This window comes from Cupressus sempervirens, chromosome 6, assembly GCF_028749045.1.
Source record: "Cupressus sempervirens isolate cs-2001-9-10 chromosome 6, ASM2874904v1, whole genome shotgun sequence".
In the NCBI taxonomy this organism is placed as follows: domain Eukaryota; kingdom Viridiplantae; phylum Streptophyta; class Pinopsida; order Cupressales; family Cupressaceae; genus Cupressus; species Cupressus sempervirens.
Genome location: NC_143123.1, coordinates 364179907 through 364251995, shown reverse-complemented (window position 1 = coordinate 364251995; position 72089 = coordinate 364179907). Strand labels below are relative to the sequence as shown.

Sequence of the window (72089 nt, the reverse complement as noted above, 5' to 3'; positions counted from 1 at the left end):
CCTTACAACTGTTTGGTCTTTTAATTTGAATTTTAGTTAATTTCCATAATTGTCTAGTATGTTATGTTGATGTCTTTATTCAGATCAGATCCTTATGATGGGTTTAGTATTCAGATTCTAACCAGGTTTGGTGCTTTGTCATTCAAATGAGGAGTAGAGCTTATACTTGGTCATGGTTTCTATGACATTTTTACATAATTTTAACTAATATACATTTAATCTAGGGCATGGAATGAATTTTAGGGCTGAATCCTTCTTTCAATATTATAGCGTGCAATTTGACCTATTAATTTATTTTAGTTTATACTCCACATCTCGAGGGATATGATGGTTTCAAGTTTTGGCAGTTTCATTGTTATGACATTCTCTGATTATGGTTTAGATGATTTATCGAGAAGTGCTCCAAGTTAGTATTAGCTCACGTTGGTTTTGGCAATACTAATTGTGGTTCAGTTGGCATGATAGTTTTCATGGTTCTCACTTTTAGTTATGATGATCGATGATGTCTAGTTGGATCCTTGATTTAAGACTTTGTAGTATGATTATTTGCGATTTGTTCTTGCATTAATTTGCAAGTGCTTCTCCCTCTCTTAATCTGTTTTGTGGTATTATACTTTAGTTAGTTGCTTATATCTGTATGCTACGGCTTCCCAACTTTATACATAGCATTTTCATATTTATCTTTGGTCTCTTATTCTCGGGATTGTATGTTAATATCAATTTCTTAGTTTTACAAAAGGTTTCCTATTATTAACAAAATCTTATCTTCTTGAAATTTTCTATGTCCTCTTTCGACTCTATGTAGACTATCTATTATAGCTCCTTTTTTAAAAATATTCTTTTTCTGAAGGTGCTAATATAGGAAATAGGCAATTTTATTTCTTACAAAAGAAAATAGCCCCCTTCGAATAGGAGGGTGGTGGGATGATTCCTTTTGGCCTTTATTTATGCTATTAGTTGATGATTTCTCAAGATGACTAGGAATATGTGAGATCGGCATGTAAGATGTTTACACACAGGTGGTTTTCCTTTTTTGTGTTGGTGAAAGTTCATCAATGTAGTGATAAGCGGGACTTTGCCATTATTTCTCTACAGGGGTATGCCCTATTTTTTATGTAATTTTATTATAACGATTTTATTGGGGTATGCCCCTTTTAAAATGTAATAATATAGGATGTCTATCTTGAGCAAGACTAGAGGTTTTCTTCTCCGTTCTTTCCTACCAATGCCCGTTTGAATGGAGCAAAGTTGTTGTAACTCTTTATTTAATTAATAAAATTTATCAAGGCCTTGGCCGTTTATCGATAAAAAGAAGAAGAAGGTAAAATAGATAGGATTAGACCCAACCAAATGAGAGAGAGTATCTTGGTGTTGAGGTGAATATAAAAATGACTTTAAGATAGGTGCGAGATGCATTTAATTATTGTTCCATAAAACCTAGAAAATCTAAAAAGTAGTTGGAAATTTAAACAAAAAAAAGGTTGATTTAATTAATCTAACCATGGAGGTTGCCCACCACAAACAACCGCAACCATCCACAATGACTCTTTGCTCCCTATACATCAACAACCTTCCCGAGGAGTGAAAGCAAGAAAATTTGGAGGCAAAAACTATAGTCAAATCCTTTTTGAAATTGAGGAAGAAGAGATGAAATTAGAAAATTTTGGTGGAAACAATAGGAAATCTATTAATATTATTTAGAAGAATATTGCTAGGAATGAAGGAGGGGAAAATTACAAGGGGTGCAAGAGATTCTAAGAGGAAAAACCAGGGGACTTGAACAAGCTATTCATATTTTGATTCAACCTACAAGATCAAATACAAGTAGGCCATGATTATTCCTTCCTCCCTTTAACTCTGAAAATTTTAAATGAAATTGAAATGAATTCAATCCTAGGAGGTTAAACTAGAATACCTATTGATTTATCTGTGAGCATTTTATGTTGTTGTTGTCCTCCATGACTGTGATATGTCTGTTTTCTTCCTGTTTTGTCATATATGGTTATGTGTACAATATATTTTGTTGTATTTTTTTATTCTAGAAGAGTGTTTTCAATTCATCTAGAAGTCTTAGGCATGATATCATTATGTTGCATGTGGTAATATAATGAATTGAGTTCCTAGGGATACAAGTATCTTGCTAAATCCAATCTTCAAACTCGATTCCTTACAATCTATTATTATTTTTTAACTTTTTGAAATAAATGTGGAGGTTTACTACACATATGCACAACCATGTTTGTTAGCTTTCCATGTATAAATGTGCAACTCTGGATGATTAAAGCACATATTAACAAAAGTACAGTTATAGGGTATAAATGCACAACTTTGCACGATGAAAGCACATAATAAATAAAGTGCAACTAGAGGGTATAAATGCACAACTTTGCATTATAAAAGCACAAAACTAAATAAAACACAATTTTAAAGAATGAAAGTGCAATTATGCTAAACATATGCACAAAATAAATATAAGTGCAATGATACTAAACAAAAGCACATATAATGAACATATGTACAACAATAGAATTAACTTGGTCTATTAGGTAAAATCTGACGTCCAGAGTTTGATTTTAGTGTTAGTGTATCTTGCACCTTTGAGATAGGTTTCAATGTCATAGGAATTGAAATAAAGATTCTAGATTCTAGAAGTTTTGAAGAAATTTTAGCCTTTGACAAATTTCAACCATTCAACATAACCTTACATGTTTTGTAACTTGTTTTTGCACCAGAGGCATTCTACTCTCATAAGATCCATTACTCATTTTATTCTTCCTCACAAAAGTGTACAATATAGGTTTGTTGCATTTCAATGCCTATGTGAAGAATTAGAGTTTAGTGGATTGACCCAAGGGCATGAGACCCTAGAGATATGCCCTAAACTTGTATATGCTTGTGATTTTGTGGGCAGGGTTAGACATCTTTGGGTGAGTGTCTCACCATAGATACTAGAGATTGGAAGTGACTACTAAAGGATCCTACACGATAGAGACTAGAGCCCTATGTAAGCTGGCTCTACATGTGAGTTTTGTTGATAAAGTGGAAACATTAATAAAATTAATGGGTTATGAGGTTTTGGGATTCTCATTAATCAAGATAATTGGATATCGTGACTAGACATATCTTGTTGGAGTACTCGGGTAGGGATATTCAATAGTACAGGATGGTCTAGCTCCCTAGTAGGTTGATCACAACATTATCACATACCAGGGCATGTCGTACATATCCTCATCGGGGTACTTGGGTAGGGACATTCTGTGTTGTAGGATGGTCTGGCTACTTGGCACGTTGATCCCAATATATAGGAATGTGTGATGACACTCACCTAGATGTGGTCGGACCCCTCACTTGTGCTTTTCCCTTGGTTGTCCATTTGGTTTTGTGCTTTTATATTTAATTGCATTTTTGGGGTTAAGCCTTATAGATTGTTCTTTAGGACCTATATGGATCAAAAAAGCTTTGAGGCTTGTTTGTGGTTCTAGAATTGAAGACTTTTGATGCATTTGGAGAAGTCTCAAGATGTTTATTTTGATGAATTACATAGTGTAGAAGAAAAGTGTTAGACATATCATATTGATGTAAATGTTTAACCCAAAAAGGGCTTATTTTTGTATAAAAGGGGGGTGGTTTTAAGGAAAAAAGTCATAATGGGAAATATGTCGCACACACACACACACATTTGAATAGAAAAGAGTTATATGTTGAATAATGTGTAGAATGTTAATATTAATATCGATCTTTCAATAAATAGATAATGTTTTGTGGTTCTTGAATAATATTGTAAATTTTATTTCCATTATGTACCTTGTTTTGAGAGAATGCTAGTAAGGAAGTTATAAATGGAGTAACATAGTTGTGAAATGAATTTAAGAATGTTAGGGAACATACCTTAAGTGCAAGGAGATGTTTAATTTTTATTTTTATTTTTCACTAAATCTAGTAACTTTAACTAAGTCCTTCTAGGTTCCATGGCAGGGTGTGACACAAGAAATAAAAATTGACTTACCAAGCATTGTACACTAAAACTTCTCTTACAAAATCAATTAAACAAATGAAAATCCATTCTAAGACGGACTTCAACTCCTTCATAATTGGCAAGCGATCAAGACAAGCCATAGGACAAAATAAATAATACCCTAGAATAAGAAGACTAAAATATAAAGATCCGTAGAAACTTGAATTGCATGGTAAAAATGTAAATATTTTAGTATAAGAATTTGGGTATTCAAGTTTTTCATACGTGGAAGAAGAAATCACCTTCCATTGCTTTGCCTCTTCCTTTGGGCGTGGTCGCAAAAAATGTCGTTGGAAAAAATGTAAAAAAGTAAAATGGATAGAAGAACCAATGTGAATTGCCACGACATACTAAGATTCAATCATGCCTATCCAAATTAGGAAACAAACTATCCCTATAAAAGTGAATTAAGGAGCAAAAAAAGAGGATTGAAGAAAATATTAAAATCATACCTATTGGGCATAATGGTTGAATACTACCCTTGAACATCCATTAGAGCCCAATTTAAAGTTTGGAACTTAAGATAAATAGACCATTGTGGATCAAAATCATGAAGAATTTGACAGAGCTCATAGAAGCTTTAGAGTTTGCAAATCAATAACATGAAAACCAAAACACCCATATACAATATAGAAATGGGTGTAAATCACAAAAATCATGTGTGTCGCTTACTCTCTTGTCTATTTGGTGGGGGAACAACAAATAAAAAATGCAAGAAATATTAGGGCCTTCAAGTTAGTAGATTTGTGGGCTACCAAAGACAAGGCATGTGAACCATTTTGCACAATGCCACCTAGCCTCAAGTGAACATGTACATAATGAAGAAATTGAAATGGCCTGTCCACATCCACATTTTATGTCAACTATTTGAACAAATAAAATAAAAAAACTACTAGGAACATGGTGATGGCCAATTGAAAAAATGAAAGCTAAAATCATAATTTCACTCTAATAAGAAAATTAAGTCAAATCATACCTTAAGCATATATTACATGATTTTCAAAAAATAAAATTTAATGTTAGAAGTGGTATAGAAAAAATTAATCTCCTCCCAAACCTCTTTGAACCTCTTCCAACTACCCATCCAACAAAAAAAACAAAAATGCATGATATGATATGATATGATAGATTTTAATGACGTCCACGAGACTAAAGTAGTCTATGAGACCCATGCAATCGCCCTCCCGAGTCAGGAGCCAAACTAGTCAGTTGCAAAGTTTTGGTTAACTTTTCTCTTCTTCTCTGAATTTTGATAATCAAATCCGCTGTTCTCTTCACTTGATCTTCCTCAAATAAATAGTTGAAGTCCTTGTTCTGCAGAATTTTTGTATAATCAGATCTAATGTCGTTGTAAGCCAAGCATTCCATGACAAAGTGTTGCTCTGTCTCCACTGTTTCCATATTGCAGAATAAACATGTTCAGTCTGCCCACTCTTCCTTTGGAACTTGCCATCTACCAGTTTCACATCGCAGCTGATGTGAACTAGTTCTAATTTGTGCCATTAACATTTTTGCTTTCCAGTTAATAGGTGCCCTTATATAGACCTTTTCATCATGACTACAAGTGGGATTAAATTCTTTAATGTAATAAAAAAATTTCCTCCCTATGTGTCTTGTCCATAGAATATTGCAAAATTTTTCATTGACAAACTTTTTTATTTTTTTAATGTTATCCGGGCAAGCTTGGATGTTGATGTCCCATTTCTGCATCCATTTGTCATTTTGTTTCATCCATGTGCTTTTTCGCCTCACAAGTTTTTCCTCTATTACCAACTTGGGCCAACGATGTGTTTCTAGACCTTGGGTTTTCTTTAAATAGCTTAGCATTCGGATCAATGCGACGGCTTCTAATGGAAAGGAACCCACCTCCGCCAAAAGGATTTCATACGGAACTGTGGTCTTGACTTTAAGATTGCATGTGATAAAGTGTTTTTGAATTCTTTCTACTTGCCGCCATTTCTGTTTGGACATACAACCGCCCCACACTTCACATCCGTATAGAATAACCGGAGTGACCAGCAAACCAAGCAGAGTTTTCATGGTCGTCCAATCCCATAATTTTGCGTTCCTGCACTTGTTTTGTAAAGAGTATAACGCCTTCCAACCCCCTTGGATCCTTTTCGATCTACAAGTATCCCAGTTGAGTTTGTTATGAAAATCGATGCCCAAGTATTTGTACTCTTCCACAATCTCAAGGGGGCTATTTTCAAACAGAAACTTGTCATGTATGCCCCTATCCTTCTTTAGTGAGAAGATCATAATTTTGGTTTTGCTAGTGTTAACTTGCATTCCTACATCATGACAAAAAAATTCTAGTGCTTTCAAGTGCTCTTTCAAACCTTTAGCTGTTCTAGCGAGAATTATGAGATCATCTGCATATAAGAGCAATCTTATCACGAAGTGGGCCAGCTGCACCCCCTCACCATTGGTCTTGTTTATCCACTCTTCTAACTTGTCAATATAGAGCCCGAATAGTGTTGGAGAAAGCGGACACCCTTGCTTAACCCCTATGTTGCTGTCAAAATCTTCTGATATCCCTTCTGTCGTTCTGATTTTAGCTTTGACCTGCTCATATAATTTGTAAACCGCTGACCTAAGTTCTTTAGGGACATCTAGCTTTACCATTCTATCCCATAGTTTATTACGTGGCACTGTGTCGAAAGCTTTTTTAAAGTCCACGAAACAACAAAAAGCCTCGTTCCCTGGAGTGTCCCAAACTTTCTCTATCAAATGCCTGAGAGTGATGTCGTGATCTATAGTAGAGTGTTTCGGTCTAAAGCCTGCTTGCCCTTTTGCATGTTTGCCTTCTATTTCAGCCCAGTTGCTGATTTTTTGTTCTACCAAACTACCAAATAAGTTGCCAAATAGTGGATTGATCATGATGGTTCAGTAATTAGAAGGATTGTTTATATCTCCACTTTTGTGGAGTGGGATCACCACACTTGTAGTCCATTTTACAGGGAAACCTTCTCTATTGACACTGTTGAAAATCTTAGTGATGTGTGGTGTGAGGATTTCAGCACCCCATTTTAAGTATTCCGCTTGTAACCCATCTATATCTTGCGCTTTACCAGCAGCTAACCTCCTAATGCCTTGAATAATATCATTTTCACTGAATAACTCTCCTGTAGTCTCTGTTTCCATGGTACTATGCTCTCTTAGATCACATTCGTATAGAGTCTTGGCATATTCCAACCATTTGGTTCCTGTTATGTTATTCACTATCTGAGTTTTTCTCTATTGAAGCTCTTTCCAAAATTTTCTGGGGTTGTTTTTACCAAGATTAATCAACTCTATTCTTCTCTTGTTTACATACTCTTCTTTCTTCTTTTTAATCAGTTGATCATACTCTTTTCTACTTTCTTTGTTCATGTTCTTTTTCCAATTCCTTTTTGCCATTTTGCACTCCTCATCAAACCAGGGATTGGCCGAAAAAGTGTTCTTGGCTTCTTTTGTGGCCCTAGATCTTTTACACTCCTCCAATGCTTTAATGATAGTAAGAACAAGATTATCCTTGTCCATGAAATGCTGTTTTTCAGACTCTAGATGGTTTCCCGGAACCCTAGACAACCGCAAAAGAGAGTCTTGAAAAGTATCATGGTTTTCTTGTGTTATTAAAACTTTGCCAGTCGGAATCATCTTCCTCTTCTGTAAAAGTTTTGGAACAATATGTTGATCTTTAAAGTGAGTAGTCACCCTTATCAAGATGGGGTTATGATCAGATTTTAACTCTATGGGGCAATCTTCTATCTCAAAGTTAATTATATTTTCGACATAGTCTTGCGAGCATATAACATAATCAACAACACTTTGTCCATTGTGTCTTTTGCATGCGATGCCTCCTGATTTAGGCCACTTTTCCATACCATTGCATATAACCATGTTGTATAGGCAGCATAAGCCTAGTAATTCAACACCAAAATGATTAATCTTTCCCATGCTATCCTGTGAAGATCTTTCCCATTTTTGTGTCCCTTCTTCTTCGAGCCAAACTGGATCTCTGTTTTCATTGTAACTCTCCTTAAGATTGAGAGTTTGGTTGTTTGCTGTTCTAGCATTGAAATCCCCTATTAACATCATTTCCCCTAAAGAGCTAAAGGCTGTTATGTCTTTTTTTAGCGCAACAAACGGATCTTCTCGATCCAATCTATGTTTTTAATATATTTTTGAGCCTTTTGGAGCGAAGTAATATATAGCCACCCTTGTAGAAATCTGATTCTCTGTTATTTTTATCCAAATATACTGCTTGTTTACATATTCTTTCTCTAAGTTTACAAATATGCTCCAAGTTCTTTTATTAGAACGGTGATGCCTCTATGCCCCTTACCATTATCTATCTTTTCATTCCACAGTGATACCTTCTTATACCCTTCAAAATCTGGAACTCTACATCCATCATGTTCATGAGTCTCGGTAAGCATAATGATGTCATTATCTTTAGCTATCGGCCCTAACCCAGGTCCTCTTCTCCAAGGATAACCTCTACAATTCCAGCTAACTATAGTTAAATGTTCCTGGGTGGGCCTGAGTTCTTATTTATTGCGTGTGATTTTGTCGTTGATTTGGGCTTTGCCATCTTGTAGCCACGCCCACTTGCCTTTTCCTCTTGCTATTTTCACTTTTTCTCATTCCTTCCTCCTTTCTTCTTGCTGAGTTACTGTAGTGCCTACCCCTAGTTCACATTTTGTTTTAATTGCCAAACTATTTTAGGCCAGTTTTATACTTGATGTTTAGTAGCATTACTTTCAGATTATCAGATGTTGTTTTACACTCAATTTATTATATGATGAGATTACTTGGTACTCTATATTTCATGCATGTATGATGATTATTCAATGTTTTCAATTATCGATGATGATTAGTTAGATGGTTTATTATCACATGTGCTTTATTATGGATACTTACCCCATACTGCATGTGTATAGTGTGCGTGTTTGTCTTCTTTATGTATGGTGTTTCTGATGTGGTTAAGGAAGGGAGTCGTAGTCACCTGCTAGTCGGGATCTACATGATGCACCACTCCCTGCCATTGTCTGTTTAGCTTAGAATATTGTGTCTGTACATGCGTGGATTTTATGTAGGTTGCAGGTACCGGGTATCGACTTTCCTGAATTGCTAGGATGAGCGTACCCTATCGCATTATCTCAATGGTAAGAGAGGGGAGATAAACTCTTAAGTCCAATTCCTAAACCCTTTAGCCAATTGTCCTAATTGATAATTAGGGCAAGTATCTGAGTTAAGTACCCTTCGAATGCATCAAATGATGTTATTTCGTGATTATAACCCTTTTGTTTGATTTAGTATGTATTTTTCTATGATGGATTTTCGTATGTTGCTTTATGAGTCCTTGATGTATTTTCTATTAATTAAGTCTAATTAAAAAGGTTAATTAATTATTTAATTAATAGAAAATTATTATGATATCTTAATATTTAATTAATTGAGAAATTAATTAAATAAAAAGAATTAAATTTGGAGATAAAAGTTTAAGGATAATTTAGAACATTATAATATTTATTTAATTTAATAATAATATATTTAGAGTTCATTTTTAAATAAATGCTAAATATTATTATTAATTGAATTAATAAATATTGTATCAATTAAGTTTCTAAAATAAATTAAAAAGTGAAAATATATTAATTATTAAAAGTTGTAAGATTGCATGATGCGAGCATGTGTTGAAAATAAAGAAATTAATTAAAAAGATAAAATAAGAGGAAATTATAATGTTATTTTAATTTCATAAAGTGCGCATGGGTTTAAAAGTAATAAAGATTAAAAATAGAAGTCAAGTGGAAAAAATAAATAAAGTTATTTAATGATTCATTTAATATGCATTAAAAAGATAAAGCAAAGATTAATAAGAGTTAATTTTGAGTTAACTCAGTTGAGCAAAGAGTCTTCTCGGGAGAACGCACAATTAGTGCCCCGATTTGAGGAGAAAACTCTTTATCACAACTTGGGGGTTCATTTTAAAAAGACGGCAGATATTGGACACGAAGGGGGGATCGTGAATTTTGGAGACAGGAATTTTGGAGAGAGTTTTTTGGAGGCAAATTTCAGAAGGAGAATTCTATGAAAGATTTTCAGAAAAAAGTTATTGAAGAGGAGCGAGTTCTCTTACAGATTTTGGGGATTGCTTATTAGCATCGGGTTCAGGTAGGGTCTGGTGTTTTGACCCCTAAATGATTTAAGAAATTTAATATGTTCTGTCTACTTCATGATTGTAAGAATCTTGTCTTCTTGAGTGTATCATTTCTTCGTTCTGGATCTTTTGCTATTCGTTTTCATTTGTAAATCTAGATTGAAAAAAATTGTTTAGGAACATCCTTCAACAAAATTAAATCGGGATTTAGGATTGTATTAAAATAGAGAAAAGAGAGAATTGATTTGGGGAGAGTTTTGAGATTAAAAAGAAAATTCGTAGGGTTGGAATTATTTTCTCTATTAGATTGCAATTGTTAATGTTTAAAAAAAATAAAAATAAAAAAAATAATTAATTAATTATAATAATAATATGCTTTTTACTTGGAGGTGAATGATTTAAAAAGTTTTAAATAAATTAAAAAAAAAAAAAAACACAAATTTAATATTATGGGAGGGGGCGGGAATACCCACACCCCCCCCCGTACCTTTCCGGCAGCTCTGTCGTCCCTGCCTGCAGAGTACTGCGGCAGCGGCAGTACAGAGTACTGTCAGGTGGCCTTATGATTGAGCCGGCGGGCTTATAAAAAAATATGCGATTTTTTTATATTTGATTTTCAATTAAATTAATGTTAATTATAAAAAAAGTTTTATTACTATTTAAAATTTTTATTAATAAATTTTAATATGTTTTTATTTAATAATGTTTTAATAATAATCTTTATTAATATTTAATAATTAAATATTAATGCATTTAATATAGTTTTTTGTAAGTATTAATTTATTAATAATTTTTGGATAAATATTAATAAATTAGTAATTAATGGAGATATTAAAATAAGTAATTAGCACAGTAATTATTGATTAAATTAATTAAAATTAGTTTAATTAAATTGTTAATAGAACTGTAGATTATATAAGATTGATTTTTAGTTAAATTGAAATTTCTTATTTAAAATAATAGGTCATTATTTCAATAATTAAATAAATAATTTCCTTCTAATTATATTGATTAATTGACTTAGAATCAAAAGTAAAGTAATTGTACAATTTTATTCGAATATCTATATGGGTTATATTTATATGTTAATTATGAGATGAATGGGTTAACATGTAGGTCAAACTGTGAACTTATTTTCGTGAAAACATACATTAAACTAGAAACAAAAATATTACACTTAACCTGATTACATATGTTCAAATCAATCTAGCAGTGAGAATATGAACTATATTGTTTTGTTATATTGTCTATGTTTTGAAGTTTTGGGGTTTGTTCTAGTATTGACCAGTTTAGGTTGTTACTAGAGGCTCGGGGTTGTGAATGTGATGTTATGATGATTTGGTCTCGATCTTTCTTAACCCGACCATGGTAGTGTGACGGAGTGCTCTATGACATGATTGTATTTACTAGTTGTTATTGCTTTCAATCTTCTTGTGTGAAGTTGAGGTGTATGTTTATGAGATACCTGACTTAACCATTTTCGAGTCTCGATCAGTTATATTTGATAACCATTTTTGAGTCATCGATCAGTTATATTTGATAACCCTTTTTGAGTCATCGATCAGTTATACTTGGATTACTTTCGGTCGGTTGAGAGGACTGAAGTGTTTGTTATGTTCTTGATGATGTCATGTGTTGACTTGACCATTTTGGAGTCTTTGATCAGTATTGTGATTTATCATTGATGCCTTCAGTTGCTGATAGAGAACTGTTGTGATCATATGATTATTATTTGATGCTTACCTGTTGCTCATGAAGAACTGATGTAATTTTTGTGGCTTATCTTTTATGATGTTTTTCAGTTGCTCGTATAGAACTGAGGTGATTTTATTATGATTCTTTGATTTGTGATTTCATGAGCCTAGGGTAGGTTATCTATGTGTAGTGTCGGGAAGTGGCTTGCAATGGGGATCGGGGCCCTAAGAGGCTGCCTGGAGTAACTCATTGTAAGTTGTTTTAACAAGTGAAAACATCTCACCTAAATACTGACTTAAATGAACCTAATAAGATAATTGTATGTTCTCTCCCATGCCTTGAGTGCTAGTACAGGCTAGGATGGGGTAGAGAGAACACTTGGTTATGACCTTGCATTCCGCAGTATGCCTCGTCAGTACGAGAGGATACTAGTGGCCGCAGGAATCACTAGGGACCCGGGATTCCTAAGGGATTGCTCGGGTAACTTCTACGTGACTTTTGTGATGACATTTTCCCGCTTGCATAGCAAGTTTCCTACGTGTCTTTGTGGTGTCTCTGGGTCTAGATGTCTATCTATGTTGGAACCTTTGAGTTAGTATACTTTTAGGATTTCCCAGACTTAGAGAGTACTTGTGTTTTGTGTTTGATACCTTGTTTGGGACTTGAGACTATCTCCTCAGCGCGGTGGGAGTGGACCATTTAGGTTCCACACGGTCGGGTGGTAGTGCTTTTTACTCTTACCATTGAGATCCGTCTATGGTCACCGTGGCTGAAGCTTTCTTGGTTGGCATTTACCTTCATTATGTTCTTGGATTATTATGATGGATGGTTAGATTTTATGATAGATGTTTTATCATTATGAATGTATGGATGTATCAGGTATGTTATTAGTTTCATTTATTTTACTGTACTTTGTATCATGGATTTGAGGATGATGTATCTTTATCTTTACATATGTATATTCTTTTAAGCCTTTCATACCCTGTGACATGTACAGTGGATGATTGAGCATTTCGAATTAAATTGCCAAGAGGCATTCAGAGCAAATGTATATTATGGACATTGGACTTTTTGATTATTCTTTCATATGTTGTGGTAGTTGTTAGACTTAGAATTAATTAAATTTAAATGTGACTCAACGTCTTGGGATCCTTAAGGAATGTAACTTGTGATGTATGTTTGTTGATGATTACATGTAATTGCTTCCGCTACTATGTGTTTGATGTGTATGTTATACATTCTTACTTAAAAAAAATAAAAATGTTTAGCAAACTTAGTGAAACTTTAGGTTAATTATTTTGGATCCCTTGGCGGGGCATTACAGTTACGGTGAGGTCATCATCAAGATATATGTGTGTGCCTCTAAGAAACTTCCTCTTGCTGAAAATGTTATGTTTATCTCCTATATTCTTCATTGTCACTCTAACATGTCTATCTTTGCCTCCTCTAATCCATTTTCCGATTCTTTGAGCTTGTATGGTTGTTCCATGCCAGTCTAATTGGTCTTTAAAGAAGTCTTTAACTAAATCCGTTGTTTTCTCCTGTTCTCCATAGTCTCGTAGCCCTTTGACAACGATATTTGTTGCTTTCTCATTTTTTTCTTTTTCCTCTCTAATCTGTCTCCGAACTTGATTTTCTATGTTGTCAATAGGAGTGTTTGCTGGCTCCTTTACTATGTTGGCCCATGATCTAACTTCTTCAATCTGTTCTCTGAGTTGATTCTCTTTTATTTCCATATTGGCCATGGCATCTTGTATATTTTTCATTTGCGAGTTTTTGTCTGCTTCTGTAGCCTCTCCTTCTCCCGTAGTACTTGCTGCTGTCCTCTTTTCCCCTACTTCTTTCTTTAACAATATTAATTCATACTCTCCTTTTTCCATATTAAATTGCAATTTTTGAATTTGTTCTCTAACTGATTTGACCTCCGCTGCCAGCTTCCAGTTATCTTCAGTAACTCTTTTCATTGTGATACTTTCTATTTGGCTCCTCTCCTCAAGTGCCCACACCCTTTCCTTCATAGCTACTAAATCGTTCACAAAAATGTCTAGATACCACGTCATAGGTGTCCTTGTGGGGCTGTAATTATTTGGTAGCCCATCCTCCACTGTGTCTATCACCTGAGAATTATCTGGCTTCCCTTTACCGTTAATATCTCTGATATTATCAAATTGCTTAATTGTTTTAGAGATTTCAGTCGGCCTCAGACTTTGTTCTCCCTCTCTTGTGCTGTCTGGGATTTGTGAAATCGGTTTCGGAAGTAAAGCTGCTAACTTTCCTCTTTTTGCATTTTTAAACTTTCGTATCTTTCTCCGCCTAATTATTCTTTTATATTGTTTGGCATTCACATAGATGTAGTTGCCTCCTGTGAGTGGTCCGCTGGCTTGTGATAAGCTCAAAGTGTTTGTGGATAAATTACCATTTGTCCCTCCAAGATTGAATGAACTCGTGTGTCCGGCTGAGGGTTCTGGAATAATGAGGAAGCTCCCTTGATTCCACTTGATGATGCTACTGTGCATTAAACTATCCCCGTATGTCAGAACCAAGCCACTATTGCCAGAGATGTCGTGTTTCGTAGCTTCTTGACCACATTACTATTACCCCCCTTAAAAAATGCATTAGTGCGACCCCCTACATAATTAAATAATAAATAAACATAATAGTTAGATAATAGTTATATCCTCCCAAAAACAGTTTATTTGAAGGCTGTCTTGTAAAATAATGGCGGAAACGATTTGGACGCAGTAAGACTCAAATTTTGTAGCTTAAAATAGTTGTGACTGCATGTTACAGAAAATTTATAAAACTCCACTTTCGTTGGACCAGCGCCAGAAAATCTCGGTTTCTGGGAATTCGTGCGTTGAAATTTTTTCTTCTCGCACAAGTAATTTCCGCAATTGCGACTGGTAAACGATAAATGACTCAACATAATTATCAGGAAAGATGTGTTTTTGGACCAGTTTAAGAAATTGTTAGGCCACATAATCTGTTTTTGGCTAATCCCATTGCATAGGGACGATGTCAATTGGGCGCAAACAAACGAGATTAAAAAAGTGAGAAGTCTGTTGAGTATGTCATAGAGAGGAAGGAAACAGCAGAAACTGGTAAAATAGTTTTGGTATTTCCGAGATGGAAACAGTGTACGCCCGTTACACTTGTCAGCCGGCACTCGGAGACCCAGATAACGACATCAAGCAAAATCCCATGAAATAAAACGAAATAAAGATATATAATATTGTTGTGGAAGAAACCAGGGAATGAGAAGACAATAGAGCCTGCAATGGCAGGCAGGCGTGCAAAGGCGTTGGGACAGAGCGCGGCGTGATTTGAACCGGTGACCTCTTTGGATCTGCCGGACTTGTTCTGTAATACGAACAACACTGTTTCTGTCACGCCTGTTGTTGGAATGTAGGGCGGGAGGAGGCGAGGCCTTGCACTGCTCTGTTTCCATTTGCCCATACATTGGTTTCGTGGGGCGCGCCGAATGAAAGAAAATGAGGGTTTTGTTCTTGAAGCGCGGTTCTTCTCTTGCTCTACTTACTCGAGAAGAAGCAATGAGCAGGAAGTTAAAGGTTGTGGTAGGGTTTATACTTTGTCCAGCGCTCGTTTTCAATTACGAAGGGTTTTTCAGTAGATGGATTCGCACGCTATTCTGAGATCCTGATTCTTCATTGTTAGCTTGCTTCTTTAGTCGTCTTGATTGGCCACGGATCTTTGAATGTAAGTTTTGTTCTTCATTTTTTTAAAATTAGAAGACAGGGTTTGGTTTCCGTTTTAGAACTTGGCTTTTCCGGAGCATGTTTTACGTTGACGCGACAGGATTAGAAGCCGGTACACTAAAGGAGTCAAGGAGTCAGGAGTCAGAAGCAACATAATTTAGGCGGAGCTGTAGCTATGCAGAAAAAACATAATAGAAGCAAATCATTAAAGGATGCAATGTCGTAACTTTATACAGGGAGTTGCCAAATAAAGATCTATATAATTACTGAGTAATTTGAAAAAGAAGTGGTCCAGCAGCGGAAAAGATTTGGGGTCATTGTTTTTGAAATTATTGTTATCATGGGAACCGTGTGTGGAAAGCCCCGAGGCAGGTCGGAGAGTCCTGCAGAGAAGAGGGGTTCGTCTTCTTTCATCAGTCGATCCCCGACTGCCCGCCGACTGGTGGCGCCTGCAGGAAGGGATGAAGTTAATGAAAGGGATGGCAGTGGACAGGAGAGGGATCACAAGGCCAAGTATAAGAGTATGGTCGCCAACGGCGTTGCGCCGGTTTCTCTGCTGGCAGATGATGGTGAAAAACAGCGGCATCAGCTGCAGCATCAACAGCAACAGCAGCAGCATCGGCATCCACACCATCAGAGGCAGCCGGTGGATATTATTTCCAATACCAATTCGAACCTCAGGCTGGGGAATCCACCAAGACACACGGAAGGGGAACAGGTTGCTGCCGGATGGCCAGCATGGCTCACTGCTGTTGCAGGTGAAGCCATCAAGGGATGGATTCCTCGTCGGGCTGATTCATTTGAGAAGCTTGATAAGGTCAATTTGGATTCTCCCGTTTTGTATGTCCATTTCTTTTATCCTTTTTACTCACAATAACACAACACTTGTTGCTTGATAGGAAATGCAATATTATACATATCATGCATTGCAGCATTTGTCAAACCTCCCAAATAAAATCAGAACTGCATCAGTTGTGAGGAGTTCAACATCTACATTGCTAAATGTCGATTCACATTTTGTAGAATCAACTAGATATAATTAGAAATGTCTTCGACTGGGTTGATTGAGTTCAAATATCTACATCACTCTAAATAAGTGCAGATAGTTTTAGAATAAGGAAAATTAGCAACGTTTCTACTGGATGCTCCGGGAAACATATCGTAAGGTGCTGACCTTCGCCTTATTAATAATTAACTGTATCAAATCTTAATAGTTTAGCTTTTGGAGATCACCATTCAGGAAGTTGAATCATACCAAAAGTGCTACATTGCCTGCTAGACCATGCAGACTTTGTGTATATAATCAAGTAAGCATAACTCATATGGATGCTTCCAGAAACACATCCTAGGTTGCACCATGCATTAAAGAGGTTCCAGAGGAAAGAAGTTTGCATTGCTACAAGGCCTAGACATTTTGTTGATATTTACTAAAATTCACAATTTTCTTGTTTGGGTGCGTCAATTGATATTGGAAAATAAGAATGCATGCAATGAGGTTTCTCTTTCTGCAATTCATGTGTTTCAAACTTAGGCATAACCAACATTTCTACCTTGCAATGTATGATATCATTAGCAACATTTTTGTATTGCGGTTTTGAGGCTACATTGTTTCTTTTGAAAAAGATTATGTAGAATTTACTCAGGAATGATATTAAATTTTGTCTATTCTATGTGATTTGTTAATAATATTGGGCATTCTGTTCTATCTAGTAATTGGTGGTCTAGGAATTTTATTTCATTTCAACTTCTATACAGGTCCTTACATCATGGTAGTACTCTATTAAAAGGTGATTCTAAGCTTATCATCACCTTGGGGATGTCAAAGGTTCTCACTATTAACACCTAGGTGTTTGGCGTGTTGAAAATGTGGTGTCTGGACCTCTATTTATTTGTTGGGTGTCTAAGTTTATGCTTTACAAGAAGGTTTGCTTCTCTATTCTCATTATTTGTAGCTCAAGTATCAAATCTTCAGAATATATGTACGTACACTGAAGTCCGAACCTTGTAATTAAGGTCTATTAATGTAGCAGGATAGGTTGCAGACTTCACCTGTTGACTCTTATCCTTAATGTGATATTGCTATCAGGATTCAACTGTAGTTTTTGAGTCAAACTCATTGACCCACGTTTCAAAAGTTGTGGCTCACACAAGAATCCATCTCTGATTAGAGTGAATGGAACACTTACCACTCATTGCATCCAGGTGATGCTCACAGTCATGAAGGTGAAGCACGGGGACTTCTTGGGAGGTCGCCCATACCAATACTACTCCAGGTCAAGTGCACATAAGCACGGAGCTTCCTCCAAGGTTAAGCCCACTTTGCACGAAAACTGCATTGCACGAAATCTGCAGTTGGTTCTTCAATACAATTTCATGTTATTGTTCATCCATAGCATCAATTGGGTTGCATTTTCTAGATAGAAGTAAAGAGATTGAACAGGATTGAGCATATTCTGTCAGGGATACTCCATGGTTTTATAAAATATTTTTTGATAAGTAGGAGATAATTTCCACAGCAAGTCAAATTGTAATATTTCTATCAAGATTTAACTGTGTGATTTTTGAGTCAAACTCATTGACCCATGTTTCATGAATAGTGATTCAACATGAATCCATCTCTCATGAGAATAAATGGAACACTTAGCACTCATTGGATCTAGGTGATGCTCACAGGGGTGAAGCACTGGCACTTCCCAGGAGGTCACCCATCCCAGCACTACTCCAGCCCGAGCGTTACCCCTGTGAGCATCACCTAGATCCAGAGAGTGCTAAGTGTTCCATTTATTCTCATGAGAGATGGATTCGTGTTGAATCACTACTCATGAAACATGGGTCAATGAGTTTGACTAAAAAATCACACAGTTAAATCCTGATAGCAATATCACAAAATATTTTTTGTTTCTTATCTTGGAAATTTTGGGGAAAGGCAAATATCTGGGTCCACAGCAATTCGCGGATTTAATCTGATTTTTTCTCAGATTTATAAAGCTTTTATATGGCTTATATAGTATGCTAAACTGTGTACATGGCATATTAAATTTATCTAGTTATAGTTATAATAGTTTATATAAAAGCTACATCATTTATCAGCTTCAACTCTACTAAATTTTGAGCTTTTAGGTAATGGTCAAATGAGTTTTTCAAAGAGAAGACTGCCGCTTAGTCTCAATAATTTTTTTAGGCCCTACTTGGTCCAAAACATGTCTTAGTTTTAACTGCAGGAACCCTTATAGTGCAAAACTTTGAATTTCAAGTTCATATTTCCACTTTAGGCAAACATTAGCTTAGGCTATTAACTATACATAATACATATAGTTCTAATCGTCAAATTAAAATAAAATTTATCGATATACAGTTTTTTCTTATGCAGATTGGACAAGGAACTTACAGCAATGTGTATAAGGCACGCGATCTTGACACTGGAAAAATTGTTGCATTAAAGAAGGTGCGGTTTGACAATTTGGAGCCTGAAAGTGTGCGCTTTATGGCAAGAGAGATACAGGTTTTACGTAGACTTGATCATCCAAATGTGGTAAAGTTGGAGGGATTGGTTACTTCACGAATGTCATGCAGTTTGTATCTTGTGTTTGAATACATGGAACATGATCTTGCTGGACTTGCTGCGTGCCCAGGAATTAAGTTCACTGAACCACAGGTTATTAACTACTTCTCAAATCGATTGGCATTCATATTAGTTGTTTTGAGATCATCTAATTATCTCCATTTCTCACCACTTGTGTATATTGTTGTATTTATCTGATTATCTCCAAATATATTTTTCTGTTGCCATTTTACATTGTAACAGTTATTTGACTGTGCCTCAAATGAATGGCCAAGGCAGAAATTTCATTTCTTTACAATAGACGTATAGACGTGGTACTTTGGCAACATTCCTGGCTTTCTTGGAGTACTGTTGGTTGTAAACAGGGAGAAGAATCCTGCACTATTTGTATGCTTAAAATGAACTTGGAACTAACTGGACTTTAACAGGTGAAATGTTATATGCAACAATTGCTCCATGGGCTTGATCACTGCCATGGTCGTGGTGTACTTCATCGTGATATTAAGGGTTCAAATCTTTTAATTGACAATGGGGGTGTTCTAAAGATAGCTGATTTTGGATTGGCTACTTTCTTTCACCCTGATCAAAGGCAGCCCTTGACAAGCCGTGTTGTAACGCTCTGGTATCGGCCTCCAGAACTTTTACTGGGTGCCACTGAATATGGAGTTGCTGTGGACTTATGGAGCACAGGGTGCATACTTGCAGAGCTGCTTGCTGGAAAACCTATAATGCCAGGAAGAACAGAGGTATTTTGTCTCTCTCATTTGATTATGGTATGTGGTTCTTGTTGGGTGGTTCTGAAATAAAGTCTGTGATGGACGACACACTTAATGAAACTGTGAAAGAAACATCAATGTCATTTTTATTCACCCAGCCTTCGCTAATTTATTTCTGAGAAGGTGCTTTTCAGGTTCCTATTATATCTCTAGTTCCTCTTGCTTTTTTGGTTACAGCATATGTCTTAGTTTTATTCCATACAACTAGTTTTTTTTGTTTATTTGTGTTTGATGCCTTGAGGTGCTGGTTTGGATGCCTGAATACTCCTATTTATCTCTTTAAAAAAAAAATAAATTAAAATGGCCAGAATGATGTTTTGTTTAAATGTAATTTTACTAACTCTTTCTTACATGAAGAGCTCCATATTTTCTATGTATTTGTCATTTCTCTGTTGAAACTTGCAGCTTTTGGTATTTTATTGTGATTTTTCTATAATGAACTAAGTTTCTGGTTTGGGTTTGAAGAACCAGTTTGCTGGTATGGCAAAATTTTGAAGTGGGTTTGGGTTGGTTAGTACAAAAACATACATACATATATATGCAGCCTAGAAGCATGAAATAAGATTAGAATGTCACATAGTATCATATAAACAACAAAAACACTCTTAACTTGTCTAGCGTAGCATCATATCAACACCAAAATATTAAATTAATACTACTGAGTTCAAGTATCATTGTTTCAACTTTCAACAATTGGAATTTTATTCTAGGTTTCAGTCATCAAATGAATTATCTAAATCTTATTCTTCTTCTTCAGTGGCATTAGTTGATTGATAAGCAGTGCCGATGCCAATGGGATCAGTTGCAGCAATAACATTCTCACTTTGCAAGTCCTCAAATGTACCAACTGCAAGTTGAGAAGTGGAAGTGTCCAAGTCTGTATGCTTTGGTGAAATGATAATTGATGGGTTGAATGAAGTTAGTTACAAAGGTGAGAAAGTCTCTGTAAATAAGGAAATACAAAGGTGAGAAAGGCTCCTTAAATAAGGAAATACGAAGGTGATTTTTTAAAAGAAACATTTGTTAACTAAGATCTGAAATAGAAATATAATATATTAATTGACTAGATATATCAACTGACCAGATACATTAAGTGACTAGATACATTAATTAACTAGATACATTAAGTGACTTAAGTGGCTATTATGAGGTAAATAACGAAGTATTAGTCTAATACCCTCTCTTAATGGTACGAAATCTATTCGTCACTTGGCCATGAGTACATAGAAGGCTGCCCCCTTGTCATCAAAACCATAGATGGACTATTGGCTGAGTACTAGGAGAGTTGTAAAAACCCTCTGAGATTTTATGCCGGAGAGTTTCTGCAACTTTTACTGACACCGAAAACTCAATTTTTTGGGATAAATTGTCTGAGTATTCGCTGAGTTTTTGGAAACTCAGTTAGATTTTGTTCAAAAACTTGGGGAGTTCTTGTTCAAAAAAATGGCTGCAGCTTCTAAATAGGTTTTAAAGGCAAAAAAGGGTGCAAATAAATTTCATTTCATCATTTCTTCATTTATATTTTTCTGAGAGGGGCGAAAATGCTCTTCCAAACACTTGCAAACTGATTTTCATGGATTTAAGTGATATAGGTACTTACAATGATTGGAAATTACAAGAGTAATCTCCATTGCTTATAGAGTTTGACGTCAATGATTTTGAGAGGCAAGCTATGGAGGATAAGGGGGGTGGATTTGGTTTCACACCGGATGACATTGAGGAGAATTAGTTAGATGAGGAGTAAGTGCAAGTGCTAGGAAAAGCTAGAGGCAAAGCTACATCGAGGATGGAGGATGAGACTTAACGTGAGTCAAACATATTGAGCTAGGAGGCACAGTCATGCCTAGTGCAAACTTCTAGGACTAAACCCCCTAGCCCTACCTCTCCCTTAATTTTTTTTTACTAGAGATGGGAAGAGGAAGATGTAATCGTAATGATGTATTTACTTTTAGTTTTACAAAACTATTTACTATTTTGCTTCTAGCCATTAGCATTCCTCTTGAGAATGCGATTTTGTACCCACTTTGCATTTAACTATACCTAGACTCAGCTTGTTTCTTTTGTGTTCTCATTTATTTGCTCATTGGATGCATCTTCTTATTGAGTTTTGCAAAGGAATAAATGCATTTCTAATTAAATTTAAGCAATTTTTAAGTTCCTGTGTTTTTTGCCAAAATCTAGTCGAGTGTTTCCTGATTTTTTTTCCAGACCTTGGTAAGTTTTTGGTTTTGACGAGTTTTTCAACTATGATAAAAACACTCTGCAACATGAGCTTACTGTTGAGGCCCTCCCTAGTGTTGCAGAACTTCTTATATTATCAAGTTTATCACAATGCTTGCAACATGATGTTTGGTAACAGAGCTTTCCCTCCCTTTCTCTAGAGATGCTGCACTAAGCTTCAAAAAATTGGATAACTTAAAAAAATAACAATTTTGGTAAAAGTTGCAAAAATCAGCAACATCCACAAACACTAGAAAACTTTAGTAACATTTGTAGGAACAACATTTGGCCTTAAAACCTAAGTGTGCCACAAATCACTCTATAAGAAACCGTGTTTTTTTTTTGTTGAAAAAATTGTCAAAAGTCAAAACATTTTGTCATATATGGAAAGCTACGATTTTGTGGAAAAATTGTTGAAAACCTTCATTTTGAAAAAAAGCAGGGAAAACCCTTGATTTTTTATTTAAATTTTTTTCCAAAGGCTAAAAACCCTCCTTGATTTTTTGTAGGGAAAAAATCAACAAGTCCTCCATCCACAATTTTTGTGGGAAAAAAAATCAACAAACCCTCGATCCATTATTTCTTGTGGAAAAGATTTAGGAAACCCCTCGTCCATTTGTTTTGTGGAAAATAATAAAATGCCCTCCATGAGCAAATACATAAATCCTCAAACACAACAAACAAATCCTCTAAAAACACAAATTTTGAGATCTTGCGCTTGGTAGAAAACCTTAAAAATCTGCAATGAAATACTTTAGAGATAAACAGTTTAAAAAACTCTTGTTTTTGAATCAAGAAAAGAACTTCTAAAAATTTCTAGGATTCTAGACAATTTTCATTAGAAATTACTTTTGGAATTTAATTTGAGGTATGAAACTACAAAAACTAACCTATGGGCTCTGATACCATGAAATGGAAATTGATTGATTAAACAAAGTTAATTGTAAAGGAGAAAAAGGCTCCTTAAATAAGGAAATACAAAGACTACATCTTTTAAAGAAACACTTTTTAACTGAGAATTGAAATGGAAATATACAAAAATATCTGACTAGATGCATCATGTGACCACATACATCTAAAGACACATTAAGTGACCACATACATTGACCTAAATGAGCATTATGAGGTAAATAATACAATATTATTCTAGTATCTAGATTGGTATCCACATCTTAAACTCCCCTTTATGTATTCATTTTGCTTGTGTGAAAGGACACTTTGCTTTTTTGATTTCAATCTATTGTTCTTTACTAAGGCGATGAAAGAATAGGTGCACTATTTTCCTTCTAATGTAGATGAACTAGCAACCTATGGAGACAAGACAAAGTATAGTATTAAATTATTGAAGTTATTAAATTACCAATAACTTATGAAAACAACGAATAAAAATAAAATGTATTTGTGATATAATTTTGATTGTGATGGGCTGCAACAATTGGAGGTGTTGGCCATGGAGGTATCACCAAGTATGAGCATCCTTCTTAAATTGATGACAGAGTGTCAATACTTAGACCTTTTGCATTTATAAACTCTATGAACTCATCTGGATCTAATCTTGCTTGTCGTCATCTAGAAAGAGTCTTTCAAATTCTATCTTGTACCCATTTGCCCCTTCTAAATCTCTATATGGTGGAAGCTGTCTTGGTACATCAAGAAACTATTTGCTATAGTATTTTGGAGTCAATGAATGGGCAAAAAAATATAGTGGACTTGTCATCTTGTTCAATCTTTCTACAACAATTGCTTGCGATTGTTTGAAGAAAGTCTCCTCATGGTTTGGCTCTTTTGCATTTATGATTACCATTATCTTCCAAGAATTGAATTGATGCCATCAACACATGTCCAATGCAAGACTTATCCATGTCAGTGTAGTGAATTATGCTCGCAATGGGCTCGATGGATCTGTTGATGTTTGATAGCTTCTATCAGCTAAACATATATATAATTATATGAGATATAATTGAGATACAACTATATGAGAGAAATATATTATATTAATTTTTTGATTACCAAATAGACATGTCCCATGAAGGGACATGTCTAATCATTAGCTATTCTCAATTTAAATCTAAGACGATGTTGCATTTGGAACACATAACCAAATATGATGGCAGTGCTTAGTATGTTTGCAGCGATCCTACAAATTCAACGGGATCTAAGGAGATACTCCACAGAATCCCACCACGAGTCATATAATATCCATTGCCTTTTTTCTTTTTGCCCTCTCAATTTTGCTGATCACCATATTACAAAGTGCCACTTTAACTTTCATGAGCTGCCTTAAGATGATTGTGTTAGCAAACTGGGTCTCTGCAACCTATAGCATGTTAAATTTTGAACTAGAATAGCATAAACAAAGAGCAATTATCTTAAAACAAACACAAGAACAAATAGGCACAAAGATTTATCCTGGGGAAAACCCTCCACTTGAGGGTGGAAAACCTAGCCACACCAAAAATAATCTTTTTATTAGAATGCTTGAATACATACACTCTCTAACTTTTGCAACTACATGCGCTTGAGGAATAAAAAACAACGATCTCTCTTTAAAATTTATGGACTGACTGAACAATAAAGAAACTTCACACTTAATATTTGAAATTATGCAAAGGGCGCCAAATATGTTTAAGGAACAATGGAAACTATAAACATTAATATCCTTGACAAACGATCACAACAAACTGAATCAATTACACATGATAATGACCATAGAATACCTGCAATGAACATACACAAAAAACAACACAGCTAAAATGGAATTTATGATAATCATCAATCACTGAGATTCAGAACACAAATGAATGGCAACACACTCCAGATTCACATATGATTGGAAGGTATAGTGATTCCTAGAGTACCCATAAACAAGAATGAAGAACCTTTTGAAGTTTGACTACCACAAACATGAACAAGCAACAGTACCAATGAAGTGTCATTTCATAAGCTGGAGTTGAAGATTCTCCATCGTCTTCAACAGTCGTCCCAAAAGACGTGACTCTTGAATATAAAAAAACGATGATGTTACAAATGATATGTCTGACTCAATAACCACATATACATGTGGTTCTTCAATTACAAGTAGTTATGTGAGTGTACGAAGCTCAAACCATTAAACACTGATGTAGATGAGAAATGCAGGTAGAAACAACCATCACAGTTAAGAAGATAGCTCCTGTAGCTACTGAATTTCAACACTTCCTCTTAGCAAAGGAGATATCTTTGCAAAAAATCTCGTCACAGAATCTCTCTATATGATTATTTTAATGGCTGCACCCAGTTGTGAGAAAACAAAAAAATTATCATAGAATCTCTCAATGTGATAACATCATGGGGTCTATCAACATGATGTTCACCATGGCTACTCCCATGTGTGAAAAAAAATGTAAATAGAAGATCTCATCACGAAGTCACTCAAAGTGATATTGTCATGGAGTCATTCAACATGATATACACTTTGCTACTCCTATGGGTGGAAAGAGCAATAAACTATGGCTTTCACCTCAAATTTCTCCATCTAGGGAAAAATGCATCACTAGCAAGAAACAAAGATCATTAATGTTGAGACCCTCTCTTAGCAAGAGCAACATTCTCTACAATAGTAAGCTTATCTTGAAAATATGAAAACTTTACTGTAGAAAGTGACTTGGTGAGAAATTGAGAATGTTAGCTGTTTGCTCATCAGTACAAATGTACTTGAGTTGAATTGCTTTTCTTGAACAATATCTCTTAAATAATGATATTTAATCTCTACATGTTTGGTTTTATCATGAAATACTAGATTAACAGAAAGCTTCACACAACTTTGATTATCACAATGAGTCACAGTTGGTTCTAAAGTCTGCCCAAACAGTCCTGCAAGAAGCTTTTGAAACAACGCTGCTTCTTGAGCTGCCACACAAACTGCAATATATGCAGCTTCTGTTGTTCTTTGAACCACACATGATTGTTTCCTTTTGCACTAAAAAATCATAGTAGAGCCTAAGTTGAAACAAGAACCGAAAGTACTCTTCTTGTCATATATACGCCTGACCCAATCAGAATCAGAAAAATCCTGTAACTTCAGATCTTCAGAAGAATTTTATTTCAGATCATATCCCACAGTACCACACAAATATGTTAATATATGCTTTGTCGCAGCAAAATGAATTTGTCTAGGCTAACACATGAATTGACAAAGAGTGTTAACAACACAACAAATATCAGGTCTAGTATTAACTAGATACATCATTGATCCAATCGATTGTCTCTACATGGCGGGGTCTACTAAATATGAACAGGCTGCACATTCATGTAAAGTTTTCAAATTTGTTTCCATAGATGTTGACATGGACTTGCAATCCAACATATTAAATTTCTTCAAAATGTCTATAGAGTATTTCACTTGACTCAGAATAATCTCATTAGGCCTTTGCCACATTTCTAGTCTTAGAAAGCAATACACAAGACCAAAATCTTTCATCCCATAATTCAAAAGTTAAATCTTTTTTACATTTGACAATGAGATTATCTGCCCCAGTAAGAAATAAATCATCAACATAAGGAACTAGAATTAAAGCTTTATCATCAATTACTTTGAAGTAAAGATTTGGATCTACATTATTCTTGGAGAATCCTAGGCTCAACAAGTATTGGTCAATCCTCTCATACCATGCACGCAGTACTTGCTTAAGGCCATACAAGGCCCTTTTTAATCTGCATACATGAGATTCCTTCCCATGATTCACAAAACCATCTAGTTGTTCAATACATACCTTTTATTCAACCACACCATTAAGAAATGCTGCCTTCTTTGCATCCATTTGATGTAATTTCCAGCCTTTAATTGCTGCAATAGCAATGACATTTCTGATAGAAGTATACTGAGCTATAGCAGCAAAGGTCTCCTTCTAATCTAAACCTTCCTTTTGAGAGAAGTCTCTTGCCAAAAGTCCAGCTTTATACTTTTCAATGCTCCCATCAGATACATGCTTAATTTTGAACAACCTCTTAGAAGATACAATTGTTTTTTCTTTAGGCCTAGGAACATCCCAAACATCATACTTGATGATAGATTGATACTCTTCAGTCATAAAATCTCTCCATACTTGCTGATTCAATGCCTCCTCAAAACTTGAAGGCTCGGACTCAATGATATGGCTCATTAATGCAGCATAACCTGAAAACTTATGTGGTCTCTTTCATTCTTTGAAGCTGCCATGCGGAGCTGCATACTTTCAGCCTCCTGCATAATATGTCTTGCCCAAAAAGGTCTATTTCTATCTAATGAGACATTACCTGGTCCATTTGATGGTTCTATGAGATTAACTGGATCAATAGATTCTTCTAATTTAGTAGACTTCTTCTGAATTCAGAAGGAGAATGAAGAGCAAAAACGTCCATATCTTGAAATGTCTCTTCTTTATCTATCTCCATGGAAGACCCCTTTAATCTTTTGAGAGCTACTTCTTCCTATAATGATTCATCCCTGCCAATTGCAAAATATTTTGTCCTTGAATATAAATTCTGTAGGCTTTAGAAGACTTACTATAGCCAACAAAAATACCTTTCCTTTTTGAAGGTTTGCTTTTGATCTTTTATCTTTAGGCACATGAATGTAGATAGCACACCTGAAAAATTCTGAAATGACTAACCTCATGTTTAATACCTGTGAAGGCCTCTCTAGGAATCATATTATCCAAAATTTGACATGGACTTTGATTCTGAACATTAACAACCATTTTGCAAGCTTCTGCCTAAAGAAAGGTTTGCAGATTCTAATCACGAATCATTATTTTCCCTACCACTCCAATGGATCTATTCTTTCATTTTGCAGCTCTACTTTGTTGTGGGCTATATGGAACACAAAACTCCCTCTTGATCCCTGCTTCGATAGAGAAATTTTGAAAGGCACCAGAAATATATTCCCCTCCATTATCTGATCTTGAAACTTTGATCCTTTTTTCATACATATTCTCAACTTGAGTTTGAATTCCTTGAGTTTAGAAAGCACTTCACTAGATTCCTTAAATTTCAAGAAATAAATCCAGGACTTACATGAAGTCAAAAATCACACAGTACCAAAAATTACTCAAAGATGCAACATATATAGGTCCTTATAAATCAGATCTGAAATCTCTTTTGTTCTACTCTCGCTATTGTGAAGAGGACCTTTAACATTCTTACCTAGAGCACAACGTTCACAAAAACCATCATGCTTTTGATTAATCATGGGAAGACCAACAGTCATCTTTTCCATGGAAGCAAGAGTTCTGAAATTTAAGTGAGCAAATCTTTTATGTTACAACTCACTTGTACTGATAAAATCATGAGCTAAAGCGTGAGTAGAACGAACAAAAATTCTATAGGAACTCTCTTGATGAACACCAATTTTCTTGAGCAGTCTTAATGCTAGCATTTGTCTTCTATGCAATCAGTTTACCTTCAACAAACACAACTTGATATCCTTTGTTTTCCAATGCTGAAATTGAAATCAGATTTCTCTTGATTCTTGGAACAAACAAGACATCACTCAGATGAAGAAGGATGTTTGAATCTAGATGAAAAGTAGTAGTTCCACCACCTTTCACTGAATAACAAGCATCATCACCTAGTATTAGTTTCAAATGAGTATCCTTTTCCACCAAGTTAGAAAGATGCTCTCTGTATCCTATAATATGACATGAAGCACAACTATCAATTGGAACATGGCTTCGAAGGGCTGAGATAAAAAAAAATCCCTCTGAATTGTCACTGGATTCTTTATGAGGTGAAGAGCATTTTCAACATTTGCCACAACATATTATGGCCTTGTTAAACAATCTTTGGCAAAGTGACCATACTTGTCACATCTGCAACATTGAATTCTAGAGAGATCCTTCTTCTTTGGGTTAGGAGCTGAATCTGAATTTCTGTCTCTATTCCTGTTGAAATTTTCTGTTCTTCTTTTCCTTATAAATGTTTGAGCAACAAGGACATGATCTTCATTATGAGATTTTTCGTCCATTTTTGCTCTCTTTTAATCTGCAATCCTCTTAAATGCAATCAGCTCCAAGACGATCAAACTTGGGTAATTCATGTCTTCCACTAATGCCTTGAAGAAAAGACTCCCAAGAATGAGGGAGACCATTCATAGGCAATATAACCAGGTCTTTATCTTCAATTGAATCTCCATTGTCACTAATGATCTTTCAATTCTGCAATCTTCATGAAGAAGGAGATAACTGATTCTCCTCTAGCCATTTTAATACGAAGGAGCTGACATATGAAGACCAGAGCTATTTTGGTATTGTTGAATTCATACCTGCTTTTAAAATTCTCAAAACATTTCTTTAGCTGAATTCATACCTTGTTTTAAGATTCTTAAAACATTTCTTTAGCTGAATTCAACTTGGATATAATAGGCACACGATGATCCTTTGCAGAATCAGTTGATATCTTTCTTACCGTAATGTTTATCTTCCTCTATTGGGCTTTCTTGGTATCATCGGTTGGCTTAGCCACATCATTCTTCACATAGTTTAGAAGATCATTTTTTTTAGTGAAATAAGGACTCTGAATTTCCATGATGTGAAATTTGATTCACAATCCAGCCTATTTTCAACTTGGAGCCTATTCACTATTTTGAAACCTGAAATAATCAATCTAGAAGATAAGAAAATAATATTTTGCTGCTTGAATAATTCCAATTTTGGATCTTCACTTAAATCCACTCTGATACCATGTTAAATTTTGAACCAGAATAGCAGAAGCAGAGAGCAGATTTCTTAAAACAATCACAAGGACAAACACGCACAAAGATTTATCCTGAGAAAACCATCCACTTGAGGGTGAAAAACCTATCCACACCAAAAATAATCCTTTTATTAAATAATAATGTCTGAATACACACTCTCTAACTTCTGCAACCTCTTGCACTTGACGATCAATACACAATGTTCTTTCTTCAAAATTTATTGGCTGATTGAACAACAAAGAAACTTCACACTTAAATACTCTAGAATATGCAAAGGACACCAAATATGATAAATGACTAGAGAATGCCTGCGATGAACATACACCAAAAAACAAGACACTGCTAAATTGGAATTCATGATAATCATCAATCACTGAGATCAGATAACAAATGAATGGCAGTGCACTCCTAGTTCGCGTATTATTGGAAGGTAAAGCAATTTCCAGAATACCCATATACAAGAATGAAGAACCCTTTGAAATCCAATTGCTGCAACACATGAACATATGACAGTGACCAATAAAGTATTGTTTCATAATCTGGAGATGAAGACTCTCCATGGTCTTCAATGATCGTAACAAAAGACGCAACTCTTCAATATACAAAAACGGTTATGCTACAAATGAAAATCCGACTCAACAACCACATATGCATGTGGTTCTTCATTTACAAACAATTATTTGAGCATATGAACCATCAAATGCTGATGAAAATGACAAATACAGATAGAAACAATTATCGCAGGTAAGAAGATAGCTCTAGCAGCTACCAAAATTCAACATAATAGAAATTAAAGGCTATATGATTACAAAATGAAGACATACTTTAAAGAAGAGTACACATTACCCAATCAAATTATGGAAATCAGAAAATGTAAAATACTAAATTATATAATGTAATTTTTACTGTACTTTCACTTGCCTTGAGTAGCTCCAATGTTGAAAATGATCTGAAAATTTGTTGAGTCATGTGGTGCTTGGTGATGTTAAGTTTTATGCGTAGAAATTAGATAAATAGCAACAAGGAAAAGCATAATCAATACTTAAAAGACTCAATGCATTTATCCTAGGAAAACCCTTCCATTTGAAAGGAAAAACCCAGCCACACCAGCAAAATATCTCTTTTATTTATAATAAGAATATTGGAGTACAAAGCTCTCACTTGATTTATTACAATACACCAAGATATTACACAAATAGACTGCATTTAAAATTCTTCATCTTGCACACAAAGGTCTCTTCAAATCCCAAATGCAAGACCTGTCAAATTTTCAAATATTCAACAATTCATATTTTCATATGCATGCCCTTTCACATGACGTATGATACATTACTCTTTATAATATTATCTTATCTTAAGTATCATCACAAGTGTCTTGTTCAACTGAAGATGACCATATTAGTCATAACAAACATATTTCTATTTCATAAGAGCATAGATGAAGATCTCTATCATAGCTACAATCTTCAACAGGTGATGAACATTTGGATGCCCTTAGCTTCTACATACACCTCTTTGATCCACCCTATTTTATTCCCAATCTTTTGTAGCATACAATTATGTGAGTGGACTGCACCAGGTGTCCAAAAGATATTCTGATATCGTTCTCCAACAAACAAAGCTATAGCTCTACAATTTTCTGTTGTCTATTATGACCTGAACAATGTTTCTAGGTCACACTTCATCAATGGAGGAGATGAGGATATGACTGGTAAATTGTCCATCCCTCACAATTTACAAATTTCAAAAACATTGCTCATTTAGGATACAATACTATGACTTTGATCAAGGGACGATTTCTTGCTTTTCCTTCCACCCATCTGAAATAGTGCTTATGCCCATCTCACACACAATTCCTTTGTAGTCTTTAAAGCATCCTCAACCCCCTTGACTTATCTTAACAACAAGATGTTGTCTACCTTCTCATTTCTCAAGTTTCTATACCAGTGACACTCTTCAACATCTTCCTCCAATATGGGTGGCAAACAACATTGAAAGACAACCCATTCACATATATGCATCTTGGTTGGCAATGTCTGATCTCTCATTTTGAAATGAAGTTTCCAAAGGTCTCTTTCATTTGCGTGCCATGGGTGCTTCACTTTGAGTTTTAGGCTCAGCTTGAGTACTATGAAATTAGTGGTATTCAATCACAACATTTGAAGATGGGTAATATATTTTAGCATTGCATCACGTGGTATAGGAACTTTAATTTTTCTAAGGCATTATTTGACTCTTCTACTTGAGAATTTTCAAAAATGGCCTACCACCCGATAATATGAACTAGTGCTTGCACCAGGGCAGGGTGTAAGTGTATAGCCGATAGGTTTGGTAGGGTTTGAACATTGATTATGACATGAAGTCCTATTTGATTGAGCACTTGAGTTCATGCTTAGGCATTACAATTGGCACACAAATAGATGTGTTTTGTTACACAATTTTAGAAGCCCTAGGAACATTCTTGCGACAATGTTCACATGAATTGCCATGGGAAAGAAGGCCTGAAATTTTTACCAAGGACTTCTCAAATATATTTTTTATAATACTAAAGACGACCAAATATAAAAAAATATTATTTACTTAAATTTGAAAACTTATATATAATTCAATAAAGCAATGAGTATAGTGCTTAGCATTCCGACCAATTGCTACAATCTTTGAATGGTTTGTTGTAGAAATATAAAAGTCAAATATTAACAATATTTGGCAACAAAACCTATAACAAATCAAATAATTAGAAATGTGAAAATCAAATATTTAAAGAATTTAAATAGAACTAATAATAAATCAAATGATTTGTACCAAATTACAATGACAAAGCCTACATATTTGTTATGGTTATTCAAATTTTTAACAATTAGTTTTAGGAATAACACATATTTCATGAAGAAGAATAAAAGGTATATTCACATAACTTATAGGAGCAAGATGAAATTATGAAAAGAGGAAGGGCTCGAAACTGGATTGCTAATTATATTTATTTACTAACACTTTACATCAATAAAAAAAAAAAAAAAAAAAACTGCGCCCTAAAATTGCTATCCATAATCTATTGCAAGATAAATAAAATAATTAAACACACTTTCAATAAAAAAAAGCACTTACTAAATTATTTCTAAATAATTAAAAGTTTGTTGTAATTCCTGTACGAATAGAAGAAAACCATAGTTTTTAAAACTCTTACTAATTAAATTCTCTAAACTATGACATCTTTATCATGAAAAATAAGAGATTTTGAAACAAGCATATTACAATAAGATGTTTAAACAAAAATCTAAATCAAAAGTTGTCTTTTCATAAAATGGCGGGAGATTATGTTTGCCAAAGCCATTAAAAAATTGAACTCATTTGATCACAAATCCAAAAAAATTGAATGTTGATAAATGATATAATCAAAGAATACATTCTTACAATATAAATAAATATATAAACACCCTAAACCACTTCCTACTCCAATTTGAAACAAATTCTTAATTGGTAAGAAGGGATTTACAATACGACTGGCAAACTGCTCCTTGGTTTTCATTTTTTGAAATAATTTAAATCTGTGTGATTGACAAGCCCCTTTACAATAAATAAATCTATAGATCCAATCTTCAAACGATCAAATCTTTTCAATTTGCTAGGGAATTCAAATATCTCAAATTCTCCACATGATAACTCTTGCCTCTCAAATCAAAAACTTGACTTTGTCAACTACAATCTTGCTTGTGAAAAGTGACAACTTCTCACAAATATCAGCCTTCTTGAAAAATTCACTCCTTTGCGACCTTTGTTCAATTCTAAATCTGCACTGCTCTTCTTGTCATTCACTGTAATTGACGGAGATAAAGGAATGGTGACAGAAATTTGGCTTAATAATTTGTTAAAGGCTCCTCTGTTGCTACATATAAAACACTCGGTAACTATTGTCATCATCAAATTCTTCACGAGAAAGCCTAGCCCGCGCGTTTTCAAAAGATTTTCCTCATGTTGTTAATAAAGCAAAATGCAACCATCTAAGAATAACACGTGCAAAAGAATCCCTCCAGGCTACTCAATCAATTCCCTAATAAGCAGGTTTGTGGATGCCAAAGGTGGGAAACTGGGATGCGAACCATAGTTTCCTTCTGGCACAAGCAACAACGTGAGGAATTCCTGGCGGGCTTCATCCAGGGGTAAGCCTATCGGCTAATTATTACATTTGACATCACATCCCTTGCATTTTCGACAAAATCACCCTTCTCTTGGGAGTAGTTATATGATATCAATATATTTCTTAATTTAATAGTTTGGGTTCGGGTTCGGTTTCAAATTTGGAGTTCGAGAATCAGTTCACAAGTTCGTCAAAATTTTGGAAAGGGGTTTGGGTTCGTTTGGGCTTGTTAGTACAAGAACAAGTTAAAAAATATATATATATATATATATATATATATATATATATATATATATATATATATATATATATATATATATATATATATATATATATATATATATATATATGAAGCATGAGTTAAAATTAGAGTGTAGTATAGTAGCATAAACACATTTAAACAACAAAAACACCATAAAATTGTAAACATAGTGATCATACCATCATATAGTTCAAGTAACAAGTTCAACGTCAAAGATTCAAAACATTAAAGGTTCTGTTTTAGAGCCCTGCCTATTACAAGGTAATTGGTAAATACTTGCTTATTAATAACAGAGACCGAAAGGTCAATTTATACAAAAGGAAGAGACGATGTTTCCTTAGGAAACAATCGTAAAGAATAGAAACATTCTATTCCAGAGAAAGCAAAAAAAGAAAGCAAATCGATATTCGAAGATTGCGATGATGCGCTGCTTCCAGGTTCCATAATTGCGACCATTGAATTTGGAATTATGCTCGAGCAGAATATTTGTCAGAGATGCCATGGCACGTTTTTCAATGAAAATCTGTGAAAATCTGTGAAGGCACGTTCTTCGAGGCAAAAATACGGAAGACCCAGAAAAATCAGAGAATGACGCAAAAGAGAGCTCGGAAAACCCAGAAGGAATCTGCTCTCGTTTTTTGAATCCGTTGGCTCGAAAATCGAGGCACAAAAATCGAGGCAACCAGAAAAACGGACGACAACCCAGTTGAGCTCTCGAAAAACCCACCAAGAATCTGCAAACAAAATTTTTTTTTGACCCCAAAAATTAGGGTTTCGAAAAAAAACGGCCCTAGCTGAAAAAAGCTTGAAAAAACTTCAGATTTCTTGATGAAAAATGGTCGAATCTGCTTCCCAGAGCACGATGATAGACTGAGACGGCTAAGAGCATGAAGATTTGATACAGAAACATGCAGATTTTCACCCCAAAAACGCGAGTCTTCAAAAAATGGCCACGATTTCCACGCGATTTGCAGACCCGTAATTCGGGAATTTCTCCAAGCAGAAAAACCCTAGGTGGGTTTTGGAGAAATTAGCTGAAATAATTTTGGAAAAATTTAAACAAATAATTTCAAGAAGAAATTATAAATTTTTCCGAAAAAATTTAAGTATTTAGCTCTGATACCATATTACAAGGTAATTGGTAAATACTTGCTTATTAATAACAGAGACCGAAAGGTCAATTTATACAAAAGGAAGAGACGATGTTTCCTTAGGAAACGATCGTAAAGAATAGAAACATTCTATTCCAGAGAAAGCAAAAAACGAAAGCAAACTAAAGCTAAAGATATTTACAAGATAACCATTAACTAATAATAGACGTCTTATCTATTATTGTAATACTGCCAGCTGACAAGATAAATAAAACAGGGGTGCCTATTGGTTCTTGCAATATTTGTGATTGCTTCTGATGTTTATCTTTTACATGTTGAGAGGAATGACTAATGGAATGAAAATCAATGATCTTTCTCATCCAATAAGGATAAATTCTTGAATATTCAGTTTGCTGATAATACTACATTTTTGGTGATTTTGAAGCAATGAAAATTTGAGAGCTTAATGTGCAAGCTTGATGGTGCTGAGATTTCCAAGAACAAGTCTGTGTTGCTAAGCTGGAACTGTTCACCTCTTGACTAGTTTAAGAAGTTTGAGCTGATTTGAGAGGGTTCCAACATGCGAGATACCTTGGCATCCCATTTGCTATCGATCTTCCCTTAAATCAATGTGGGATTGGATTAAGTTAGAATTGAAATTAAATCTTCGAGTGGAATAGACACTCTCTCTCCTTAGTTTATAGAAAGCAAGTTTGTCAAAAAATTATGTTCTCTTATTTTATGCATCAGGTGTATGGCTACTTTGCAATAGTTAATGAAATTCAAAAAAAGAATCAAGAAATTCCGAACTTCGAACCAGTTCGAACTTCTGCTGGTCCAGAAGGTGTAGGGACGAATAATGGTACCTTAGTATATTTTCATAGAGAAGAATCAAATTTTGGACCTGTTTTGTGTTGTTCGTTTGTGGCTATGGAGGAAGAGGTAGATGCCTTTGTAGTTCCTATGGCAAGAAATTTTATACACATTCAAAACAAAAACAAGAGAATGGAAAAAACCAAAGAACCAAAACTCAGAATCGGATTAGATTCGGCAAGGCCTACTCGAATCATGAATCGCTTATGAATCGGCTACGAATTGACAAAGTGAAAAAACCCTTGAAATCTAAAGATTTTATGATTTAAAACTTATTTCATGCACGCTTTGTTGAATATAACTTAAACACATTATCACATCATCAAATAGAAGTTAACATACATAAACAAGAAATATAAATGACAAATCCATCACATATGTAAAATGTAAATTGTAGCTATAGTAAATAGAAATTGATAATATGCTATATCATATATTTGATCTAATGAAAGGTTTTTAAGTGTTGCATATGATTGAAAGAGGTTTAGGAGGATCTAATTAATCTTTTAAGAATGTTGGAGTTCATGGTATGTTCTATCAAGGAAGGTGTTCTCAAAGTTATTTGTAACTATATATCTGACGTGTTTCCAAAACACCAATATTTATTGATCGAACAATAAAACATTTAAATAATCATAACTCATAATTGAGATGCAACCAAAAATTAGAAATTGACAAAAAAAATTGGTTTTTGATATTTATTTATTTTTTGCCGGGTCATGAGGCACGTAACTTGGCGATTTAGGGAAAAATTGCCCAAAATTGCCTAAACTGGCGATTCGGGGGATTTATGCCTCAAAAATTGCCAAGTTGAATCGCCGAATCACTTGAATTGGACGAATCATAGTGATTCTCGTTACTCTGGAAAAGAACATAAAATAGGTAGATCTTATGGGCAATTAAAGAGACGATTTTTTTTTCTGAAACATAAACAGAATAAAATGATAAAAAGCTTACCTCTTTCAGCCAATGGAAGCTTGCAAAGGAGTATGAATGAAGCACAAACACTTGATAAAGCATAAAAAATTATCTTCCAATTCCCTATTGCGCAATTAAACTTTTGCTCTACCATTTATGAAAACCAAATAATTCGAGAGAAAACAAGCTATTTGCACAACAAATGAGCCAAAAAGGCTAACTTAGGCTATGTGCTCCATAGAGTTTCTGGGACATGGATATTTTAGGGGACGGGGACGTGTTTCTGGTTTAAGGGTACAGTTTATAGCCAAAATTTTGGGGATGGGATCTCACGGGACAACTATTAAAGCATAGGAGAGTATTTATACATATAGAGAGAATTCAAAAATGCATATTATAACATTGATAAATCATAAATCATAGATATTTTAGAAGCTTAATACATAGCAAATTAACAAAATTCAAATAATAGTACTTTCATGTAAAAATATGGCGTACATATAGAAAAAATGCCCAAAGACTCCAAGGATCATGCATGAAATCAAATTGACATAAAGAGAATCCAACTAAAATACTAAAAGAAAACAGTTAATAATAACATAGAAGTTCGACTCCATAGCCAAATGCCCATAAAATAAAAATTAATAATGTATCTACAATTGTATATGCCAAATATATGACTTTCCTCTAGAAATCAAAGTCAAAATCAGAGTCAGCCTCTGAGTCACAGGTAGGGGTAGGTAGAGAGTTCTCATCCAATAGAACCCCATATAATCCTGGAATGTGTTATTCTCCTCAACCTGCAGAGCATCCTCGGTATTAATATCCCGACATAATGCTGGAGTCTGATGATTTTGAACACTTTGCCGATCCTATAGCTGTAATGCACTGTGAACAAACACTAACTTCTTGCATCGTCTAGAGATAAGGTTGTTATATGTGGACTAATTCTTCTCTACAACAGAGGAACACACAACTTGGGAAAGAAGACGGATGACAAGAAGTTTCTGCTCATTTGTATCTCTACCAGCCATGTCCACCATCCAATAGGGTCCCTTTGAGCTAATGTCATTCTCTCTGTCTTTCCTTGTAGTCTATTATGCATGTTGCCTTTTTTCTTTGTGCCAGTTTTTTGATTTTAAATTCCATTTTCTGATGTTGGGGAACAGTTTTCTCAAGATTATTGCTGCTCTGTTTAGATTCTCAGTTGATATTGTTTCTAATTCTTATTAATGATATCTTTTAAGCATTGAAAACGTAGAAATACTTCATCCATATTATTGAAATTCCTTAACAAATTTTTTTATCCATGTTTGGTTTGATTCAATATTATTATCTGTTCTTTTTTTCTATTATTTTTAGTTCTTGAATTTTAAATTCTCCAATGCTCAGGTAGAACAGCTGCACAAAATCTTTAAGCTGTGTGGTTCGCCATCAGAAGATTATTGGAGAAAGTCAAAGTTGCCACATGCAACCATCTTCAAGCCACAACAACCTTACAAGCGTTGTGTTGCAGAGACCTTTAAAGATTTCCCAGGATCGGCTTTGGCTCTGATGGATATTCTTCTTGCTATAGAACCTGCTGATCGTGGAACTGCGGCTGCAGCTCTCAAGAGTGATGTAAGTTTTGCATTTTACATATTCTATTTTTTTTTTATTGTACCTTTGCTGATCATATATATGAGAACTGAATGCTCTACTCTATGCATATTGAAGAAGTTTGCAGGTTAGTTTGAGATTGCTGGAGACTATCAGCATGCATAATTTGTAATTGGTTCTAGTTCGTCTATATTTTTCTATAATCTTTAGGCCATTTATGTGTTATTATGTTGTTACGATATTTCATGGCCACTGTATATAACCAACTGCAAACTGTTGACTAACTAATAAACACTCCTTTGTCACAAATTTTGTGTAAATAGTTCTTTGGGATATCTTGAAATTACTTCATACCACATCTCTTATATTGGCTCTCCAAAATATATATTATTGGTGATGGATTCTGAAATATCCTGAAGTATAAAGTTTGCAATTTTTAACCGTTAAGTGATTTACAGTGATGGACTTAGAAAAAGATATTAAGCTGGCAATTTCAGATCCAATTTCTCAGAATAAATATAGATGTAATTGCAGTCACAGAAGCTATACTCATATCAAATATTTATGCATAGAAAATATTTTCCATCCTTGAAAGAACAACTGATTAAAATTACATATGAGTTTGTTTCATATAGGACCTTTCTATGAATGCCTGGCATAATCAACAGCTTGATCCATTCAATTCAATATAAATCGTGCAGCCCTCAGATAATATCATCTATAAAAACTCTTATTGAGCCACCATTGTCCATTCATCTGTTCAAGATGAATCTCCATGCAGACTCCATTTGTGATTTCCCTCAAACTGCAAAATGGCTATAGTTGCCCCTTAAGTGCTGCAGTACTATTTTTATAACCTACACCAAACTGGTCTCCCTAAAGTTTCTGTTCCAGAGGACACAGCACATGCTACATCTGATCTCCAAGCCAAATTATGCCATTTTACTAAAATCTTGCTGCTGTCATAGACACATAGCAGTATCTCACTCAGTGTACCAGGATATCGCCCTTGCTCTGCACTATTCTGATGATGGTTAGATGCTCCATGGCTGCTGGCAAGGGAAACATACAATAAATAGGATTAGTGTCCTGCCTGACAATAGGCTTCTGAGGTTTGCGTTTGAGATGACAGTTGCATTGTTTAATGCAGAGTATAATAAAAACTTCAATGATGCCCTTCACTCCAGCCAGGACCCTTATAAATACATAAGCCTTTCAATGTTGGCCTTAAGTGAATAATTGCTTCAGGAAAATAACCTACCGTAGGAAAAGAGAGTTAGGTCAAACCTTTATTTTAATATCTTTAATAATTTTATTTATTTATATATTATTTACTAATTATTGGGGCTGTCCAGGAACATGACAGTCCTTCCTTCCCAGAGATTGCTTGTCTTCAAGCAATCTGCACTTGCATACCAAAACCGAATGTTGCGATCTCATATCAACCTCAATCTCCGTGCTTAGCCACTTCGATGCGCTACTTTGAGATAGTATATCATTTCCAAACTCCATCACTGGTCTTATCAGTCCCAGAACGAAGGAGGGTGAATGTAGCTTGGCCGACCTCTATATAATCAGAGTGCATAATTATAGGATTTATTAGATAACCCTGCAATTCTTTTTCATGGCACTTAAACTTAAACGAACCCATCATCATAACATAACATTCAACATGTTTTATAATATCATATGGTCCCATCATTCTCATATACTGCGAATTATCATAATTACATGATGCAATTATCTCTATACCTAAAGTTTGGTTTGATGATTCCTGGACAGTACTATCTTTTGTTGTTGAGGAGTCCTGAAACTCTGGTCTTTCTTTTGCTTTCTTCATCATTACAGGTTCCACTTTTGCTGTTGTTGGATCTACTTCTTTTCTTATTCATATAATGTTGTTACAAGTCTTGTTTTTCACTTGGATATATCCTTTCAGATATTCCAGATAATCATCAAAACGAAATACAAATTTAATTGATCAGACAGCCTGAACTATTCTTCAAAGATTTTGATGGCTTCAAATGTGTTCCTTTTCTGTTCCGATTGTTTTAATCTGAAACTCTCCTCATAGGGCTGCTTACCATATCTTCTTCTCATTCACCCCATGCGTTTGAAGCTCAAAAATTCAGTATATGTCATATCTTGTTGAATAACTGGGCCTAAGTTCTTGTATTTGGCATGACATCTAGCCACTTCTTTAGTAGGTTCTTCTGGTTATTGTAATGGCATTAGATCCATATCTTTCCTCTTTGAATGAGGGTGCAAAACTTCTCACAGGCTGGCAGGAATATGGCTCTGTCCACTGTAATATATCAGTATATAAAATTTGCAATTTTCAATGGTTCAGTAATTTACAGCAGTGTACTTTAGATAAAGAGATTGAACTTGCAACTTCAGATCCAATTTCCCAGAATAAACATAAAGGTAACTGCAGTCACAGGACCTGTACTGAACAAATATTTATGTTAGAAAATAATCTTCATTCTTGAGACAACCATTGATTGAAATTGCATATGAGATTGTTCCAGAGAGGACCATCGTATGAAATTTGAATGCTGGAATGACATAAATGACAGCTTGATAAATTAAATTCAATATAAATCATGCAATTCTCAGAAAATAGCATATATACAAACTCTTATTGAGCAATCACTGTCCATCTTCTGCACGGTATGAATTTCCATGCAGACTCCATGTGAATTTTCCCTGAAACTGAGATAAGATGATAGTGGCCGCTTTAAGTGGTGCAGTACTTCCTTTATAACCTCTACTGAGCCAGTCTCCGTTGAGTTTCCATTCCAAAGGTTGATTCTACACCTACAGATATTACTGTATTAGTGTGTTGCAACTCAAGTCTAACTCACAAGTCCGTGTCTAATACATGTTTGATGACTTTGCAGCCTAAAATCAGTTTCAACAGTGTGTGACAGCTGAGTTGTGTCTGCAAAAATGCCAGAAATCCACTTGAAATTGAAAAATATTAAAGTTAATTTTTAAATATGCGAAGTTTTGACAGTATTTTTCACTTATTGCTGTGTATTTAATTTTTAAATTTTGGCATCTTGTAGGCCTGTACTGGTTGCGGGTGTGCCTGCAGGATGCATGGTGCACACCCATCCCTTTGGGTGCGCTATGTTGTGCAACATCACACATCTGGGTGCCTCAACAGGATGCACACCCAACCTGCACTTGGCGCACCTGCAGGCCCACTTTATAAAAGTGGCCTAAAAACATGATAAAAAAGTGTGTTTAAAAATATTTTTTTATTCCTAAACCCTAAAAGGACCTCTTATGAGGCCCTTCCAAAACAAAAACATATCATTTTACCTCTTATTTTGCTCTCACCATATTTTCTCTCCATTTTCACATTTTGAAGGGAGGTGATTTATATGAAGGAGATTGATTGGGAACTCCCAAATAGCTTCCACAAAGGAGATTTAAGTGTCTAAGGTAAGCATTATAATAACACAGGGACCCATCCCCTCACCAAAATCCACACGCACTTGGGTCGGGAATGCCCCTAAGTTGGGGACATGGCATTCCCAAGTTTCTTACCACCGCCTTCGTGCGACCATCTTGCCACCAGCAGTTTCTGCAAGCAAAAGTTGCAGCTGCAGCAGTTGTGATAGAAATGAGGTTTACTGGCCACCATAAAGGTCACTGTTACACCCACGCACACCCACTACATCTGCATATTTGTGAATGTATGTACATGATTTTGTACTTGTTTTGATATAATGCTACTAATTGCAATCATCTTTAAGATATTTTTGATATTCATGTTGTAATTTTGCTATGTTCAAGCATTTGTTATTATAATTTGTTAGTTCTTATATTATTTTTTTGATTGATGATAATAGTATTTCATTAATATCAAAAAGTTTCAGTGCAATGCAGAAAGGACAATATTTGGCATTGGTCATCACCCCAAGCTAGACATAACAAAGCCCCAAGGGCCAAAAAGATTAGACCAACACTCAAGATCACCATCCCTACCAACTACAGTAGGAAACATCTAAACACAAAAACACAGAAGCACAAAACACCCCCAACAAGTCCATACTATGGAAAATAGGGCACGCCACGGTACGACAAATCCAACTTATCTGAACCATCTCATGGCTTCCTCTTTGGAGAAATTCAAAGAAGGCGGGGCATCACCTTCTTGACCAGAAAAGAACCATGACTGCCTGAACGACCACAAACACTTTGGGCAACACCACCTGACCGGAACCCACTGCCCCATCACCACTGGCAACCTTCTTCTTAGCTGGAATCTGCCCACGGGGGATGACGACCGCCTTCCACCATAGGTATTGTGGACTTCATAGGGGTGACCTTTCTCTTCCTACCCTGTTGTGACCACCCTGTGAGCCTACTTTATTCCATTTTGTGTAGAAATTTGTAACATCTGGTTTCTTAAGTCTTAATTAACAACTAACACATTCATAGAAAATCAGTTATTACTTCGTTTCATAGGAAGACAGTTATATCATTCATGTTCATGTGAATAAGATTTACCGTTAAAATCAGTTAGACAAAATTTCTTAACTAAAAACTTGAAATATCATCAAATGAAATTACCATAGAAATTGAAAACTGCATACCTCGGAAAACTGAGATCAAAATCAAACTAGGGATGCTTTTGCAACCACTCGGGTAAGTCCACAAATACACTATAACAATTTCACATGACGACTATCATCTAAAAATCGCTATCTTAAAATCAAATGACGATTACAATTAAATACCACTATTTAAAATTAGGGTATCACATACCATTGTAACAATTCGGGCATCGTTTACGATTGGTTCATTTTGGGCTTCTAATACCGCTATATCACTTAGGGCTTCCGCTACCATAGATTCAATTAGGGCTTTTGCTACCACTGATACAAATAGGGCTTCCGCTACCACGGATTCAATTAGTGCTTTTGATACCACTGATTCAAATAGGGCTTCTGCTACCACGGATTCAATTAGGGCTTCTGATACCACTGATTCAAATAGGGTTTTTGATATTGCTGTATCATTTAGGGTTCCCACTATCACTTAATCAAGTAGGGCTTCAAATTCCTTTCCTTCCGATTACTTAACTATGACTGTAACTCAAGATTAGAAAATATACTTATATTCGTTATTCATATAAATGAAAATCAATCCATAAGTCTATTTCTTGCATCTAGGTGTAAAATATCAGAAACAATGAAATAACTCAATTTAATCTTACCTTCTTCTAAATAAAAGTGATAATACCTGTTTCTGATAAACAATTGAATGCATAGTTTATCTCTATCTGATGCACGACTGACATCTTGGGGAGAGGTGAAACATTGCCAGGGGTTTAACCACCCAACCTTGGATCACAACTTATCCCCACACGATCTCTAAGAGAAAGGCCCTCCCTACTCGAAATAGACAGGGAACTTGCCATCCATTGGGTATTCTGGTATGTAACACACCATACGACTTGGCAGCAGGAGATCACAATAACAGGACCAAGCATGAGCAATTAATAATTCCTTATTCAGATTTGATTTCTTGATTTTGTTTACAGGTTAAATCTTCACCATTCATTGGCCTCTTTGTCAGTTGAATTCCTTGGTGTCATTATGTTCTGATTTCATGTAATATGTTTAAGCTTTGCAACATTTGGATACCTTCCATTATACATGACTATCTCTGTTCCAAAGGCTGATTTATTGATGAGATCTCAGAGTATTATTGTTAAGTTGAAAAGAAATTATATACACCTCATATATCAGCAGATGGCATAACGCTATTGATCATACAAAAAATGAGGTAATCACAACTTAAATTCATTTATTCATTAACACTAATAGTGAAAAGGGAGATAAAAATGACCTTTTGACAAAACTTTAGTATCACCTGATTGATTTTTTTTTTAAAGGAATGTCATCTATGAAATCTTATAAGAAATCAAAACACCAAGAAGTCCTTTATGACATAATGCAGACTTGAGTCTTACTTGGCCCAATATCATTCTGTGTTACATATTCTTCTTATTTAGCATAGTTTCACATCTACACTTAAATACATTCTAACTAGTATATTAACTATGTTCAAATTTTCAAGACATGACTAAGTGCAACTATAAAAATCTCTAGTTCATGTTTATCTTTTTGCTTATGATATTTTGTAAAGACCAAAAACTATTTAAGATTGATATCTATCATTGCTTATAGTGAGGAGTAAGTGAACAGTATTGGAAACTGTAGCATTAACTTACAATTCACAAAAAGAAAACCTTGGAGTGGTCATAGTTCCTTCTGATGGCGGAAGCATTTTGAGGGCCATACACATCTATGCTAGGCCAAACACAGAATGCTCACTGTCCTCAAAACTAACACCTAGGAGTTTTGATCAAAAGATGTTATGAATGCCAGCATTAACCAATACATACGTGAAGGCATAACAGTAAACCTCGTTTTGTGGAAGAAAAGACATATTGCAGAGAAATAGCATTATACATCCACTTTCTAACGTTAATAATGCAAAAGCTATTAGTGTTATGATAATCCGTTCACAGACCACCATAGAAAAGAAAGAGGGTCGGGGTTTGTTAAAGAAAAACTGATTCCAAAAAGAAATAGTCGGGTGCTTCCTTGCTTAGAGCCGCGGTTATGAAGATGTGGAGACAGTATGGGTTGTGGAGAGTAGAGAATAAAATTTGAAATGCATCCTCAATTTCTCCTTCAACGAAGAGAGCCGATAGCCATCGAAAATTAAAGAGGGAAAAAGATGTATAGTTGATACAATCATAAGACTCTAATATAAAAGAATAACTTGGCTCATCGGCTTCCAACAATTACAAGAAGACTTATTGAATACTACTCAAATTGAATTTTTAAAAGAAGGAAAATAAGAGGGAAAAAAATAAGAAGAAAAGATAAATAAAAAGTTGAAAAGTTATAGTTCGAATATTATAATTCAAACAATATTATATTTTGAACATTATTATAATCTCATATGTATATGTAAACATCACTTTATTAAATCATTAAAATATAATGATGCCAAATCATTTTTATATTTAAATGCACATTTATAAATATTTATTAAAATAATATTATGAAAGATAAATTAAAATCTTTTGAGATACATTTTATAATTTAACCTAATTATTTTAATTAAATTATTTATTTAAATAACTCGTGGGTCCTGTAGATGTATCCTGTTTCAAGTCGTCAAGTCCTCAACCCATTTGCTCAGTGATGGTGATGCTCTTGCCTAATTCTTTTCTGACAATGATTCCACCCCTGCGACATGCTTCCTGCAAGGAATTTCTTCTTAGTTAAATTCTAAATTATTTAATCGTAAATAATCATAACGGTCAACCTTCATCTCAATTCCACGAATTTGTGATTAACGATCAACTAGCATGTTATCTTCACTTGAAATCATAACGACTAACTATCTTACCATTGTGCTAGATTATAACAAATTAAACTGCCAATTGACTTGATGTGAACCTCAATGGCTATATTTCAAATTAGGTCAAAAATTGGGATGTGACAAAATTCCAGTATAGCCTTCCACCTTTCACATACATTCACCATGTGGACTTCCATAGGGCTGGACAATGACTGCACCACAAGTGGTTGGAGCTCTCCATTATTGCCATCAATAAGCCACTAGGGCCCATAACACGTGCAGTTTGAACCCTACCTCAGCTCGTGCCACTATGCCACCAAAACTCCCGCCCATTTGGGTTCCATGTAGGTTCGGGCCACCCTTAACACCTCTTCATGGGAGGAGCACCGGACCCAAAAAGAGGGACGAAATGTCCAGATTGGTGCGCGGTTACAAATCCCTGTTAAGGCATTCATCCCTAAATATTAGAACCATGCAACCTCCCAGCAATCCACAGGATTTAGCTTAAAGATGTTTCACGTCCTATGGATGGAAATGACACAAGTAAAAGTAGGGATATGTCCCGAGGTTTGTAGAGAGAAATTTGCTTCCATCAAGCTAGAAAAAAACTAGCAAGCCAAACTGCAATACCACCAAAGGATGTGGGCAAAAGGACCACCTTCCATTTTAAAGACTTGCCTTCCCTCAAAGTTCACCCCAAATTGTGCGAGCTGTCCATCAATTTCTTTGTAACATAGTGAATCTATACAAAATCTTGCCCCGGGATTTGCACACCGTCCGACCATCAATCTCCCTTGAACACCTCAAATTCAAGAAAGTATGATCTCTGCCTCCATTTTCATATGAGGATCATTAAAATTACTTTAAATCCCAACATCAAGGCAAGAAGGATCTAGGGAAAGCAAGTACCGTAGATCTTCAAAAAGTTCAAAAATTGTTGGACAAGGACCCACCGGCCCAAATTTGGAAAGTTGGTCAGCAAGAGAATTTGCTTTCCTGATGACGTGAGTCAAAATCATTAGTTTCCTTAAGCAATCCTGTATCCACTTGATGTGTTTTTTAAGATACCAGCTATCTATTTGTCCTTTTGCAATCCCATTAATAGTAAGCTGAGAGTCCCTCTCTAATTGAAGTTTCCTAATCCCTAGTTTCTTGGCCATCAAAACAACACCAACAACCGCCAAGCACTCCACATCATTGTTTGTTCCATTTGGAAGCTTTTTAGCATTGAGTGCTACAATAGTGCCCTGTTTATTACGAGCTACATATCTAGCTCTTGATGGGCTTGGGTTGGCTTTGGAGGCCCCATCAAAACTGAACCAAAGAATTGAACTGGCTGAAGGGGGTTCTCCAAGGATCAGAGGAGGAAGCTACACTCGATACCAGTTCAGATATTGCTTTCTCCAACCTCAAACTGATTCTTTCAAAGGTTTCAGCTTTGTCCTGGAAAATCCTCTTGTTTCCCTCTTTCCATATTTCCCACTTTTGTCGTGGATGGCAGGATGTGCCAGATCGATGAGAAGGAAGATGAACCCCTTGGGATTGGCTATGATTCCAATTTCCAACCATCCTAGTAGGGTAACTGGTAACGAGCCATTCCAGTTTAGCTTCTGCAGTCCAAAAGGGCAAGCTTCTTGGGAAAATTCACAGTTCAAGAGGAGGTGATCGAGTGTCTCCTCAGCCTTTTGGCACAACACACATCTAAGAGGGCCCGCAAAGTCCATCCTTGTGAGTCTATCACCTGTTAGAATCTTACCATTACTTGCAAGCCATGCAAAGGCACCGCCCTTCAGTAAACATATTCTGTTCCAACAGATCCTGCACTCGAAGTCTACTTGTCTGAATTCTTGTTCTAGCAAGGTATGACCAAGCTTGACTGAATAGTGTCCACTCTTGGCACTGTTAAAGTTTGATTAGATTTATAAATTTAGATTTTTTGCATGAACTAAAATCTTACACTTAGAACCCCACTTTGTAATAGTACTTTGATATTATATGTGTTTCAAAGGAGAGTTCTTACCCCCTTAAATATATACAACTAGAGAAAACATGAACCAATACTTTACCCAAGTAGTGAGTCTAATCGAGCTTCCATTGGTTTGAAAACAAGATTAGTACGAATCATTAACAAATTGGAGACAGATAACTATCCTGATGATAAAACGAGATCAATAATAATATGACAATAAAACAATAAAAGAGCGGTGCCTGAGAAACTAACTTGCCATAATCATGTGATGTGATAATGCATTTTAATCTGACTTAGCTGTAGATGATGATGTGAACTGCTACACCAGACAAGGAAATTAAGAGAGTTCGAAAACAATACCCGAACCATAATCAATATCATACTTTGAACTATCATCGACCAAAGACATAGTACATCAATTATATTGAAATGTCATCCAATACAAGCTACAAACATTAACACCCCTTCTTAGCTAGAGAGGATGAACATGATTCATACACAATATGAATAACATATGACCTTAATGTAAAAAATGGTTTCTAGAATGTCAACTCATTTGACTTCCCAGTTTATTGAATGCCAACTCATTTGGCAAATGTCAACTCATTTGACTTTGAATATCAACTCATTTGATATATGAATGTCGACCCATTCAACATTTGAATGTCAACTCATCTGACATTCACTAGGTGCCTTCAAGAAATGGCCTCTTGAATGTCAAGTTGCATAACTTTCACTAAGTACTCAAAAATGTTTATAAGTTATGTGCACACACATTCTCAAATGTGTACCATATAAACATTCACCATAATCTATCATGATCGGCATAGACATTGTAAGACATCCATCATAATAGAAAATTAAGTTATTGTAAGATTGTCACCTTTCAATAACTCCTACAAATACAAGTGATAATCATTTGGAAATCGTCACTTTCTCATGATGTACGCAAGGCCCATATGAAATCACTTTTATTAATAAGTAATTCAACAGTACAATAAATATCTTGAGACTCTTCTCATTAATTTCAGCATACCAAGTTCACTTAAGAAGTGATCCAATTTTATTTTGCTAGAGGCTTGATGCTAATAATAAAGAACTCTCTTTTAATCTAGAATTTTACAAAATCTTTGAGGTTTTTTTAGAATGCAAGATTCTTTGAATCCAAGTTTGAATTTCTGATTTCAGTGAAAGAAGCTTGATTTTTGATTCTATCAGGACATCTTGCTGCAGTGTGACCATGTTTGTCGCATCTAAAACATTGTACATGAGAAAGATTTTTTTTGTTTCTTGAGTGGTTGTTCATCATTCTTTCCCTTTTTCCTTTTTAAGTTTGTGGTGAGAGCTTGAATGTCTTCATTTGTGGACTCTATGTCAATTCCTCTAGTTTTTCGATTACACTTTTATCGAATGCAATCAGCTTTTAGTTGATCGAATTTTGGGGGTTCAAGACGAGCACCTATTCCTTGTCTAAAGTTTTCCCATGGAAAAGGCAGCCCATTTAATGATACCATAATTAACTCTTTGCTTTCATAGTTGTGACCAGTTGTTAATAGTTGGTTTCTTAACTTTGTTATCGGCATAAAGTATGATGTGATGGACTCTCCTTTCTTCATTTTTATATTATTGAGTTGATTTTTCAAAGTGAGAATCCTACTAGCGTTATTGATCTCGAACATGTCTTCTAGAGCTTTGAACATATCATATGCAAAGTCCAATTTTGTGATAGTAGGTAGTAGATGATCTTTTACTCCATCTACTAATAATTCCATTGTTTTGGTGTTGTCAGTTTCCCATTCATCAGTCTTCTTATTTTTCAGAAGATTTTCCACAATCATTGTTAATTTTTGTTTTCTTAGTATCATCATTATACATAATTTCCATGCTTCAAAATTTGAAGCAACTTTGAGTATATCTTCAATCCTCATTCTGCTTATCATTTTGATAACTAGTGTTTAATAATGTTTGAGTGCATCGATTAAATAAATTTAATCTGAATCATCTCTTAGACTGGCTCTGATACCATGTTAAAGTTTGATTAGATTTATAAATTTAGATTTTGGTATGAACCTTATACTGAGATCCCCACTTTGTAATAGCACTTTGATATTATGTGTGTTTCAAAGGAGAATTCTTGCCCCCTTAAATATATATCACGAGAGAAAACACCAACCAATATATTACCCAAGCGGCGAGTCTAATCGGCGAGTCTAATTCTGCTTCCATCGGTTTGAAAACAAGATTAGTATTAATCATTAACAAATTGGTGATGGATAACTATCCTGATGATAAAACAAGATCAATAATAATATGACAATAAAAACATAAAAGAGCGGTGCCCGAGAAACTAACTTGCCATAATCATGTGATGCGATAATGCATTTTAATCTGACTCAGCCGTCGATGATGATGTGATCTGCTACATCAGACAAGGAAATTAAGAGAGTTTGAAAACAATACCCGAACCATAATCAATATCGTACTTTGAACTATCATTGGCCAAAGACATGGTAAATCAATTATATTGAAATGTCATCCGATATAAGCTACAAACATTAACAGGCACCGCACCACTTCACCTCATCCTGCTCTCAAGATCCGACCACTGATCTGCTCTTGAAAATAGCTTCCAAAATAGATTTATCCTTTGCCGAGAGTCCCAAGGTGTTTGGGTCCTTCCAGTTGAGAATCTGACCTTCCTCAAAATGATTCAAGTCCACAAAATCACATACCTTATTGCCCCATTGCCAAGAAGTAGCTTCCATAATATTCTGTGTGACTCCTTCATGTGTCATTACCAAAAGACCATCCTAAAATTCATTCCAGAAATTGGCCTTTTGCCCATTATCCAGCTGCCAAGTAAGATGATCAGTAACTAGCTGCCAACAACTCATCTGGAAGTTCCGCAGCACCAATGCTCTAGGGGGGTTTTCAATAGTAAATATTTTTCTCTGTCATTTGTTATCCAAATATTTGGCCCACAAAATACATTAGCCAGACAAGCTTTGCTCCCATTGCCTCATTGATAAGCTTCCAGTTCGTAAAATCAGCACCATCGGCCCCTTTTGGTTTGCAAACTTTGTCTCATGCCATTAGTGGGAATTTATCCTGTCATGGGATAAAGTGGCATTGCAGAGATCACTGTTGTCAACATGAGGATGTGGCCAACTAAAGTGAGTCGCTTGCTCTTCCACCCCTCCATCTTGGCCGTGCACCCATCTATTAAGTCCTTCCAAAGTCCTGCCTTATGAGCCGCAGCAAATAGCAGAGTCCCAAGAAATTTACCTGGAAGTTGCCCAATTCAAACCCCAAACAATCTTGCAATCGCCTTCTGTGATCCTACTTCTGTATTGAAGAAAAAGATTGCCAACTTCTGCCAGTTGACTCACTGCCTGTGGCTAGGCTGTAGGAATCCAGAACCTGTTTCATGACTACCGCCTCCTTTATTGAAGCCTCCTCAAAGAGGCAGGTGTCGTCTGCGAATTGTGAGTGGGTGGTTGGATCTATTCCCCTGGCAATCTCAATACCCTTCCAAAAACCCTGTGTCCTTCACAGTTTCTAATATGATTGCTTTATGAAAATCCAATGAAGGATTGCTAGTCCTAAGATTCTTGGCGGATTTGCAATCGAACCCTTGAGTAATCTTATCCAATGATTCTTGAGGAACTCAAAAAGTATACATGTATATGTATATTGCTGGTTACCTTTCAGACTTTCCTGATCCAATGGATAATCCTTCTGATTGATCCATTCTTAATGATCTGAATTACTGTTCTGTTCTTATTCCTATTTGATGTCTTGCATGTTAATTTCTTATTCCCTTTATATTTTATACCTTCATATCTCATAGACAACATATTTGTTTTTTCCAAAGAGATCCATTTGAAGGATCACATCTCCTGAGTGCTGCCTTATTATCTAAGTCAGGTCTGATTTTCTGATCATAGATCATATGTTTCTTTACATATGATAATCACTTCTTGGATGCCTTCCTCAAATGAACTCTCTTTCCTTGAAATTCTCCAATCCAAGGGTTGAGGTTACACCTCTTCATCATGTTTGCACTTGAAGGAGGCACAACCTTCCACAATCAGCACCCTTTGGAAGAGTACAACCTTTCATAATTTCTGCCATTTCAAAGAGTAACAACCTATCACAATGAGCACCATTTGAAACAGTACAGCCCTCATAATTTCTGCCATTTGATAGAGTTTCAATATTTTACAATTATTACATTTGAAAGAGTACAATAATTTCTGCTTCTTGAAAGAGTCACTTCCTTATTTCCCATTCCTTTTTTCATTTCATTAATCCTTCTCTGATTTATGTGCTCCCCTCTTTCTTCTGCCCTCTCAATCCCCTTCTAACGAAGTTCTCTTTTCCTTTTTATACCTCATGGTTGAGGAAGACTCATCTTTTCATTTTGTGCCTTTTGTCCATTCATTAAACCTGAATAAAAAATTAAGTTATATCTTAATTTATTCTTGTATATTATATTGTTATTATTATTGTTTATGATTTTTTATTAAATTGGACATTACAGTCCATCCTGCCCAAGGATGCTCTTCTTCAAGCGATGACCGTGGAGATCATGTTCAAGATGATTCCCAAAATGAAAATGGCTTTGGACTTTGCAATGTCTTTGCTTTTTATAAAGATCCAACTCCTTGTTAGAAAACATAATTCCCTCTTTTCCAATAAAAGATCTGTATTCCGCACTAGAATTTGATCATAGATAGGTGAGGAATCCAATAAATTAATTTCTTTCTTTTGTATGAACTACTACTATGAATGCATGTGCACTAGTGTGAGTTTTGTGAGATGATCATTCCAGGTTCCTTCCACTGAATACCATAATAAGAAGATGAAAAATATGTATCCTGGCAATTTCTGAGGCATAAGTTACATCCTTGCCTCATCTATAGTGGGTACTGTAGAGTGACTAAGTTGGATTTACAATGGGTACTTTGATAAATGATTTATATTTGCGATAGATCTTGTATTATGTTAAACATGTCATTGTGGTATGGGAATCTGATTTGTGGAGTTGTGATGATGACAAGTTATTTCAATTTTGTATTGGTACTTCCCACTTTTGGGCTCGACAAGCTATTTGTTACTCTTTCTTCTCTAGGAGGATGCTGTAGATAAATTGCTGCTGCACATTGATTGTTTTGCACTTCTTGCAAATTCGCATTGTGTGTGTATGGAATAGTTTAGCATTTGTGTGCTTCAATTGCAGCTAATGATGATGTTTCAGATTAATGATTATGCCTTGTCACATGTTGAGTAGATGCTGTGTTGTATTTGTTTAGTTGCATGATTCTGATGTGTTACTGCATTGAGTTGAGATCAATGCTTGAGTTGTTGGCTTGGAAGTGTTTATTTAGTTTGTTGCATATGTGTTATCTTTAAATTCCCTGGGAACCTTAGGGCTCAAGGGTTTTACAGTTGACTCCACTTTGTTTTGTTAACTTGTGGATTACTTGCAGATTTTGTGCTTGTTATGTGTCATGAAAGAGACCAACTGTTCTTGGGTTTTATCATTGAAAAAATTGAATGTGTTTTGTGAAAGCATGTTTATTTAATTCAAACACGAATGTCTTTTCTTTATTCCTTATCACTACCAAACTTCAGTGTTATGTACTATCCTTAATGGTTCCCCAATTTGAAAAACTTAGTGGATTGAAGGGAAACCTTCTGTTGGATAAGTTTAGCAAGAAGCTGGAAGAGCATCTCTTCTTATCAATACATTTGCATCAATTAGTTTTGTTGTTGAAAATGAAATCTAAATTTGGGAAGTCACTGTTAAATGTTGATTAGGGCATTTTTTGTGACTAATATCTAAAGCTGCTTTTGAGCACCATGAGCCTAATATAAGAAGGAAGATAATCTTTATTTTGGAAACTATTTATAAATGTTGTAACACTAATTTTCCTGCAGATCTTAAACAGAAACCTGGAGCCTCAAGAAACATAACAATAGAAATGGTGATTAGAACCCTAGGATTTATTTTCAATACAAGTCACTCTTTTGCAGTTTGCTGAATGGTGATCCCATCTGATTTCCTGTGAGTTGTTTATGCCTTTGTTAATCTGATATTACCCAAGACCCTGGTTTTTCCCTCCAATGTCCTTGAAACCAAGGGAGTAATTTTTCACAGTTGGTGAAGGGGTTGTATTTCATAAATACGAGTCAAGCTGAAGATAGTGTTGAATGTATATGTTTTTTTTTCACTGTATCGTTGTTCTTATCACTTGTCAGAGGAATAAATATAAATTGCAGTCTTTGATCATCTGAATGTCTTCATGAATATTTTATTTAATGACATTTTCTGATTGGACTTTAATATTTTTATTTGATTAGTTTTTCAACATGGAGGCTATAATAGTTCTTGCAGTTAATACACCTTACTTACCCCTGTCCCTGAAGCATCATGGAAGGTTCAAATATCTTAATTATAGGCTTTTGTAAAGTAACACGAGATATATGCCTAAAGGCGACTGTCAATTTTCTTGATAAGATCAGGTTTCATTGCAGCATTTGAAAGCTTTTGTAGAGTTTAGATGGATTTGACATTTTTATAGTTGTTAAGCATGGAATAGACATGCCAAAAACACAGTAGGCATGAAGCAAACACATAAATACACACAAGACATGCAGTATACAAATAAATTCACATGAGGTATGAAGTATACACATAAATAGATGTAAGGTTTGAGGCATGCACATAAATACACATAGGGCATGAAGTATACGGATGAATACACGTAAGGCAGGGAACATACACATAAATACATGTAAAGCATGAAGTATAGTATATACACATAAATGCTTGTAAGACAAGAAGCATACATGTGAAAGGCACACACGTGTATAGAAGTGCAATTGTTGGCCTACTTGACTTTGTTCATAAGAAGAGGGCTGAATAGTTAACCCTAATTGCACGATATATAAAGTAGGCTTTTCCAGAAGGCTTGTAGGATTAATGGTCTAATACCAATTGCAAATGTCCCCTTTTGGTAGTATACTTGATTTTACCTAAAAATAATAAATATAATAATGCAATATATTTACAAGAGTATTCTTTCACTAAATTAAGCAATTACAATTGAATTTAGGAAAATAATCAATTAACATCAAACAGAATAGTAATGAAAATTCCTATTGTAAACATGCACACTATAGCTTTAGCCTTTAACTATATTAAAAATTTGAGGGGAAACCACCACAAGATGCCAAGAGACCTTCCTTTTACAGTTAAGCCCAACAGTGTCAAACAACCATGTCAATCTAACCTTTTTCTCCACACGCAACTGGGCTCAATTGGTATCTACTTATTTAGGGGACCTGTACTCCTGCAACTGCCTACTATTTTTTTTCACAACTTCTAATATTTTCTTTTTAAATTCCAGTGAATAGTTGCTCTTCCTCAGACTCTTAGTGGATCTACTATTGATTCCTTGAATAATGTTATTCAAGGATTCTTGAGGAACTGGCTAAAGCTATACATGTATATAGCTGGTTACTTTTCAGACTTAAATGATTCAATGGATAATTTTTCTGTTTTATCCTTAATTAATGATTTTAATTACTGTTCTGTTCTTATTCCTATTTAATGTCTTGCATGTTAATTTCTAAATCCCTTTATACCTTCATATCTCATTGAGGAGACACCTCTTTATAAAGAGATCCATTAAAAGAATCATGTCTCCTGATTGATAGCTTATTATTTCAGTCAGGTCTCATTATTGGGTCATATATCAGATGTTTCTTTCCGTATGATGGTCCCCTCTTGGATGCCTTCCTCAAGCAAACTTTTCTTTCCTTTTCTTTGTTATCCGAGGGATGAGGTCACACCTCTTTATCATGTCTGCCCTTTTGGCAATAGTCACAACCTTTCACAGTTACCACACCCTTTGAAAGATTACAACCCTTCATAATTTCTATCGTTGGAAGAGTCACAACCTTTCACATTTAGAACCCTTTAGAATATTACAATCCATTATAATTTCTGCCCTTTTAAAGAATCACAACCTTTCAGAATTAGCACCATTTTGCAGAGTACAACCCTTCGTAATTTCTACCCCTTCAAAGAGGTGCTTCCTTATTTACTTCCTTTCTTCTCTTCTTTCATTAATCCTCCCTTGATTCACTAGCTCCCCTCTTTCTTCCTCTCCACTCCTTGTCAAATGTTCTCTTCTCCGTTTTATATCTCATGTTTGAGGGAGGTCCAACTTTTCATTTCACGCCTTTTGGCCATTCATCAAACTGTTTTTTTTTTTTTTGGGTCGGTAATAGGTATTTTATTAATGAAAAGGATTAACACATCTACGTAGCTTCATTACAATAAAAGGTTCAGTCCACCTGCAACTCACCAGCTCACCATACTAAAGCTAGACTTACAATAAAAACTTCAATCCATCTGCAACTCACCAGCTCACCATACTAAGTCTAGATTATCTATACTACCCCATAGTAACATACACTATTTATAAAACATTCACCCTATCACTGCATAGCAGTTCTACACATATTCGAGCTGTTCATGATTCGACAAAGAAACAATAACACTGGTGAAATAGACTATGTCCAAAACCAATAACAAAACCAGTGTTTATCAAAATAGACGTAGGTCTTTGCATGACTTAATCTTTAGCAGGCTGCTGCAATCCTGTCCATGGGTTTCCTCTTTTGCTCCATACTTCCAAAACCTGCAGTGCTAGCCTTTCCACATATAGCCTCTCTGTATTTCCATGCCAGTAACACCATCCATCCAAAGCAAACACAACAATTCAGATTATCAGAAAGGTCAAAAAACAAACCACTACTTTTGAAACTTATTCCACCATCTGTGCAGCCCTTTGTCCATGGTGGCTGCGTCGTTGACAGGGTGCCTCCCTAAAAATAGCACCAACATCTCCGTTCCCAGGTTACTCCACTCACTCCAGCTCCCTCTTCACCCTTTGCCATGTCTCCTCAGCGCATTGAAACATCAGGGGCTTATCCACTTTTTCTCTCCAGCGAAGAAATGTCACATATCCGTAACGACGCCCTTCATCTTCATGCTGAGCATTCACTAAAATCTGCACCAAGCCCAGGAACAGACCATTCCAAAATCGATTCCAACTCACAAAGTAAATCTTCCTCAAACAGGGCTCGCGTTATCCTCTCAACTTCTTGGGTGCTCTCATTCAACTCTAAGCCGCACGCAACAAAAACTGAGATGACATCCAGATTTGTTTTTCTTTTTATAGCCTTCGTTTGAAATTGCTCCCCAATCACACCAAGCACTGCTGAAATCATCTCCGCTGTTTTATATTTCAGCAAACCCTTCACCCTCTCTCAACTTGCCGGGCCCTTGAAGGATTTTATTTGTCTGGTTGAATCGACTGAAAACGACGCATCCATGGCTTTTGCAACAAACTTCATACACAATGTTCTGCCAATAAAGCGCCCCCCTTCCCATATAAAGGCAAATCAAATTAATTGGTTATAATTAGACCCTGTTAACTTGAGCAGCACTCCACACTCACATGCTCAGCAAGTCACGTTAATGTTATTATTGTTAATAATTAAATTCTATTTCAAAAAGGGACATTACACTCTAGTGTTTCACTCATTTCTGCTAGGGCATGCTTATCCTTAGAGCTTTGATCACAACCAAGATTTGTAATTCCTTCAATAAGTGTTGTGGCTTACAAACCATTTAATAAGCGGTGTTTTCCCTAGTGTAACACAAATTTTGGGATAGGTAGTAAAATATTATAAAAAATCATATATGAAAAATTAGTTATCGAAATTTTCTCTTGCATGGGAATGTGTTCGCTAGGGAAATTAGGATGTTCTTGTACTGAGGATGTTTCAAGGATGTAGGGATGACTAAGTAATGTTCTTAGGCCAACCCCAACCTAGAAAAATTAAGAGCACATTTTGGAAATGATGTGAAGGGAACAATAGGGGAACAACAGGCCTGAAAGGCCTTCCACACCCCTTTACAACAATGCTAAACCCAATATAAAAAACTCTTAAAACATACAATGCCTTTATTTGTCTTTTTGCATTTTGTGAGAAGATTAAGAAGTAGTGCAATAGCAAAACGAGGAGTATACAGGCTTACCATTTAAAACTAAATCATTTGTTGTAAGTTTAGCATCCATTTACACAAATCCTTTACAATTTTTTTGTTTTTTCTTTGTCAAAGTTTCAAAAGATTTGGTAGTTAAAAAAGTAAAATTTTATGGTTTCTTTTTCATTTAAAAAAAAAGGAAAAAACAAAAATGAAGGTTATAATAGTTATGAGTTTGAGAATCAACAAATAAGCTATAGTGGTTGTGGGGGCTCTTTTGCATGTGAGGGTATTGTAGGTGAAGTAAGCAGTAAGCCTTTTGAATTCCCTTCACCTCTTCTAATAACATAGGCACAAAGCCCTTTCAATCTCATAAAAGTTCATTTTGCAATTGCTATAGACAAAACATGAAAAAATTAAGTGTAGTAGACATTGGTTTTGTCGTAACACAAGGATAACAAGGCTAACTAGACTAGGCTTTAAAATCAAATTTTGTGCATACCATGGGGTAAGAGGTGGTGAAAAATAATCTTATTTAAGAAGGCAATGTGTCTAGGTTGTATGTGGAAGGTGAGCCAAGAAATAAGAATTAGCCAATTGAGACAATAGCATCTACCATGCCTACACATACACGTACCAAGGATGTTTAGTTTCAAAGGTGTCAGGGTTCTAGTGAAGGAAGAGAAGAGCTACTAGTGTTGCAAGGATGTTGGATGTGTGGAATGGCGAGACGTTGCAAATTATTCAATTGACAAATTTTGCCTAGATTAGGCTTTAAAATCAAATTTTGTGCATACCATGGGGTAAGAGGTGGTGAAATATAACCTTATTTAAGAAGCGAGGTGTCAAGGTTGTATTTGGAAGGTAAGGCTAGAAATAAGAATTAGCCAATAGAGATAATGAAATCTACCATGCCTAAATCTACACATACCAAGGATGTTCAAGTTCAAAGGTGTCAAGTTTTAGCAAAGGAAGAGAAGAGCTACTAGTGTTGCAAGGATGCTGAATGTGTGGAGTCACAAGAAGTTGCATATTCTTCAATTGACAAACTTTTTCTTGTCCATGGCACATGGCATCCCATTTTTATGTGGCATGTTCTTCGTATTTTACAGAAATGTTGCAAAATCTAAATGTCATCCGTTCATCCGTTCACATATGACCTCTTTGGATTATATGAACTCCTATTTGATAGAGAGTATTCTAAGATGATGGAGGACATAGGCCGAACTTGGATAAGAATGACCCGTTTAATTATCATGGGTTGTGAAATGATATTTGCAATTAGAGATCAATTACTCATCCTTATTACATGATACATCTACAATTGGACTGTTATTTTTCGTAGAGCTGTTGATTACATAGAGTTAAGCATTTTGAATATTGCATCACAGGCTGCATGAAATAAATTTTCGTTATAGTTTGTTAAAATAGGTAATTGAAATTATGGTATGTATTGAGTAATAAAAAACAACTCAATATTAATAGGAAAGTTGTCTTGGAAGTTACCAATAAGATAGAATATGAGAATCTTATAAAGGGGTGATGTATTTGATCGAAAATACATGAAGCACTGTATTTTTTGCTGCTTCTTTTGTTCGGCCTAACATCTCTGTTATGATACGAGCAGTCAATTGATCCCTATTCTTGATCGACCTCATGATTAAGCAGCTGCAATATCAATCTTTGATTTTGTGGAACTTTGCTTATCGAATTGACTAGATATTTAATTATGTTTTCCTTCATCATGAGGGGGTGGCTGAGTTTCTTGAAGGTGAGAGTGATCTCAAGGAAGGATATCACATTCTGTGAATTATGTTCAAGGGTTGCTGTGGCACTCATTTTCCTGTGGGTGGCATTTTATTTTCTCTTGAAGAATAAGCTATCCTTTAGCAAAGATCTCCGAAAAATAGAGGGGTTCAAGGAGATGGAAAACATAAATAATTATCATATAAAGTTAAAATTTTGTTTAAAATAGAGATATTTGTGTAAGTTGTTAATTATAGTGTCAAACAGTGTAACACCAGCATTGGGATATGTTGGGATGAGTTTCCGGGACAGGAGGACAACTGGACTCAATTTTGGGGTAATGGGTGAACAGCCAGGGGATGGTAGCAAGGGGACAATGAAGCAGGGAGGGGTGTTGTATACTATACATATAGAATTAGAAATGCTAGTTATGAAATGATGATTCACTATAACATACCAAATTGAAATTCTTGAAGATAGCAAAATTGCAACACAAACTAGAACCATTAAACATTCAACATAGTAACATATTACATATCCAATATTAACATTCAAAAATCAAAATTCAAATAGAAATTCAAGTACCCATCCCAGCGGCATTGTGTTTGTGGAATGTTGGAGGTGGGGGTACATGGGCACTCCAAGTACCTGGTGCTGGGATGTCTCGGGGACAGGTACTTTGAGGTTTGGAGGGGGGGTGCGAGTCCCTGGGTTTCACTGCAAATTTGTAAAATGATCAAGCTGCATTATAAGTGGAACTCAACACCATCAATTTTTTTTTAAGATTACAGGGAGTTAGCCAGCTAGTTGGTCGTTTAGTGGAGAAAAACAATTTATTGATAGAAAAATTTGAAGATTTAGAATTCAACTCGTGGCAAATCATCTTACATTTGATTCTTTGTAAAGGATCTACAGGATAAGTTGAGTAAGAACAAGGCCAATTGATGCTGATGGATGCACAGGATTGAAGAGCAATACCTTTGATTAGTCCTGGATTTTCAGATGCATACCTCCACCATATCTTCTTATTGAAGACTTTAAAGTAAGCGTGGGATGATATGAATGTGTCTGGATCAAAATCATTGATTGCAAAGATAGGTTTAAAGAAGATATTGTTAAGGTTGATTGTTTAACATATCCATAAATTTCATTCCCTATTGAATCAATTAGCTGGGATAAATGCTTAACGTGATGCTGATGCAAAATTTATCTGTTAAATAGCATGCCTCGTAGTTATGGTAATAGTGCGTTCACATTGAACAAAGAAAATGCTTCCATGGAAGATATAATTTCCACTTTGACTGATGGAGCTGAGAAAATTGATTCAATTATTTGGGGAGTTCCATATAAAATAGGTTTACGAGAATCCTATAAAGAGGTGATGGATTTGATTGAAAAAACATGAAGCACCATATTTTCTCTTGTTTAATCTTTGTTGCTCTATTATTGTGCCTAAAATTTCTGTTAGTTAGGGCCTCAAATGTTATATAGGTTGATACCAATTTAGTATGTGTTTGTAGACAAGCTGTCATGATGGTAAGAGGGTTTTAACAAACACATTTTAACCCGCTAGTGTGTTCCTGCCTTGGACAATAGGAAGATAGATTGGGTGTAAACAAAGGTTGTAGAAGCTAGAGACAAATATGTTCATTTGAAACTATAAAACCTTACTAGCTCTATCCAAGACCACCTCTAAGAAGGAAGATTTCAATCTTGAAACTAGATATGTGAGCTACTTCATCTTGTTGGAGAGGACCCTTGAGGTTAAGAAGGCTACGATATTGCATCTAGGTGATGATCATAGGTGCAAAGCACCGGAACTTTCCTAGAGGTCATCCAGAGTGGTACTATGTTTTATCTCTTGACCAGCACTACACTCTGTGATCTTGTCCATCAGAGGCCATGATCAACAGAATGAAATCTGTTCCCATAACTTATGTCTCTGCCACTTGTAACCTTTAAATTTATTAGGGTGACTGCTGTTCATACCTCTTAGCGAAGTTCTAAAGAACAACCGCTTACCAGGTGCCTGCACTCATCACATGCTCTGCACCCGATGTTATGCACTCGTAATCAGTAGCTGAATTCAATCCAGGTCAGCCAATTTTAGTTTCACAGTCTGTGGTAGCGGGTGATTTATATCCAGCTCAACACATAAGTGAGCATTGTTTATCTCTCTACTACCTGTGGTCATCTTTGGACATACAAACAAATCTGGCTGTGAAACTCCTTGTCTGGAAGACTTAGGTTGATGATTAATCTTGTGGGAAGAAAGTCAAACATGAGCATTTTAAGGCATTTTCTTCCATTGGCTTGAAACTTAAACGAATGTGCTCCATAAAGAGATGTTTTCTGAATAAATTAGGGTTAATTAGTGAGTATTGCTTTTCCATACCTTTAGAATGTTGGTAGAAGGTTTAATTACAAAGTTGCTGGTTCGGGTTCGGGTTCAGGGCCAGATTCGGGTTTGTGGGTTGGAGCAAAAAAAAACCCATTTGGGTTCGTGGGTAGGTCTGGTGAGTGAGTGTGTGTGTGTTTGTATAAATAAATAAATATGCATTATGATACATCAGATGTTTTATGAGCTGGTGCAAGTAACAATAGGAGGTGATACATGAGATGTTTTATGATTCTTGTCTGTTGGTTACTCAATTTAATAAGCTAAACTACAGAAAAGTTGAAAACATAATTCAAGATTTTATTGTGTTGCATCAAACTTTCATAACGAGTTTCAAATCCAGCGAGGAGGTTGAGGTCTGAATTCGGGTTTGAGTTTGGGTTCGTGGTTTGGGGCAAAAAATAATCCCATTTGGGTTCATGGGTGGGTCTGGCGAGTGAGTGCGTGTGTGTATATATATATTATGAGAGAGATTTTATGAGCTGGTGCAAGTCACAATAGGAGGTGATACATGAGATGTTTTATGATTCTTGTCTATTGATTACTCAATTTAATAAGCTAAACTACAGAAAACATAATTCAAGATTTTATTGTGTTGCATCAAACTTTCATAACAAGTTTCAAATCCAAGTGAGGAGGTTCAGGGTTGGATTTGGGTTTGAGTTCGGATTCGTGGCTTGGGGCAAAAAAAAATCTCATTTGGGTTCATGGGTGGGTCTGGTGAGTGTGTGTGTGTGTATTATGATACATTAGATGTTTTATGATTCCTGTCCGTTGATTACTCAATTTAATAAGCTAAATTACAGAAAACATAATTCAAGATTTTATTGTGTTGCATCAAACTTTCATTATGAGTTTCAAATCCAAGCGAGGATTTGGGAGGAGTTAAAAGTTTCTTTTAGAGGTTTTAATCACAGCATTCTCAGAACTAAATTATTGTACAACTAGATAAATACAAGTCATGAAACATACATATATTTCTGCATATCTGTGATGAAAATGGGACCAAAATTTAGGATAAAAAATATAGTATCACAGGATCTCATCAACCATTTTCTGAGATTCACACAATAGACAGCTCCTGAGAAAGTAAAAATAGTTCTTCCATTGATTAAAGGTACAAGAGCTGAGTACAAATCTGTGAATAATACTATATTGTATTGAATCAAGCTTTTACATGTCATAGTTTTGAAAGATTGCATTACAATGCTTAGCAATTGCTAGAAAGAACTGAGTACGAGCCGACCTAGACGTCCTTTTTCTCCATCCAGCAATAAGAGATAATATAGGACATGTTTCTAAAAACAATAAAAGATATTTGCGTTGACTTGGTAATTTGACCTCTACTTAGGTTCTCCCAGGTCCTCGGTGTGTCCGCATAGGGTCAGTATTTCGGACTGTGGGTTTGCCTGCAGACAAACCTACAGTTCGGAATATGGACCTTGTGGGAACCCGCCGCAAACCGAGTCCCAGATCCACCTAGCAGGGTCTGAGCCCGATAACTTAGGTTAATTAGTAATGAGAAACCTGACGTTCTTCTATTGCAAGAAGCAGTGCTAAGAAGTAGTTAGGTGGAAAGATTTGACAAAAATTAATGGGGCAAAGGCCACGAGATTTACCAGCGCTGCATAACATGGATGATGTAATGCTTGGATTTTGAACTTTGACCCCCGTTTTGTGCAAACAAATTTCTATGGACCAAGGAAGGTTTCATCTCCACTGTTCATATCTCCTTTCAAATTTCAGAAGGATGCTCCTTTACCTGGTGCCCATATTAATGGAATGCTGAGCATTTAAACTATATACAATTGATATTTGAATTTGTTCCAGGCTTGCCAATTTAGCAAGATATTTTGCTAACAGATTTTTTGAATTAACTCCACACATCTGAGCATAGTTTGGCATTCTAATGTTGGTCATTCTTGCAACACAACAAACCTGCGTATGACATTCCCAGAGATTTGAATACATACCAAAGACTTGAATACTAAATTTGACCATAGACCATGTGGCAGGACACAACCAAAGCCAAACATGAACTTAGAAGGTATTTCTTCTTTAGCTTTGAGATTGATATGCTTGTTCTGCAGAAAGTGGCCACATTTTGGAAAAACTAGGGTTTGAGACTCAGGCCACTGGAAATCTACGTATTAAACCCCTCAAAAGCAATTTGTGGATGTAACCATTCATTTCATATCTCACTCCAAGACCAAACTATCCTCCATCATCAGCTGACAAACCGATCCATATTTCATTATTTTGAGATACATGTTTTGTCAGCTGCTTTGGTAGCCACCTGGGCATTTTTTTGAAGTAAGTCAGGAGTTCCTCCTGTTACTGCCATCTAAAAAGTTTGCTAATGGGGCATTTGATGCCCCTTTATTCTTGTCATTTGTACTTCTTGTGGTAGTTGCTTCAAAGAGTATTTTATGGGGTGTAGCTGTTACTGTACTACAATGTATTTGGCTCTTTATTTTCAGCTCATTGAATTTTGGCAATATTGAAAATCCTTATTATATCCTAGAAAAAAATATGATGATCTTTATGTGTTCCCATTTTATTGGAGACTGTAGTACTTCACTTCCAAGAAGGAACAATATATTCTTTTTAATGAGGTGGAAACTAAATGCCTCACAAAACTTTATTGTTCTACTTTCTATTGTGTGCATACAAACACATCTAATGCATGAGCCTCACAAAAAAACTGTTCTTTTGTGTAGGCCTACAGAATGAGTTTTAACTTGTGCTCGTCCAGATGTTATCATATGTATCTCATGTTGTCTGCATTTACTATTTAATTCCCTCAGCAGTCTTATAATTATTGCTTCATTTTCCATCTATTTGTTCGGTGAAAATATAACTTGTTCACAAGGTTTACTATTCTGTTTTGTTTACAAATTGTTATGTAAAAAAGACAATAATTAATCATAATTTGAACAAATTAGTTTGTAGATATAGTTTGCACAGAACTTCTCCTTGAGAACACATTCTGAAAATGGCCTTTTCAGATTTACACGAGTAAATATAGATAGTTATTCACACGTCTCGTAATTATTCTAAATATTTTGTTTACATGCACTGATGCATTGATTTTATGAAATATTCATTTATTAACTCTGCCACTGTTTCGTTTACTTTTGCACAGTTCTTCTCCACAAAGCCACTTGCCTGTGATCCTTCAAGCTTGCCTAAATACCCACCAAGCAAGGAGTTTGATGCAAAAATTCGCGATGAGGATGCAAGAAGGTATAAAAAAATTACATTGGGGAACTAAATTACAGGTTTTGAACTCATACATTCTCAGTTAAATAACAAGAAGCACTTGAATTGGTTAAAGTTTGGCTAAAGGATGCCAATTCTATTGCCAGTGTTAAAAACTGTAGTAAACATTTGGAGGATAATGCATGAATGCAATCTGATTAATAGATAATACTTTTTTCTGTGATTGCTTGGTTAAATCTTATGGGTTGCCTTCCCAAACAAACATTCATTTTAGGTTTTAAATCTGTCTTTCAACCAATTTAAACGTCAAATATTATGTCAAAACCTTGCAACCACATTTCAACGATTGATGTCCAAATAAGATTAGCCTTTATATTTCATTTGTTGTTTTTAACTCTTAGATTGATTTGATCAATCAAACGGTTGCTAGAGCTCTTGTATGAAGAGATGCTCATTATTCTTTCATAAACAGTGCACAGCTGTCCCTTTGACATGTTATTTAAGTCATGCAAATTCACTTGCAAGTGCACATAGTTATCTGCATCATGCCAATTTTTTTTCAAATAAGCACTGAATTATGTCTTTCTTGAATGATAATGTCTTCCAAAAAAAGTCTCCGGCTTGTTTGATATGGATAATGTAATGGTATATCTTTTACTCCTGTCTGTGTAAATTGCTTATTTTCTGTTTGTTTCAGGCAAAGAGCAGCAGTAGGAAGAGGACGAGGATCTGATGCTTCTAGACGATTGCCACGGGAATCTAGAGCTATTCCGGCCCCAGATGCTAATGCAGAATTAGCAACATCCATACAGGTTATACTTTTGATTTATCTGTCAAATTTAAGCAAATTCTGATGAGTCATTCGGAATGAAAAATCAACTTTTCTTTTTATATTATGAATTATAAGACTTAATCTCAAAATTCTCTTTTAGCTGCACATTCTTGATTCCCTTCTTTTGTAGACACAATCTTGGATTCTTCTCATGCTTAGTTTTGCTGTGTTTCAGAAGCGGCGAATGATCTCACAAGCATCTTCTAAAAGCAAGAGTGAGAAGTTCAATTCTCACCAGGAGTATGATGCTGTTGGATTTCCTATTGATCCTCCAAGGCCAGTGCAACTCTTCACTGAAGCAGGTGGCTCCTCTCGCGGGTATTCTCAACAAGCAGGGCCTTCTCATTCTGGCCCACTATCAAATACATATTCACGTACTTCAACGTGGGGAAAGAAGTTGAAGGAAGATGATATACGGATGGCACCAAGTCGATCATCATCACGCCCAAAGCAATCGGCACTCCCTGAATTTAAGAAGCAAGGGGCTTATGGACCCGAAACTGGGGCGGACTTGTCAAATTTCTCTAGTTTAGTAGCAGCAAGAAGTAATGCTGGCATAGATCCACACAGGGAGCGTAGTAGCATGCCACAACACAATTATATTGATGCAGTAGATGGCATCTATAATAATGGCAAACATGAATATCTCGAAGTTCCTGAACATTCAATAAAACAAGATTGGCCTCAGGTTCAGCAACAAGAATCATTCAAAGGCTTAGATAATTATCAATTGCAAGAGTTGCCTACAACTCATTTTCGAAGGGAAGAAAGGGTTGCTTCTAAAGAACCTACTATGGTAATAAAAGTTGGCTTTTTATTCTGTAAGATTTGAATTTGTGATATAGGTTTCCATAGTATTTGTCATTTGTTGAGTTTTTTATGTTAGTGATTAAATTTGTGTGGTTTGTTGCTTATATGGAACTAGCAGGGCTATGGTGGTCAAGGGGATAGAATACATTACTCAGGGCCACTGCTTCCACCTTCTGGAAATGTTGATGAGTTATTAAAAGAACATGAGCGACATATCCAGCAAGCCGTGCGTAGAGGTCGACAAGACAAGGTTAAGTCGCAAAGGAATAATTCATCACACACAGACAGAAAGGCATTTGAATATGTAGGTTTTGTTTCTGTAGCAAATGGAAATGCAGGATCTGCAGATCACGAGAGTGAACTGTTGATATCAGCAAGCAGCAGCAGGCTGAAAGCGAGTAAGACAAGAGCGATTGAGGAAATTGTTGAAGTCAGGGAATTAGAGAGAGAACCCCTCTCATCAGTTATGGAAAACTCTGAAAGGGAGCAAGATTTGTGATGTTTACTTATGTTCATATTAGGCTCTGAAAATGCATTGAGCCTATATTCCTGTCTATGTAAATTAATGTGGTGGTTATATCTCTGAGAAAAAATGAGATCGGTTATTTGAGCGAAGGCCGTTTTTCAATTTAGTTCTACCCAGAATCCTTGCAGGCATGAATCCCAGTGCCATTTAAACACAATGCATTGGGTTCGTCTAGGAGAAGTATTAGAATTATTGTATTTTTAGATTCATGATGGCCATATGAACTTGCAGCAATGTAACCAAGCATTGTTGGAATTGTATAATAAGGTTTTGGCCATTGTTGCCTTTGCATATGATGCAGCTATTGTTGTAAATGTTATGAATATATGAGGTTAGAGGATTAAGTGTCAGATGTCATTATTTTCTCACTTCCATTGAAATGAAATACAGGCAAGGTTCATCAAGATATTTTCCATGTCATTTTATAACTTTTGGATAACAGGTATTCTTAAGGGAATGGAGGAAGGGAGTGAAGGCATTATGATGTAAGAGAGTTTGTTAGGGCAAGTGTTCTGCTTCATTGTATTAGGAACAATTGAATTTGGGTGGGCTTTCCAGAAAAATTCCTATTCTGGCAGCAATTCTTGATAAAGATGGGGAGAACTAGAAAATTGCAACTATATGCATAGACATTAATATGTTATACTTGGACCCGTGGAGTATTAATTTGACGAGTAGGCACATTCTATCTCTTTCCAATCTCCAGGAAAGTCCTCCATTCGAATTAACAGATTAATTTCTTATCAGTCGAGTGGGATGTAGAGATTATCATATAAATTTTTAATGATGAAAATTGCACATCTATACTTTTTTGTTTATGTTTTTGTCTGTTTTGATTAGTGTTGCAGATGTCATGATAAGTATACAAGTGGCATGTTTTTTAGTGAATTAGATTTATTACATTTCCATTTCACAATTTGATTATAATTGATTCTAGAGATGATGTCTAAATGGTTCGGGCCATTTTTGTAATTGAGGCTTGAACTTCAAATTTTCAAATTTAAATTTTATCCTATAAGCTTCTTACCACTAGTGGTTGTGAGCTGACCTAGCAAACATTTGGGTTGATTTGTGTGCTGGGTTTCTATTTGAAAACATTTATGAGCCTATTTGGAAGTAAGGACAAACCATATATATTTTTGTTCACAGAAGAACAAGAATACAACAACATTATTATTATTTTATTCTATGCACATCGTTTGAGGCACATCTCATGTTTGCTGCTTGTCTTTGGATCTCTTTCTTAGAGTCATACAGCCAACCCAAGCAGGGGTTTAATTTTTGAAAATGTGAGCTTCACTATTAAGTAGGTTTCCGAAAGTGTACTTGGTTACACTGCCAGTTCTTACATTTATGGAGATTAGAGAATCAAGGCAAGCGATTTCCCTTGCATCACTTCAAAACTGGTTTAGTTTTATGTGCACATTGAGTTCTATGGTAACAAATTTGAGTAGTTTAGTGCATAGTTAACGTGTGGGTTCTAAGGAAATTGTTCAAATATGGCCCTATATTTTCAATGCTGTCAATCAAATCCTAAAATCTTCAACATCAATTTTCGTTTACAACATCCTTTCTTATGTAGGAAATCTTTTTTTTTTTTTTTAAATTTCTTTTTGTTTATAAATTTTTTTAATGTGATTGGGATGTTTGACTTCCTAAAACGTTGGTAGTCACATTAATAGTTGTTAAAAGTGTTTTGGAATGGTTCTTGTTTTTCTTGCATGTGTCTTAGAGCTCACCCTACTGCAACGTTGCCTTCTTTGCTTGTCCCTACACCTTTTCTATATGTTATAAGGTTGTGGTGAGGTTGTGATGAAGGGTGCTCCAATTAATAGCTTAACACATTACAAAAACAAAGAAATAACAACAATTTGCGAGAACAAAATGGGGCCTTCTTATTATTGCCGCAAATGTGGAATTATAGAATTCAGAATTACAATATGTTAGCTCACATGTGCATCTTCATTACAATAATTTGCAAGATAAAGTTGCGAACTATCACACAGAGCTCTCTTAGACAATATACAAACATTTTTTAAATATGCAATTTTATGCCGTTGGGGAAAGTTCTAGACACCCATACTTAATACTTAGGGCCCACAAACCTTTACATATAGAGTAGACCAAATACACTTTTGACATTTATTTTAGAACTTTTGGTTGGCCCAACTTTGGAAGGCTATAACTTTCGAACCGTTGTTCTGATTGGCCCAACTTTGGAAGGCCAGTAAGTTTTGAATTGTTGTTCTGATCGACTATTATAACCACTTTTTGGAATCCTCAGCTTATGATTTACAAGTTCAAAACAATGCAAACACCCATCCATCGAGTTTTTAGGCTTCATTCGGGCATGTTTAGGCCTTTTAAGCCTTTAATGGTGAGTTTGAAGTTTTTATACCAAAATTGCACACCAAAAATTTACAACAAATCCATAAATACTCATGATATGGCACTGAGCCTCAATTGGTAGGCTGATATATCCAAGATGAACAACCTCTAAAATTAGGACATTTCGAGCTCGTATGATAGACTTAGTAGCAAGCCTCTAGAAACAACTCCCCATTGAGACAACTCTTATTCAAAAAACAAAAAGGAAATATTTTTTGGGTGATGCAAGATTTCTCCTGCATCAGACCCATGGGGTAATTTGAGAAGTGACCCTGTCACGTCTCAAGTATTCAGAGGAAAACCAAGAGGGCTAACCTCCTCCCTTGGTAGCCATGATGAATCTTTTATTGACCTCTTTCCAATTGACCAGGTATTCTTCATAAGTTGTGGTCCTTGTACTTTTGCTAACATGACTATCTAGTATTTCCTCAATCTCCTTTGTAGTTGGACTAGCTGTTGGAATACTCCACTGTGCTTTTGCAACTTCATCTCCATCACCTCCTTCATAATACTCTGTCAAATCTAAAATGTTAAATACTAGTGAAATATTCGATTCAACAGACAACTCCACTTCATAGGCATTTCTAGAATCATGCTTTTTCACCATCTTGTACGGTCCCAACATCATTTTCAACTTATTGTATGTACCCACTGAAAAATACTCATTTCTTAAATGAAGCATGACTTCATCTCCAATCTGAAATTCCTTATACCTCATTCTCACATCCGCCTTAGCTTAATATTGTGTATTCATCTTAATAATGTGTTTTCTCACCTCATGGATATTCTTTAAATGTTCAACAAATTCTTTTGCTTCAACACTATTTATTTCTCCTTTATCCAATTGCCTCAATTCATAACCATTTCTGGGACTGATCCTATACAATATGGAATCGTGATTTACTAGTACTCATGTTGACAAAATTATTATATGCAAATTTCTCCTGTGATAAAATCACATCCTGGTCCTTTGATTTATTTGCAACCAAGTATCTTAGCAAATTCCCCAAACTCTAATTCACAATTTTAGTTTGTCCATCAGTTTGTGGATGATGTGATGAACTGAACTTCAAATTTGTACGCTAGAAATACCCAACAAATTTGGTATCTCGATTTGAAACTATACTCTTTGGCATACCATGTAGTCTCACCACTTCTTTGAAAAACAACTCTGCCACATGAACATCACTAGTCTTATTGCAAGGAATGAAATGTGTCATCTTTGAAAACTTGTCAACCACCACAAAAATAAGATCATGCCCTCGCAAAGTCCTCGGTAATCCAAGAATGAAATCCATGTTGACATCCTCCCACAACTTTTTTGGTTCAGGTAATGGCTGATAGAATCCCGTATTCTGCTTCACTCCTTGTGCCATCTAACATACTTTGCAACTTTGTACAAACTTGGACTTCACATCTTGCTACAACTGTGGCTTGTAATAATTCTCAACAACGAAAGCAATGGTCTTATCTCTCCTAGAATGTCTAACCAATCCTCCACTATGTTTGTCCTTGATGAGATTCTCTCTCATAGAACTACTCAGAATGTACAATTGACTTTCTTTGAACATCATACCATCTTGGATTATGAAATTCAACCACTTTGTCTTATCAAGTGTAACATGTTTCACCAAAATTAGGATCCTCAAGATACAAATTATTGAGTTCTTCGAACCCAACCACCTCAATTTGCATCACTGTCAGCAAAAGTTGTCTTCTATCAAGAGCATCTGCAACTCTATTAGACTTCCCACTCTTGTGTTTCAAAATAAATGTATAACTCTACAAAAACTCAACCCACTTCAAATGCATTTGGTTCAATTTTTGTCAACTATTCAAATATTGTAAAGCTTGATGATCAATATACAAAACAAACTCCTTAGGAAGAAAATAGTGTCTCTACTTCTTCAATGTTTGCACTATAGCATAAAATTTCTGATCATAAATAAAATATTTTATTTTGACATCATTCAACTTCTCATTGAAATAAGCAACAAGTCTACCTTCTTG

The 72089-nt window shown here is 35.4% G+C and overlaps 1 protein-coding gene across 1 annotated transcript; it reads left to right on the top strand.

Moving 5' to 3' along the window:
- The first annotated feature begins 15868 nt into the window (after positions 1-15868).
- LOC149552591 (putative serine/threonine-protein kinase At1g54610) lies at positions 15869-68041 on the top strand. The gene is made up of 8 exons (XM_089788189.1): positions 15869-16391; positions 18945-19229; positions 19565-19882; positions 38515-38742; positions 65447-65547; positions 66221-66335; positions 66531-67151; positions 67284-68041. The coding sequence occupies exons 1-8, from the start codon at positions 15915-15917 to the stop codon at positions 67662-67664; spliced, it is 2526 nt and encodes an 841-aa protein (XP_089644315.1). The 5' UTR covers positions 15869-15914; the 3' UTR covers positions 67665-68041.
- Positions 68042-72089: the final 4048 nt, after the last annotated feature.

Bases quoted from the DNA above. Each gene is read 5' to 3' on its own strand.
- LOC149552591 (XM_089788189.1), top strand. From the start codon at position 15,915: ATGGGAACCGTGTGTGGAAAGCCCCGAGGCAGGTCGGAGAGTCCTGCA. The intron at 38,743-65,446 runs GTAAGTTTTGCA...ACTTTTGCACAG, and splicing joins CTGCAGCTCTCAAGAGTGAT to TTCTTCTCCACAAAGCCACT. The intron at 65,548-66,220 runs GTATAAAAAAAT...TGTTTGTTTCAG, and splicing joins CGCGATGAGGATGCAAGAAG to GCAAAGAGCAGCAGTAGGAA.